This window comes from Barbus barbus, assembly GCF_936440315.1.
Source record: "Barbus barbus genome assembly, chromosome: 30".
Lineage (NCBI taxonomy): Eukaryota > Metazoa > Chordata > Actinopteri > Cypriniformes > Cyprinidae > Barbus > Barbus barbus.
The window spans coordinates 21,329,882-21,401,240 of record NC_136758.1 but is presented as its reverse complement, the minus strand read 5'-3'; the positions used below and the strand labels follow the sequence as shown (position 1 = coordinate 21,401,240).

Genomic DNA, 71,359 nt, shown 5'->3' with positions numbered 1-71,359 from the left:
ATTTACATGTTCAACATAAAACACGAGTCATCGCTATGATGCTAGAGTGTTATGAGCGGTAGCTAAGATGTTCTGAGTGGTTAGCATGTTGCTAGGTGGTTGTTAATTTCTTTTGGGTGGTAGGCTACAGCAAGTGGTTGCTAAAATATTCAGTACTCACAAACTAGACTATTTACATGTTCGGCATAAAACATGAGTCACCGCTATGATGCTAGAGTCTTATGAGCGGTCGCTAAGAGGTTCTGAGTGGTTAGCATGTTGCTATGTGCTTGTTAATATGTTTTTGGTGATTACTAAGTATGCTAGATGGTTGTTAGGATGTTCAGTACTCATAAACTAGGTTTTCACTGATCTGAAGAATGTGAGAACTACTTGTCTGGAAAGATTTGTTGACATGATTCTATAGTTGTTAGTGTTGTTGCTATGTTGTTGTTAATATGCGTTTGAGTGGTTCCTAAGGTATACTAGTTGTTTACTAAGATGCTGAGTGCTTACATACTGGATTTTTACGGTCAAATTTTACAATATCTTCAGAAAAATTAATCAACATAATTCTGCAGTGGTTAACATGTTGCTTTATTGTTGTTAGTGTGTTCTGGGTGTTTGCATATCTCTAGATATGATGTGAGTCCCTCCTTAAATCTGTTTTTTGTTTTTTAGATATGACTTGAATCTATCCTTAAATGTAAGTTTATGAGATTGTTTATTTCTTTGTTTTATCACCTGCAAGTCAAAATCAGATCACTTGGAAAGGTAATGACACACCTCTCCTCAACAAAACAATTGTAGCATAAACAGTAGGGCATATTTTTGAGTTTTTAAAGGGCAACAAATGCCAATCTAGACCTGTGGCAAGCAAGAGAAGTTTACATAAGTTTATTCTCAAACTTGCATATATTATTTGTATGTGCAGTCAAAGCAGTCAAGCGATGTCCCGTCTTTCTCTTAAGTGCGGCTGCTTATGTTGATGGGCAAAGGATGATTTGAATCAAATCAAAGTCCATTACTCCAGCAGTGATGGAAAAAGCAGCAGCGCTATCCAGTGTAATCTCACATTAATCATGCTCTCTCCTGATATGTTAATCCGACTGCATCTATATTTAATGCCGGGAAGACGTTCCCCTTGATACATCACTGAAGAGCTGTGGTAAATAGAGTGCTGTAGGGGTGTCAGAATATCCACACGGTTGACTCCTCGTGTGCTCCGAGTTCCACTGATGAAAAAGAAAAGCCCCGCGTGTTACAAGGAAATGAGGCAATACTGAATGACTACAGACAGTCTTCAGCCCATGTCAAAGATGAAGCGCTACCTTTAATTCATCTATCTTTTCATCCACCACCCCCTCCTTTTGTTTCTCTGTATACCTTCATAGAAAAGACACTCTGTCTATCATGACAGAACCCTTCCCCCATGCAGTGACATTGGGCAATCAAATGAGGCTAGGATTGTGTATGTATATGCATGCAGTGTGCGTGTTGCAATCTCCATGTTAGGGTCTATGCACTGTAAGGCACCCATCCTAGCAGTTTCCTCACCTCTCTGTGTCTTAATTGACCTCCAGGTGGAAAATGAGCTGTGGACAGCTGACTCCACGCCTTCACTTACCGATCTGACATGTAGATCAATCACAGTGTTGATCCTAATACCCTTAACAAGGTGTGTCTGGGACTCAAAGGACATGTCAGCCCACTATAGTGTCTCAGTTGTACTCTTTGTGTCATTTTACTGCAGCGCAGGTCCATGTTCACCTCATTATCTGCTTTAGATAGTGCTAATATAAGCCAGTATAAGTGGTCCACCATGCAAAACAAACAGACCAGGTCTTGCATGAAGATATGTAAGCAATGCCAAATATTTAAAAGGAAGTAAGTCAGCTTACTGTTTTGTTACAAAACAGGCAAACAGAAGGAGAATTACAAGCTAAAATAAATTGTCCATGCAAGTGTCCTCCGGTGCTTTATGCTGATCAGAAAGGTGATGATTCAGACTTCATTTCATCTATACATACCTTGTGGGCACCTCTTGCTCCCGACTGCTGGTAACAAAGTTAAGAAATATTACAAATCAGCACTGAATTTATTATTATTATGTGATGTTCCCAGAAAACCAAGTATCCTTTTATACAAAGAAGTGCACCTTTCAAACTATCCATTCAATCAAAGAAGCAGCGGAGCTGTTTTCAACACTGATAATAATAAGAAATGATTCTTTGGTGAATCAGCATATTAAAATAATTTTTGTATGAGCATGTGACACTGTTTTACACCACATGAATGAATTAAATTTTAAATATATATTAAAATGTACAACATTTATTTTAGTATTGTAGTAATATTTCCCAATATTCATATTTTTTACTGTATTTATAATCAAATGTATGTATGCACATTTTTTAAAGATTTTTACATTTTATACAGCTATTTTGGATTATGAATCTGTGTTATTACAGCAGAAGTCTTCAAGGAACATAAGGTAAGTATAGGCAAATGATCTTGCTAGCCAAACAACAAAGCACAAAGTGTAACTATAAGTGAGTATGGTAGTTTTTTGTTTTTTTAGCATGGCCATAGATATATATTTAATGTTAGATTTATTTGGTTCTTTGTTCGTTTGTAGCATCCTTATTAAATTAATAATTCAGCTAGATAAAAAAAATGAAAAACATCCCAAGCTAACATTAGCAAGGCTACTATCTACTGAAGAGGTAAGGGACTGAATGAGCTCTAAGTCTGAGAGTGCGGCCAAATACATCAAATATCAAAATCTCTAATTAACTGAAACATAAAATTTTCACCTAGTTTTTTTTCATATTCAAGAAAACAGTTTTGTAGCCAAGAACCACTTAAACCAATCAGAGTTTATTTTTAAGCGTTCCACTAAGAACCATTGAAACGCCTTTTTAGGAGTGTATCAATCCATTAAAACGTAGTTCATATTTTTTCTATCACTTTAATCAGATGCAACAACAGACATAATCTTTAAACATCAGTGATTGGCTGCACAGTTTTAATTACTGTCATTGTTCGGAACTCCTCGTCTGTATATTCAAACAAATGCATCTTTATTAGAGAAAATGATGTGAGGAGAGCACCACATTTGTCCCACTGAATCCTGTCGAAGCGGAAAAAATTCATCAACATGAAATCAAATTAGAGCAGGACAAACTAATATGACATTTCATTTTTATGAATAATTACTGCTTCAAAAAGTCCCCCGCGGCCTCCCCTGAAGGAGATCAAACTTTTAATGCTCTTAAAATTGTCTGCCATAATTTATTTATGGCATTTTATATACTTTGTTGCCTCAAGATCCCTTGAAAATACTTCATTGTATCTGGTGCAGCTTTCCCATAATAGAATTCTGGCTCGTGTCGCACCACCGAAAGTGATAGAGAGCGTGTTGTGTTGTTTTCACTGGGTACATTTCTGTAATAAAAGAATTACATTTCTTTGCTGGGGAAAACGAATTTTGTCTTTTGTGAGATCAATATGTGAGTGCACGAAGAAACATAAGGAGAAGAGAAAGAGAAAATGGATGGCTTGGTTCTGGTATGTGGCTTTGTGGACCTTGAGTTGTCTTCAAACTCAGAGTGAATATACACTTTAAAAGTCATGCTCTCTTTCAGGTGGGCACTACGACCGCTAGACCAGCATTCCCTCTGAGACCTAAAAACATGCAACCTGGTGAAAGAAGTCCTCAAGAGACCAGTGTCACTAATGCCAATCACTCGGCCTCTGTAGGAACTGTTCAGTGAGATAGGTGAGATGATGTGTTACACCGTTCACACTTTGTAAAACAGTCCTGTCATCAATGTTTCTCACTTCCACAATTTTCTTCAGCTGTTCATTCACATACTTGACACATTGAAAGAATATGACAAAATGGGTGTAGAGTGTGTCTGATGCAAACACATTTTAGTCATGTAAGGATCTTTGCTGTTAGAGCTGGGGTAGTTTCAGCCTCAGATGAAATGTTGAGGGTCTAATGCGATTGGCTGGCATGCAAACAATTGACCGTTTCAGAGGTCATACAAGGCTAGTGCAATCAGTGCTTCAGAGGAAAAAATAGCATTTTTTTTAGGTTCATGGCATTGATTTTTTTTATATTTATTGTACTTTTACTGCATTCCAGACTACTGAGACTTGTTGTATATCTACTTAAAAATAAAATCTGTAACCACTTGAGGTCAGATCACCCCCTAACTCCAGTGAGAAGTGTCATTTGGTGTAAGTTCAGGATGGTGGTAATTACATGACCAATATGGAGAACATCCATCCATCCTCTTTTTTGTTTATTTGTTTTTATTGTTTTACTTCATAAGTAATGCTGCATTACTCCACTTGTGAAAAATATAAATCAATTTGTACTCAGAGATTTTTTAAAGCCATGGAATACCAGTGTAATACATTTACATTTACTCATTTAGCTGACGCTTTTATCCAAAGCGACTTACAACTGCTATATATGTCAGAGGTCGCACGCCTCTGGAGCAACTAGGGGTTAAGTGTCTTGCTCAGGGACACATTGGTGTCTCACAGTGGATTCGAACCCGGGTCTCTCACACCAAAGGCACATGTCTTATCCACTGCGCCATCACCACCCGGCAATACTGTCTTATTTTAGTATAATTGGTATGCTGTTATGTTATTTTTTTTTATGTTTTTTAGTTTTCATTTTAATTTGTAATTTTGTTATGTGACTTTTGTCATTTTTATTTTTTTCTTTAATTATTTTTATATTTACCTTTTATTGTTATTTCGGTTTTAGTAATTTTGTTACTTCAGCACTAAATGTAATATTTATATTTTATTTAAATTACGAAAACTATTTTAATAGACAAAAAAACAATGATACAGTAAAAATCAAGAATAAGTAGTTACATTTTTATTTTTATCATCATTGATGATGATGATGATTATGATAATGATAATAATGATAATAATATGTATTAATAATAAAACATGCATTCGTCTCAATTTAGAACAGACTTGAATGCAGCTCATCCAATCAGAACAATCTGAGCTTTTTCTTTTTTTAAATCAAATTTTAGATTCAACCACTCCTAAACACATTTAAATCCAAATTGTGACTGGTCACTTTAAATGTTTGTTTTCAACTGGACAATTTGGGGCTAGAATACGTTTTAATGTGGACCAGGCTTTATGCTGGCTAGGCTACAGCTGCAGTATCAGACTCTCCTTCACCTTTCCCTGACCCCTTGTAGTCGAACACTCTGACCCTGCAGAGGAGCGCCAGTCCCTGAGGTGTGACTTCAACTCCACTGGCCTCTCCTCATCGTGTCTTCCTTTACGCTGAACTCTCTCCCCTCTTCCTCTGCATTCCTCTTCCACAGACATTCGTCCTGACAGTGGGACAAGTTGGCCAGCTGGAAAGCTAGCGTGCCACAAGCCATCTCGTCTTCCTCTCCTTGGTACGTCCACCTGAGCGGCCAGCTCATGTCAGCCAGGGCCCCTCGCCCCCTTCACCGGTCAGCCGGCTCACCAGGTCCTCCGTTTCTAGGTCAGGGTGGCGGGAAAGTGGCTGTGATGCAGATACGGTTGGACACTAAAGCATCTCCCGTTTTCTGCGAGCGGACTGTGAAAAGTGCAGCTCACCGGTGCGGTGTGAAAAATCATAGTTGATCAAAGGTGAATGTGGCATCACCTCGTCTCTCTCTTCCTCTCTGTCTCTTCTAGCTCAAGGAGAAGAAGTGGGGCAGGACACAAGATCTTTCTTAATGGATTTTCACAGGAAGACCAGAGACTGACCGGGCTGCAGAGTGTCATGTATCGAAAAGCTCTAAGTACCTCACATTCTTTTTCATTTTATGCCATGAAGGAATAGTTCCCCAAAAATGTGAAATTCTGTCTTCATTAACTTTCATTTGCCTTTATTTCTTCTGAGGAACACGAAAGATGTTTTGCAGAATGCCCTGGCTTCACATGTCCATACAACAAAAGTGAATGGTAAGTTATACTGTAGAGCCCCACAAAAGACAGAAACCAGACAAAAATATAATATTAAATATGCAACTCATGTCTAAAGTCATACAATGTATGGATGCACTGATATTAAAATTCTGGCCAATAATTGTTTACAAGTAAATGTAGGCATTACAACATTAAAATGTACAGTATGTAAAATGGATATTCATGGTTTTTTAAAATGTAAACATAGGTGAAATGATCATGGATTAATTAATTAATCAATCAATTAAATACCAGTCAATATATTTATATCTAACTACTGACACTGACTAAAAAAAAAGATGCTGTTCAAAAATTTGGGGGCAGTACATGATTTGTTTTTTAAATAAATGTAATATTTCTGTTCTGCAAGGATGCATTAAATTGACTGAATGTGGAAGTGAAGACATTTACAGTATGTTATGCAAGATTTAAATTCAATTTTTAAACTGTTTATTAAAGAATCCTGAAAAAACATTATCACCGTTTCCACAAAAATATTAAGCAGCACAACTGTTTTCAACATTGCTAATAATAAGAAATGTTTCTTGAGCACCAAATCAGCATATTAGAATGATTTCTGAAGGATCATTTGACACTGAAGACTGAAGTAATGATGCTGAAAATGTATCATCCTAGGAATAAAGTGCATTTTAAAATAAATTCAAATAGAAAATGGTTATTGTAATATTTCACAATATTGCTATTACAGTATTACAGTAAGGTATTGCCAATATACAGGGCATCCCTAATACAATAACTCTGTGTTGGGACAATGTTGCTTCATTAAAAATACCACAAGCTATGTTACATTACTAGTTTTTGTGAAGAGGTACATCAGCTTACTTCTGTCTGACTGAGACTCGCTCTCTCCTCCAGAGTGGAAGTGCACTCAAGTCATAGCGACTGCTTTAATGAAAGTGCTTTAATGGCTACTTTCTTTTCTTTTTTTGGGTGAACTATTATAATAATGGGTAAAATGATAGCCGACAAGTCAATCTGCAAAACCCGAAGCCTTGGGGACCAGCAGTTTGCGTTGTCTCTGAACTTGCATATAGTCCTCGCCGTGAAGTACCACACAGCAGGAGCAAACCTCTAGAGAATAATCACAATAGAATTGTGCGTGTCTGCTGTTTACAGAATCAATTTCTGCGAGCGCTTGTTATAATGAGTTGAATTGTTATTAGTAAAGCGTAATTACATTAAAATTGATACAGGCTCTCGGCAGCATGAGCCTTCGATGGTAATTCTCTCTATTCTTTGCTGATAGGGCACAACGCCTGTTGACATAGCAGTGCTCATTACTGCTTGATTAAAGACTTGTACTTTAACAGGAATTAGGCTCCTGAACTGTACACAGATACTCTTCATCTATTATTCAGTAGGCAATTAATATTTAATTGTGCTTTCATATTGGTGGAATGGCAACCTTTTAAATGTGACTGTGCTACCTCGACTGTTGTTAATTAAAGTGAGTGGTGCTAAGCACACACACCAGCAGGAGTTATGAACAGAACTGGCATTAGACGGGCTGGAGCAATCATACAATGGGGTTTTTGGAGCTCTGTACAGGACTGATTGCTTGTTGCCTTTGTAAATAGCTCTATAATACCTAAATGATACAAGATGGGAGTGCATATTTGAGTTAAAAGATGATTAATCCTCTTCGACTTCTTACTTATTTGTTTCTCATGCAACAGAGCACAATTGCTTCTCATTTTCACCATTATGAAACATTCAACCAGAGGAGGGCAGTAGTGGGTAGTTAATGAGTCAAATCCTGTAATTAATGAAGGTGTCCAGCTCAATTCTGTTCTAAAGACTGAAAAAGTTTAAACAAATAGTGCATGCATTTTGAACATGGAGAAATCAAAGCACTTACCAATTGCAAAACCTTCATCTTGTTTATGCTGTTGCTTAAATTATCATTTATGGTCTATCTATCTATCTATCTATCTATCTATCTATCTATCTATCTATCTATCTATCTATCTATCTATCTATCTATCTATCTATCTATCTATCTATCTATCTATCTATCTATCTATCTATCTGTCTGTCTGTCTGTCTGTCTGTCTGTCTGTCTGTCTGTCTGTCTGTCTGTCTGTCTGTCTGTCTGTCTGTCTGTCTGTCTTTCTGTCTGTCTGTCTGTCTGTCTGTCTGTCTGTCTGTCTGTCTGTCTGTCTGTCTGTCTTTCTGTCTGTCTGTCTGTCTTTCTTTCTTTCTTTCTTTCTTTCTTTCTTTCTTTTAAAATTTATTTATTTTGCTATTAATTAAGTCCCCACCAATTTGTGAAACCTTTTATTTTGCTGAAAATTCTTGTGCAGCATTTGACAATAATAGGTAATTTTGTTTTTTAATGTTTATTTTTATTTTTAGGGTTTGTGGCATATTTACTATGGCAAATCAACACAGTCAGACCTAAAAAATAAATAAATAAATAAAACAGAGTACACACATCACATTTAGCAAAGTTTTATATATATATATATATACATATGATTTATTCAAATAAATTAATATTTAAATGTATTTATTAATTTAAGCTGGAAAATTATATCATATGCAAAAATATTATCTTTTTTTTTTTTTTTCATTTTCAACCCATTCTTATTGAAGTTTCCCAGGTAAATCACTCTCACAATTTTAACAGATCTTCATCTGTGTCAACCAGGAAGATGATGTTAGCTTGATGACATATTTGCCTCAGCAAAAAAACATTTGCAGATTGTTGGAACATAAAAATGGAAGCACAAGTGACATTACCATCAACTGGCCAGACATTCTCTCGCTCCTGTCCCGGGCCTGGCCGCTCAAAGCAGAAAGCTTACCCGCAGACCAACAAATCATTATTTTATTACTGCCCACTACTTTTTTTTAAAAACAAAGTGACATCTATTTAACCGATTACATAAATAATCACAAGGAAAATCTATTTGGAATAAAAAGTGTGAGAACTGGAGTGTGAAAAGCTATCACACAGTGCACTGTATTGTGTATTCCACCTTTTGGACTAGTGTAGCATGTAGTGTGCTGATGAGCCATCGATTTTAATTCCAGATAGAGGCAGATTGAACTGATAATCACAATTCTGTCTAAACTAATTTATCAGTCACCTCTGCATAATTAAGGGCAAGCACTGTATTGATAAGGGATTAAAGCGTACTCGGATACAAGGCAGTACATTTCCTCTAACGAACACATCAGACGAGATGCACCCTTTGTGGTCGCTATCAAACATTATTAGGCTAAAAAGGTCAATTTTTCCATTCCTGTAAGATCTTTTCCTGCTTTTCTGTGTTTAGACTTAGAACTTCATGTTTTTAGCTGTATGGCTGGAACATTTTATTGACCAGTCAGCATCCAGTATCATAAATATCCAATCGTCTTTTATTGAAGACCTACTTGTATGACTTTTCTCTTTTTCTCGTTCTTCCCAGTGCAATGTAGCACAGTCTGGCTGTTGGCTGAAGGGGCTGACATTAAGATGGTAGATAACGCTCAATGACGGAGAGGCCGTTTGCTGCTGATCCTGGGGTGATGAATTGCATGACCGGAAAGAGATGAGCTCGGAGCACCGAGAAGAGAAATGTGAAACAAGAAGATAGTTGGCGAGAGGCCAAAATTAAGGCCCTATCGAGATGCCGACACAGGGCTGGCAGAGGGGGACATGGCCGGCCTGCGAGGACCCCGTGTCGAGTCTGCAGGATGGAGCGAAGTGTGATAAGGGAAGGTAGGACTTAATCTTCTAAAGTGCTGATGGTGCTGGATGGAGAAGACTACGGCTGGAACTGCCGCTTTCAAAAAAGAACGCCATTATTCACCACCAGAGTGCAGGGCCTGCAAAGATTGTGCATCTGTGTGTGTGTCTTAGAGATAGTGTGTGCGCAAAGACCTATTTGTGTAAAGTATGTACAGTGTCCCTCGAAATGCCGATTCCCGATAACAAGTCACGGCGACAAACAAATACAGCAGGTTCAGCCTGTGGGGTCACTGTGTGTGTGTGTGTGTGACATGTTGATTAACTCTGTCCATCGCTTACAGTCAGGGTGTGAAAGAATCTGCATCGCTGCTCTTAGCATTACGAGCAGACCAAAACAGATTTTTCAAAAACACGATTTGCATTATAAAAGTTACATTTTGATTGGACGAGCCATAATAAAAGCGGTCTGATATACGCACACCTGTGACCCAGATTAATTGAATTATATATTAATGTATCTAGTTTGCTTCAAACCAAAAAAAAAAAAGGTTTTCAAACTTGAACTTGCTAGGGGTGTGATTTGGTGTCTGCGAATAATTTGAGGGAAAGGAAAAATACTACATAAATATATTTTTAGGGCTGTCAAAGTTAACAAATTTATTAAATATGTTTAACACAACTATTTTTTTTGCATATTTGATGTCATTTGGCATTATCTGATAGTTAAAAAAATTTTTATTAGTACTGCTTAATTTTTTTAGGTGAGAAATTATTTTCAATTTATTTTCAGTTTCATTATTTTAAATGTATTTGTTTATTATTTGGAAATTGTTTGTAAATGAATATTTATTAATTGCCAAATAAATAAATGTATTTTGAAAATGTTTTATACATTACAATTATTTATTTTCAAAATGAATTTCTTTATTTGGAAATGATTTATGAATGTATTTATTTATTTTATACATAAATACATGCATCTTTTATAACTCAAACAGTGGGTACACTGTCAACTTACAAAGTAGATATTCTCAAAATAGTATTTTAATCATTTCAGCATAGTGACAATATAAAACACAATTCTTTTATTTTATTTTATTTTAAACTTATTTAAAAAAAAATTCAATTCAGAAATTACACTTCACTGAATTATTTATTGAATGTTGGTATCGTTATTCATATTGCTGTTGCTTTCATTTATTTAAAGAAATTGACTAGATACGGACACGGTTAAGCTTTATCTTGTGCTTAACTTTAGTAAAATCACTGTAATGCATGACCTCTTGTGCCTTTCTGCTTTATTAATTCACCTTGCAGATATGTAGCAAAGCAGTTTCTTAGTCATTCCTGCATGCATGATAGCAGGGCAACCGGATTGCCATCGTTCTCTTGTACCCTGACACTTCAAAAATGGCAGCGTGAGCGTTGCTTATGATTGCATCATTGCAACATGCCCACAAGAAAACAATGAGAACTAATTTGTGTCATCATTTTCGTATTTTGCAGCAGTAGCGCCTGGTCTTCTTATTGAAAGCGTGTCAGGCCTTTTGATATGGTACAGCCCCGAACCATCCCGCAAGCTCTCGGTGGGAGGACATGCGCATACGCAATCCCACACACGCATTTGTCATCGCTTGATGAAAATGAGCCCCGTATTTACAGCCAGAGCGGCGTTATCGGTGTGAACCGGGAGTGACTTCTATGTAAGGACGGCAGGCAATGGCGACTGTGCTATTCATCACTGCAAAGACGCACACCTCACGGTCACCTGACCAACACTGACTAGAGACAGTAAAGAGACGATATGGGCGATTAAAACATACTAGATTTGATGATGGACAGCTTTATGCCACAAATACCGCAGTGATGAAATGTGCTGGCGGGGGAAACGTGCAGCAAAAGGGACGCTGAGCAAAACTCTCTAGTCAGCTATGAAGCTGAAGCATAAAGACGAGATCTTCTTCACATTTCTTCCATTTAATCCCTGTGGTCCCCTCAAACGCCAGCTCTTCCTCCCTGTGGTGGTTTTAAGTCGACAGGCCAGTACTCTATCACCGCTGCTGAAAGTTTTTTCACAAAGTGTGTTGGCAACTAGATGATTGGCCCGTTTGTGGAGCTCTTTGAGGCTTATGAAGTTGCATTAAGAGGTTGGGTATGTCCCTGTTTATCAACTTAGACTCCTCGATGGGCCGCCACTCCCGCGCTCCTCTACAGATTTAGAGAAGTGCCAGCCGGCAGCCGTAAACGATGTCAGCCCAGAGTGAAAGAGAGCTGTTCCTCTAAACAAAAGCATGCGATTAGATAACCACCTAGGGGATGGATAACCAGGGGGCTGGGACTGAAAAGGTAGCTAATTGTTGTGAATGTGCGCCTTTGGCAACGTTCAACTTTCCGATCTGATGCCAGGATTAGCGGGCCCCGCGTTCTCTCTCGGGAGCAGTGGAATCAAGCCTTTGTCCGGCTGCCAAGCAAACCGATTTAGTCACACTCTGTTGCCATTTTTCTTTTCAAACAGTCGTGTTTTACCCCCTGGACTCACTCGCCGGGTCCCGGAAAAGTGCAGGGGATGCGTTGTCCCAACAGGGGTTGGTGATAGGAGACGTCCTGGAAGCCTCTGGGCAGAAACAAACCTGTTTGGATTCATTTGCAGGCCTGAGGTTAAAGCCGCCCACAAGATGGCCACCAGGCTTTGAGCTGAGTGATGACAGGAGGCTGAGATGTGATTTATCAGACAGTCTTATCGCTCACATCTTTTATTGCTTGACAAAGCCATGTCTTTCCATTTTATCTCTTTTTCCCCAATGAACAGCAATTAAGGCTGACATTCCTTCAGATTCACTAGATTAATGTTTCTCTCTTACTGGAGACATAGCAGGGGTGAGAGAGAGTTGGGGACAGATGAAATAAGATGAATCTTCATAGACTAGTCTTAATGAGCTCTATGATGAGGATATGCTGGTTGTGTGATTTTTAGGGAATATTTAGGATTTGTTCACAAACTGATTTCAAATGTAGGAAGATTTAGTTCCTCTCGGTTTCTTCTGTTTCTGTAAAAAAAATTTAAATTCTTTTTTTTTTTTTTTTTTGTGGGCTAAAAGTGCACATCAGGCTTTACAATGTACAGTCATATTTAATATAATGCATGACAACATGCACATTTGTAAATCTTTCAGTTTTCATCAACACATTTTTGTTTTAATAACTTTTCAATTTGTTACATTACTATCTGCAAGCAAACGCATTTGTGATTGGCTTATGTATTGTTTTTCAAGTAATGTTTGACAGATGACAAGCAGTCAGGTAAGACCCAAGAAGGCGACTAAATGCTTATTAAACATGTTTAAAAAATATATTTAACTGTGAGTATAGGGTTCAAACTAGATTGCATCATTCAACTTAAAATGTCGAAGTTTTTTTCATTATAAAATGCTGGAGACATCATATTTATTTAAATGATGAAACTAAATTGTAATTCAAGAAACTTGTTAGACCACTCAGCTAACAGTTTTAATTATTTATTTTATATTCTTCAATCTTATCATTTAAATTCAATGTAGATGAAGGCAAACACAAACTCATTTTCAGTTGTATTTTCAGAAAAAACATATGTAGATAACTAATTCTGACACAATACATGTTAGTGATTCCAAATTAGGTTGGTTGTTTTATTTTGGCATGAATTATGTAAAAAAACAAAAAAAAAAATTATGAAGTGTGAAACTGAATGAAATGAGTGTTGGGATCCATGCTTGTGAATCTTTGTGGCAATAACTGGCCAATAGAGGGTACTGTTGCATTGCAAGTTCAGCACATAGGAGCGATAGATTGCAAATAAATATATCTTGTCAAGTGTGGTGGACACACTTAGTCCTTATAACTGAAACAAAAAAACTAAAAAAAAATGTTCTATTTAATGTTCTGAACATCACATATGAAGATATTACTTGCAGGAGCATTGCAATATTAAAATATGGAGTATTGTATCTAAATTCTGCAGTAAACTAAATTTAGAGTTTGTGCTTCTAATATTTGAGATGTTTTGTGCTTTACCTAAGCAAGGCACTTGTGCTGAGAAAAACAATGATGTCTGTGTTTTATTCTTTCTCTCTCTCTCTCTCTCTCTCTCTGTTTTTTTAAGAACCACATTTAATTGAGATGCTTAAAATTTAATTGAGATGCATAAAATGAGTTTTATGTCATATTGGTGTTTCTCCTCTTCTATAGGCTCATATATGGAAGTTGTCTTTTATGGATCTTGCCATAAATGAAGATCGCTGTGTGTGCAAATTACCCATAAGCACCTGAGAAAAAATACCAAATACCTAAAGTCCAATATACAGGTAACTATATTAACATAAAAACAAAAGTATGTAAACTTGTAATCAACAGCTGTAATACTGTATGTATTGATTCCAGGTGTTTTATATCATTTTTAAATAATAATTTTAAAGACTTTGAAAGTATATGTGCAGAAAGTTACTGAGGTTAACAAGAACAAAAGACTATTTATACACACCGCACTGTAATGTGTGGAGGAGAAAGTTTGTGCCTGCAGTTTGAGCTAAAACTATTGTTATAGAGACACATTTATTGGCGTAAGGGAAAAATATCCAATGCAAAAGAGAGGACTGAGCAAAGTACAGGATGTGTCCAATGAATTCATGCAATAAAATAGGATTTTCAGCTGTGGGCAAAAATCTGCTTTTCAGAGAACATTTCATGCTTTTTATAGAGAGAATAATCCAACAGTAACAGAGCCCATATCAGCAACAACCTCCTCCAATCTTGATTTCCAGGAAGATGATTGTAAATCATAAAATGTTGTTTTTTTTGGCAACACCTGGTATTTCTAATGTAAATCACTCAGCTATTCTTGCCACATTTTAAGGAAACTGAGTCTATATATGTATATATATATATATCTATTACTAAAAGAATTGAAATGAAAGTCGGGGTGTTGTTTAACAGAGTTCAGGGGCAGAGGATATATCAGAGACAGCGGCAGATATATGGCATTGTTGGCAAGGCTGTGCCACCCAGCGTCACATCCCATGATGGATCATGAGCAGATGGATCGACGCAGACAGGCTCTCATCTGGGCGCTCCGCCTGAAATCTACCTGCCTCTGAACTGGCACAAGCCGGACCCTCTGTGTGCCTTTGGTAGCACCATGATATTACACACCAATCAACAGTTGAAGGTATATACAGTCTCCATGAATTAAAACAGTAATAACTTGTTCTGTTCCCCTCAATCTCATACCATTAGCTTACTTTTCCACAGCATGTCTATCTAATTGGTTTCAATTTACACTAAACATGTTCACATATTACATGTTACTGTAATTAAGTGCTATGGCAATAACAAAACGAATGCCTAATTACATGCAGTTCTGGAAAATAATTACACATTTAGTGCTTGTAGTTCATTAGCTTTTCTCAGTGTTAACACATGTATGAACACTAAAGTGTGACCTCTATTTTTTATTATTGAAATGTCATTTCGAACAAACTAGCTGGTTATTTACAGTGATGCCTCTGAGAACCTCAGTTTAACCTTAACACTCCAAAACAAGGGTGATTATGGGTTCCTGCCCTCTTTGCATTTGCAAATGGATTACCCAGAAAGCATGAATCATAGGAATTTGTTTTGAATTAATAGTCATGTCACAGTGGAACATTTGTCACCATATTTAGTCAGGTTGACTTCAGTAAAACGTATGAAAAAAATAATAAACAAAATTGTATATATATATATAATTAGAAACAAAAAAGGTTTGCAGTCTGATAAAGTAAATTATATACATTTTGTATTTTAGAACACAATGTTTTAAAGAACCAAGAAATGCATGCACTGATCTGAAGAAACTGTCCAAAAAATCCTATACAGGCAAAAATTATTTTTGAAAAGACAACAAAAAAATTTCTGAGCCTAAAAACCACAAAAGAACCTTTATTGTTAACCTGTGTATTTACTTATATCCCACATATATAGTTTTTTTTGTGTGTGTTACAGTTACCGAGACTCAATAAGAAATTATCAAAAAAATCTGAGCCACATGACCAACTTTCATATTACTTCTGTACACTGAGTGTAAAACAGATGCAAAGGAACATCGCTTGCATTTCACCCAGTAAACTCAAATCATGCAAGTATTTGCACAACACACCTCCCTATTTTCATTTCCTCCAGTATTCAGTCTTGCATTTCCACTCATGCAACAGTTTTAGTATAGTGTTAATTCATTTGTTCAAAATAATTTGGCCAAATTATTAAAGGTCTGCTATATGTGGATTTAAATGCTAACAATATACATTAGATTGCCTAGTAAAAATGCTTAAGAAATGCACATTGAACACTTCTTCCTTCTGATGTTCTTTTCCTCTCCAAATGTGGGTTTAATTTAATAATGTCATTTCTGTAGGACATGAAACACATAAAGAAGAAATGTGATGTGTGAGTATATCAACGCCTGTCTTGTCTCATATAATTTATTACCTATGAGGTAAACAGCACACTTATGTCTCACTAAAGTGTATTATTTGTGCATCCGTCCGTGCTTTAATCTTTTCCATCAAATGATTTGAAATGTTCTGATTTGAATATTTACTGTTAATGCGTGACTATCACTATCACGGTTTTTCTATTCATTTATTTATTTGCATACATAAAAGATGTACATTTAATTTAATTTTCCCGTGCATTCATATATGTACGGGAAAACTATTTAATAAAAATATTTTTTTCATAAAAGCTATTTGCAACCTTTTCCCCTTTAAATTAATCGCAAACGTTGTAGTGCATGCAATATCGCATTGTTTTATTTGCGCTAAAGCGGATACAGACAAGCAGTGTGCGGTCTATCAGGTGCGGTGTGTTTGTGCGCGTGTATGTGTGTGTGTGTGTGTGTGCGCGCGTGTGTATGTGTGTGTGTAAGACAGCGGCTCGCGATGTCCACGCTCTCCAGCACTGTTCTGGTGATCCGATAGTTGTGAAAAGCCACCACTAGTCGCCCCCAGTGCTCTTGCAGTCTCCAATTTTCTTTCCCACTGTAGACTTAACGTCACGTCCGCACTTGAACTTGAATTTTATCCCATTGTACGGAGGCAGCCCTCGCCACAGAGACACAGAGAGCTCCCGGAGAAGCAGGACTCCGCCATCTTCATAGAGGCAGAAAAGGGGAAAAAAAAGCTTCATTCATTTGGAAAGGAGGTGGCAAGTCCATGTCCCTGGTCTCCAGTGCGCAAAGCCGAATAGGGGAGCAAGTGCAAAGAGTTGGAGAGAGTGCAAAGTAACCGGGCATCGCATGCACTTAGAGCCCAGGAGAGAAGAAGAACTGTCCAGTGCTTGGCACACTCAAGTGCCAACTCAAGGAGAAATTGGATTCGTTTCATCCAATCTAATAAGTAATGACCATTTTTCTTTTTTTAGAATTATTTTGACTCAGAGAAAAAAAAAAATCTAATCGCTTTTGACAAATCCATAAGGCGCAGACCGGACGAAGAGAGAGAGCCACCAGAGGGTCCAACTTACCCAAACGCACCGGGCATCACGTTCTGAGACATTTCCAGTGGTTTCTTCACAACTGTCACTCGTCAAGGATATTTTCGCCCTCGGACAGATCGCGCTCGGCACACAGCTGAAGTACATGTGTGTGTCGTTGAGGTACTGAGCGTCTGCGCGTCTCTGGTCATCTGGAGAGCAGGAGCGCAAAGACACTTTCGCTTCTCTCACATTCACGGGACCCCTATCTATATCCACGGCCCGGAGCTGTGGCAGTTCTTTGGAAGTCCCGGGAAAAGTTAGTTACCGAGGGGGGAAAAAGCCCACGCCACGGACACGGAGGACAGAAGGCGCGAGCCGACTATTCCTTGTGCGGGTCTCTGGGCGATGCCAGTGTAAATGCCAGGGCAATGTCCCGTCGCAAGCAGGGAAACCCTCAGCATTTGTCGCAAAGAGAAATTATAACACGTAAGTCCATCTTTTATTTTACTTGTTTGTGTTTAAGTGGTCGCTCGGTCATTTTTTAGTAATAGGAGTAACGATCTGTGTGTGTGTGAGGTTATGTGGTGTTAGTAATGAACCAATTTCATTAAAATGCGATGAATCTTTATTTTTTCAAATGCAATAAAATAGAACAGTTAAATGTATTAATTTAAGATATTTATAGCTTCAGCTGTAAGCAAACAGTCAGGTTTATGAGCTTGGTGCTAATTAAAAGAATTAAAAAGTGATTTGGTTGAAACTGAATTTAAAGAATTAAATCAGGCACTTTTTGGACTTGCTTAAAACACAAATCTTTCATTTACTCTGTATTGTTTAAGTTATGTTGTTTAATTTTAATATCAGATAGTTAATGTAAGAATTGTCAGAAGGCCTGGAGATCAGATTAAAAACTTTAAATTGCAGTGATTAATCATGGCCTTGCAGTTTCTGTAAAGTTAAGTTTAGTTACATTAAATTAAAGTGTAGGGTAAGTGAGGTGTGTGTGTTATGTTAATATTTAAGCATAATTTAATAAATTAGGCTAATTTCGAGTGAATATTGAGTGTTTTTATTTTCTCTACTTTAATCCATCTAAGATTTGTGCCTTTATTAGTGTATATATATATATATGGCTATTAAAATAATTTATTGCAGTATGTATTTTTTTAGTTCTTTTATTTGTTCTTTTTTTTGTTACTTTCAAAAAGTGGCATGCTTGAGTTGTAGGCCTTTCTTCTCAAATCCTGATGCAGTGAAACTTTATGTATCATGTTTCGTTTTAAACCAAAGTCTTTTGCACTTTTTACAAGATATTTGTTGTAGTTCTCAAGGTGAGCAGCTACCTGTGACCACCATGCACAAGAACGGTTTAAGGTTTTATTTAAATCGTGCATGCTGCACGGATACATTGAAGTTGTTGTTACTTTATTTAAGACTATGTCAAATTGATTGTAATTATGCAACATCTGTGCTTTTAAGTCGTAGATGTGCACTTGAATGAAAAGAGGTCTCAGAGCAAGGAAAATAATTTAAATGAAATTAATTTGACATCGTAATGTCAAATTAGCTGATACAAATACCAAGCATGCTTAGTTTTACTCAAATAGTTTACTTTAATACTAAATTGGCTTCTTACACAACTCATCCTTTTATACAATGCTTTTATTTTTCTTGAGAAAACTGAAGTTTGCTAAATCAGTACGAGTGTACAAAGAAACAAAGCGGGCACAGGTCTAATAATGTTTCTCACATTTAGCTTTGCCCCCGAGTCAAGGTTGTGACTGTGAAGTGAAGGTAATGTGAGGCAGACACTGAAATCGAGAGACTTTTCTTGACAAAGTTATATTTAAAGCCAGCAGTTATATTCTAATGCTTGATATAATTTACCTTTTACATTTTTCTTTGAGAGACTTTTACATCATTTGCAGAAATAAGTCCAGCAATTTATTTTTAAAACAGTGTATTTTTCCTAGAATGCATCTGTAGCAGTTAAAAAAAAATCTAATCACTCAAAACACAATGAAATCTGTCCAGATTTAGTTTCATATTCATGCTTTAGTGTAGTCTACAGAACCTAGATAATTCATAGCATATCCTAGTGATGTAATACCAGCCAAATCTGTTTTGTGTTGCAGGGTTAGGGCCATGTATGCTGTGCATATATACACTAACACACACCATTCTTTCGCTAATGGCTTAATCTTTTACTGTACATAGACATATGTACACGGTTTCACTGTAAACATTTAGCATGGCTGTGCATTGTGTGTTTGAATTTACTGTTGAGTTTACAAATATGACTTACGACTTACGAATATGACTATGACTTATGACCCAATGAGAATGGAGATGTTATTTAAAGCTTAATGCACATTATCTGGCTTGCATTGCATGTAGTTAGCTTTGCCATAGGGCATGCACGGCTCTTATTGTATGTTGTCCGCATATGCGATTATGACATTAATTTCTAAATATTTTTTCCATATTTAATTGTGCACTAGCATGCAAACCGTTTGTGTTTACTACATAAACCGTTCAATATGCATGTAAAACAGTCATTCTAGTTTAGTAGAAAATGGCCCTTTTTGAATTTCTGTCGCTATCACATGTCCCATCAGTCATTGCATGGCTGTGGTTATTAATTTGGGCTTTAAATTTCAGAATGCTCCAGTTACACCAAGGAACTTTCCCTGAGTGCTTGCTCGCTCTCTCTCTCACACACACACACACACACACACACACACACACACACACAAACATATACGCACTCACAAACGGACACAAATGCAGACGTGCACAGAGTAAAGCAGACGCCAGTTTAGATATCAAGCTTTTGTTTTGTTACCTCATATGAAGCTTTTTTTTACATGCACACAGTGAGCGAGAGAGAGAGAGAGAGAGAGAGAGAGAGAGAGAGAGAGAGGAAGGTGGTCGACTTTCTCCTTCTTAGAAACTAGAGATTGAAAGATGTTCATTGCATCACCGGTGAATGAATATATAATCTTCAGAGAGGGTCCTCAAACGTATCATGCCTTAGTGGGTTTTATGCAGAGGGCATGTAGGCCAGGTGCTAGCAGATAATCATCTGAGTTCAGGGGTGCGTTCTTTCCTCTTTTCAGAATTCTCATCACATGCTGATTGTGTCTATGATTTTGATGTAACCAGTGTTTTTGTTTGTAGTAGGCAGCGTATGAACTCTTCAAGCATATTGGTGTGTGTGTGTGTGCAATTGTGCAAGCTTAAAGACCCTTGTTCGCTCTTATTCCGTTTGATATGTGGCTTATTATGTAAAATAGCTTCTTGTAGAGCAGGGAAATGAGAATGACAGTTGACATATCTGTTTTTTCTCTGTAATAGTTAAATTGTCAAATTTTGCTTTAAATGTCAAGGTCAAAAGCAGTGTGGTCCCAACCTCAAAGTTTCATTTTTGAGGACATATTTGGAGCTGTAAACAAGGGTGTGTGTGTGTGTGTGCATGTCTGCTCGTCAGCATGTCTTCTGTGGTATTTAGCTTTTGTTAACCACGGTGTCTTAGCTGGATTAGCCTCGAGTTAGTGAGAGGCAATTTTTGTCTGCTCAAGTGTTCAAGTGTGTGTGTGTGTAGTTTATGTCCACATGTTAATTTATGTGTTCTCGGCGTGAGCGATCTGCAAACTTTGCAGCGCTGTATATCAGTAGTTCTAATGGTTTGGCAGCCTGTGGTTGTGTGCTACATTACGCCACTCAAATGCATATTCTATAAACCCAGTAGTTTATTAGTTCTGCGTGAAATGCAACCAGTTGCAGTGTTTCGTGCATTTTAGCATTTCCTTTACATATGTTGGGATCTTCATTATATGCTATTAACTGAAGATTATTTTACAATTTTGTAGTTTTTTTTATTAGTAAGAATTAATTCTGAATATCACGTGCCTTCCAAATCCTTAACGTTCAATAAGTTACTATAATTTGCAGACACATTTCTAAATGTTTGCATTCACCTGAGTGTTTCGTCACTGAATTGTCCGAATTTAAATTAGATTTTTGACACCTGTTAAATTTTTCATGTCATTGCACAGAGTGTGTTTTATAATGTAGTGCTTTAAAATAAACCTAAAAGTTAACAGATGTCATCTTTAAATGAAGGAAATCAGATGACAGCGAGAAGGTAATTTTCCTTTGGTGAGGTGCAGAATTATGAAGTTGTAACATAAATTTTCAGATGCATGTTTCACATTAGACCTGCAAGCACAGGAAACTGTCTTTATCGGAACTTTGCTTTGAATGCGTTTAGGACATAAATTTTAGCCATGACTTCATGTCATCACATCTGAGAGATTTTAATTTATGATGAATAGCTTTTATTGAAATGCATTCTTACTCGTTTAGATATAAACAATAACATATTTGATTATAGTAAAAAAAAAAAAATCAAGATACCACTGTGAATTTGGAGACAGACACAGGCATTAATGCAAGAGAGGTGTGCAGCTTCAGAAATCCATAATCATTGTATTTTCCTTTTTGTTTCTTTTATTTATTAATTGAATTAATTTGTTTTAGTAAAAGGTTTGCTTATTCATTGTCATTTGCATGTATGAAATAGGAATGGTTTCATTTAGAATTACGCAAGGCATATTTTAAGTCAAACTAATCAGGTCTGAAAATATGTTTAAGCTTGCTATTTAAATGCTTATTTTATTTATTTCTGTTACAGTTGAGGGAATCAAATATCCTTGTTTTTATTTAATTTTCTCTGGGTGCTGAATTGGGCCACCTTACATTTGCAGTGCAGAGTGTGCTGGCCATGACCTGCTAGGGGGAGCTCTAAGTCTGCCAGAGGGGGTGGAAGGCAATTCTGAAAAGTGTAAAAACATATTTCCTAAATGTACTTAAATGGGTAAATCGAGTGAAATAGGGGGCTGCGGCTTCCGACGACTCGGCATAGATGTTTCAAACGATACTGCCATTAACACACATGCTCAGATGCAAACTGTCAACGCCTCACAGCAGCAGCTGGTCTTACAACATGAAGGCTCTGTCATTCTCTTTCCTTTTTTGACTTTGTCTTTAGCACTAAAGAACTTATTTAATTATTTACAGTGAGAGCTGGATCGCTTCGCTGTGCTCATTTAGATGTGTTATAAGTATTTGATAGGTGTAGCTTTAAAATATATATAGGAAATCAAGCATGACACCAAAACAAACAAATTTAGGCTGAACGTCACCTCGTTCGTTTTGCCAAGTGTGCTTAAAAAGTGAATGATGAAGTGGCTCTGGAACTTGTGGGCCACTCTGACTGAGGACCTATTGTTCTTGCCATCTAAATAAATAAATTTGAGTCTGTGATATAAAAAATGGTAGCCTCTACAGAGCTTACACTCTCCCCATAACAATGGGCAAAATGTCTGCCTGGCACGTTTGATTAATACGCTTGCATATTCTCTCTTCCTTTCAGTTTCAGGTGGCTTTTGTTTGCACCACGAGCGGGAGAGTGAGAGAGCAACAGAAAGCCGTCTCTGATGAAATGTACAGAAGTCTATGCCTGTCTGTCAGTATAAATGCATCAAGGCGGCTGAATCCTTTGGACGGCATCAAAAGTGGGCATAGTTTTTCATGGCTTGATTTATGAGACACAGACACTCGTAATAGTGGCTTGAGTGTTTGACGTCCCACATCTGGCTGAGTTCTGACCGGCTCTGAGCATGGAAGCGCTCCGCTTCCTGTGCATCAGATGAGCGTGTTGTGTGGGAATGTGTTACTAGCTCTGTGATGTCATATACGTGCCTTTTTTGGTGCTATTTCATTAGAAAGAAAACCTTTTCTGGGAAAAAAAGAGAGATGCTAAGCTTCAGGTGATATTTAGTCATTTCGGCTACCCATAATTCCTTTCCTTGTGAAAATATTAGGTAATATCTCCCTGATGAGATTTGCCGATAAAGGGTTAGCGATGCTTAGATGGGCTCCCAGTGGACATCATCATGTTAATCTCTTTTTACCTGCAAGACGACTCATTTTCTATTCCCCCCCCCCCCCTTTTTTTAATTAAACAATGGACTAGCGCCGCTGCAGTGGCCGAGGATCACGCTTTTAAAATTCCGCCACCTCCGCTGTGTGCCACGATGATCCCTGTTCTCTTCTTGTTAACAGCTTCATTTGCACATGCACCACGCTTTATGCTCACACACACCGCGCACGTATTTAGTAGCGTTTTAAAACCTTTGCATCTGCACAGAAGCGCTCTGCAAGCTAAAGCAGCTAAATAGCATGAGCAAGACGGCGCTTTGTTTTTTATTTCACAGGATTTTGCAAAGGCCTTCAGGCTAACAGAGCTAAAACATGATGGTGTCCCTCATGGAAGGGTGCTTTATGTCATACATTTTGACACATATTTAGCTAAACAAACAGGTCACAGAGAAGATTTTAAGCAAGAGAAAACAGGAAAAACTAGAGGCCTAGCGCAAGGCAGAGGTTTGCGGTTTGAGCGCCAGTGCGTTTGACTGTGGGTTACAGATTAATGACAGACTAATTAATTCCTGATAGATTCCTGTAAGCGCCGTTGCTACATCTGCATGTGTTACACAGGCATTTTGCGAACGTGAAATGACTGAAAAGACGGCGGTCGTTGACTTGCTACCTCTTTGCCAACCTGTTTGTTTGTTTGCGTGCCGTCTGAGTGGAAGGCTCAACCCAAATCCAGGCTGTCCTACTCAGCTAGCCTGCATCTCTGTTTTGTGCTAGGGTAACGGGTAGGTATTTCTGAAATAGAGTTTGTGGGCTGGTGTGGTCAGGTTTGTGTACGTAGCAGCGTGACTAGCGAAGCCCCCACCCACTGCTTCTGCTCTTGTGCAGCTCGGGCTGATGGGAAACATAGGAAAATAATGCACAAACAGTAAAGCGGAGCTTTTATTGTTTGATTAGGCCCTTTCCCTGGCTTTCATTTCCAGCACGCTCTGCCCTCCGCGCACACAGCTCTGTGAATGGCTTTAATTGGCGTGGGGTAAATCTTTATATCTGGACAGCATTATAAAGTCTTTCAAGATTTAAATAGGAAAATTTATGGACCCAGTAAAAAACAATATGAAATCCGTTAAATGGTGTGTGTTGTCTAATTAGGCCCTAACAGTTGCAACGGCTTAAAAAACCCTCCAAAACCTGTTTGACTGTGACTTTTCATTCTGGTATCGCTACGGAAAATCTCAACAGTTCAACTGTGAGCCAAATAGCGCTGAGCGTTAATGGTGGGGTTTGCAGGGTGACAGTCCGAGGATGAAAGGTACGTTAACGCGGGGCTGCTAAAGCGTTGTTACGTAACTCGCAGACCTTTGTGTGTTTTGGAGGGAAAGCCAGACTGTACTGTGATCAGCCAAATACCTGTCAACAGCAATTTGGTTCCTCACAAACAAAAAGACTCCGTTAAGTATGAGTCAGAGGGCCCCTGAACAATGGTGCGTAAATCCAGAATGGAAAAGGATAAATCCAAAACTGTGTTAAGACGTGCCTTGTGATGCGTTCCTTTTTGGAAGTCATATCTGTTTTTAGTTTTATGTTTTACTGAAATCCCATTAGTGTTCAATCTGACTCATATACATGTAGCTGTCTTAGGTTAATGAGGCTTATTTTTAACATTAGCACGTTTTACTGATTTCAGGATGTCAAGGTAGCATGTGAATGAAAAATATAGTCTATTTCTTGTACTTTTTTCATTCAAAAATGAACTAGAGGTATAATAGTAAGTGTGCAAGTCGAGATTTAATTTCATATGATCCTTTTTTAGCCACCTATAAATATTATTCAGGCTTTCTTACTTCCACTGTCCCTCACTGTCTTTCTCTCTGGCTGCCAGAGAGTGCTTGATAAAGACAAATAACATTTGACATTTCGGTGGCCCTGATAGAATTATATGGAGTATTTGTTGAGGGATCAGAGAAAATCATGAGCTGTAATGTTACCTTGGTGACAGCATTGTTATCGCTGGTGGATGAGAGTGTGTGTGAGAGAGTGTGAGTGTGTGTGACTGTGAAGAATTGCAGACTCTCACCTGTTTGCCTAGAACAGGAAACGTACACCATCGGATTGGGCCTGCGTAGTTCAATCTCATACCTTCCGCAGAGTTATTTAAAGAAAAAGATCTCCTAAAATTAAAGTTCTGTCATTTATTTATCACCTTGTCTTTACAAACCTGTATGACTTTCTTTTACTGTGAAAAGAAAAAGAAGACATTTGGAAGAATGTCCGAGCTTCTCTTTTCCACAGTTGTTTATATTTTCAGTCTTCAACTGAATTTAAGTTGTTATTCACTGAAAATTTGCTTAACAATCACTGTTCTCCTTTATTCTCCTGGAAAAAACCTGTTTAGACATTCTACACAGAAAACTTCATAGATGTTTTGAATGACATAAATAAAATGAATAATTGACATCTTGATGCATTTAACTCACCTATGGATTAGTTCAGACTCTATAGGCAAATCCTAGACTCTGCCGTATGTTTACATGATTACAACACCTGGTGTGTGTGTGTGTGTGTTTGTGCGTACGGGGGTCCCTTCTTTTGAAGTGCGTACTAGCGGCATTGCTTGCAAGCAGAGTGTTTCCTGTGGTTGGCACAGACAGAGAAAAAGAAGGGGACAGAGGGAGAGAGAAAATTTCAGCTGCACACATTCTTTACCACTCTGTTTTTTTTCTCCAGCTGTCACTTTGATTCAGGTCTGTGCTAGACCTATGACACATTAAACTAACGCTTTCCACTAGCGCACCTCAAATTCTCTCCCACAGTACTAAGAGGCTGCAATCTCACTCTAACCTCCTGTTACGCAGTTTGAGAGCTTACAACGGCTTATAACTTCCTTTTTTTGTGTACAACTTATTACCTTTTTGGTGAATTATAGCTGTTTATCTGAGTCTAATACAAATGTCAAAAATATGCTCTGTGGTTCATTTTGTCTTCTTGAACTTGTAAATCATTTGAAAATTACCTCTTCCTGTTGTAGTGTTTGTTTGTGCATGCATGTGTGTGTGCGCATCTCTGCTGGTGCAGCTTCCCAGGATGCACAAACGTGTGACACACAAAAATGCACGCATATTGCTCATGTACATGCCTGCAAGCAATCTTCATTTATTGGTTCAAATGCATATGCTTTTTTTGTGCATGTGCTCACAGGTGCAAGTACAGTTACAGATAACCGTTTTTGTTATGAGACCTTCCCCAGCGATAGAGAAAATTATTTACAGATGAGTCACAGAGTCTTCATATAAAATTATTTAAAGCTTTAAATTAAAAAAGGAACATTATAATGTAAAATTATTATTATTATTATTTTATGCAATATATATATATATATATATATATATATATATATATATATATATATATATATATATATATATATATATAAAATATGCAATATAATTGATTTAACAAATACTTATATTTTAACACTTAATACCTCTATTCATAATACCCTAATATCCAAAAATGTCTGTGATTCAAAATAAGTGAATATTAAAATTTAAATAACAAAAAGTAACTACAATGTAGCCACAGTCATATTTTAATGCAGTGTATTGCATAGGTTGATGAGTCTCTGTGCAGACCTTTCTCTTTATTTACATGCAGACTAATTCAGTGCGCAGATGGCCTGATATTGCCCGAAGGGGCTCTGTGCTCCACTCCTATATGGCTGGATTTGAGGGGGGTTCAACTACCTTAGTCATCTTATGACGGTTATTTCCTTCATTATAGTGCAAAACCTGTGCAGATGTAATATATATATATATATATATATATATATTGTGTAATGCTTTATTTAATCAAAATGCTTTCTTAATATGATTGCAAAGTGTTTAGATGCTGTTGTTTAACAGGATGCACATCTAAAGCTGCTCTAATGTAGTGTGTATCGTCTGAAATAAAGATAAGAGGGGGGTTTAGTGGTTTCGTTTTCAAAGCTGCATTCTGAGCTTGACATTACAAATCTGTCCGCATTCATAATTTGGGCCGTGGACAAATTGCAGATGGATGCGCAGGCTGCTCGTAATTTATCATCGAAAATTAGTGGTTAGCCGGTTCCTCTGGGAGATGTAAACAGGGCTACCTGTGTTGTGTGAGCAGCGGGGTCCGTTCCTCCATCTTTGTCTCTATCGCCGTCTGGCTTTTAGGCCTCATATTGGTGAAAAGCGTGTAAAGTGTGCAGGCCAAATTTGAAAATTAAAACAGTCTAATAAATGAATTCTAATTTGTGTTCTTCCACAGGGTTTTTGTTTCTTTAAAGACATCCCACATTTGTCCTTTAGGCTCTGACAATTTGAGAATTCCTCCCTTCATTCTCCTCCCAGATTTATGTGCACTTCAAAAATCCGCACCTGCTTGCTGTGTGGCTCTAAGTGTTGCTATGGTAGTGTTTTTCTTCTTTTTTTCCCGCTTTCACCCAAATCATGCAGCGTGTTGAGTACAGAGAGCATGAAAGCAGTGACAGGAAGCTGAAGAGTGTAAAGTGGCAGTCAGAGAGGTGTTTGTCTAGATCTTATGATTAGTATGGCGCAAGGATAAGCTGTCAAATGTAACATCAACAGAGCTGTCTGTCAGGGGGTCCCGAGGGGGCTTTGTCAACGGCCTCTACTGTCTTTGATAAAACTGCTCTTGCACTCGGCGTTGGGCTACAAAGGGCCAATTGTGGCCGCGTGCTGAAAGATGAGGCTGAAATTTCAAAATGGAGGCAAAGGGACCGAGGTTGTCCGGCATATTTTGTTGTTTGAGCGCCCGCCGCTCCACGCTGTTTATCTAGGTGACAGAATCAACCAGAAGATCTGCAGGGCCTCTTGCTCTCATGGCTGTGCAAATATCTCTCACAGCCAAAAACGGAGCCCTCCCTCCTTCCTTCTTGCTTTTTTTTTTTTTTTTTTCTTCTCCCTTTAGACTTTCTGTTTCAGGTCTGGCGGTCTCATTCTCAAGCTCACAAATACTGTATTGTATATTAATAACAGTACCTTGCTGTTGGGTCTCGGCCTCACATATGGATGTTTATCAAGAGTTGGCTGGTTACAGGACAGAACACGCCGAACTGGAGCGAGGTGCCTCGTGTGTGGCCACTGGGATGATTAAATTGAAGTCTGCCTTTATTTTCTGCTCTTGAAGTTTAGTGGGACTGTCATGGGACGTAGGTGAACGCTTAAACGGGCCCCAACATTAATTTCCTTTATTTTAACAAGCTGCCAAATAATGAAATGCTGAATTGACCTGACCCTGAACTCTTAGAAAATGTGTGATTATGTCTCAAGTTCCACGCCATTTGTATTTTATTTCAATTTCCCTCACTGATGTGCTGATGTGTTTAAGTCAGTTTTTCTTTAATGAATTAGTGTGCAAAGGCAGTTAGGGATGCATGGATAGATGTAAATACAGTGGCAAATTATGAGCTAAAGATGAATCAATGTTTGTTAATGCATTTCATTTGCATAAAGTGACTAGTGCATTTCTGAGTGAAGCAGAATATTAAGCAGGAAATAATTTAGAGACTTGATTTAGTATTTGATTGAGTGAGGGTGTTTTATGTTATACTATGATATTATTGGTATCAAGTATTTTATTTCAGTCTCCCTTGTAATTCTATTCTATTCTATTCTATTCTATTCTATTCTATTCTATTCTATTCTATTTTTATTTTATTTTTGTGTAAGAAGACAGGATAAAGAAAATTTAAAAAAGCATGGATAGATACAGTGAAAACTTATTTGCAAATGCATGCATTAAATTAGCAGGAAATTACATACTTCAGAGTGAAACGGAAACAAAACAAAATTGTTATTATTATGTTATTAAATAATAATTTTACCTAAAAGGCTAGTATTTTATTTCGAATTACCGTGCTGATGTATCTGAATGATTCTAAACGCATGAAGTGACATATTTCAGAGTGAAACTTAATATTATGTGGAAAATAATCTAGGGCGGGTCTTCATTGTAATTATCTGGATCTGAAATCGGGTTAAGCACATTATTCTGTGATATTATTGGATAATATATTTCGTCACCCATATGGCCTTGGTTACTTCAGCAGAAACAAAACTAATTTCAGTAGCAGAGTAAGTTATTAAGTTTAAATCTTTTTTTTTTTATTTGTTTAGACTGATATGCACTGCTTATTTATGCACAGATGGAGCATTTGTTAAGAATGTCCTATTATCTCAAAACGCTTCTTTCTTTTGCTTTGCCCCATAGCGGAAGCTGAGCATGTGGATGCGGGACTGGCCGTGGCTGATCTCCACTCTCACCCTCACCCGCTGCTGGATCCCAGCATGCCTGGGCCTCTGCCTCCAGGCCTGGGCGACCACGACCTCCTCACCTGTGGCCAGTGCCAACTAACCTTTCCCCTGGGGGACATTCTGCTCTTCATCGAGCACAAGAAAAAGCAATGCCAGGGTCTGACGACCGGCCACGGCTGCTACGACAAGATGGCGGACCGCAATAGCCCCTCGCCGCCCCGCGCAGAGCTGAGAAAAGTGGTGGAACCGGTCGAAATTGGAATCCAAGTGACACCTGAAGAAGAGGACGAGAGACTGTTTACGCCCCCAAAAGGAATTTGCCCCAAGCAAGAAAGTGGCCTGGCAGGTAGGTCAAACTCTCTCCAGAAAAGTTTTAAGCAGGCGTACGAAGCTGACGCTAATGAACTCACACATTCTCTCGCGCCAGCGTGTTTTCTAATACTGAAGTGTGCAAACATACATTTAGAGCCTGCAGAGTTGCAGACAAAGGGAGACACGCACTCATTTACCTCGGTAGGACTCTGGGCGTCCTGTAGTGATTGTGATACCGCTCATCTGCGAGCCTCAAGAGAGATTGTTTTTCCTTCAGCTGATTTCATTAGGGGAGCCTACGCCGTGCAAAGTGAAACATCACATTACTGACTCAAAGCCCTAAAACCCCCTGAAGGACTCTGGTAGTTGAAACAAATTGTGCAAGACGTGACAGAGAACTCACCCTACTTTCATGGAGAAATCCAGCCTGAGCCATCTGCTTAAAAGGTGAAAAGCTCATTAAAATTCAAATGCTCAAAAAAAAAAGAGGAAGAGAGGAGAGAAAGAAAGAAATAGAGTAGGATTAAAAGAGTGAGTTTCCTATTGAATAGGGGTAAAGAGGCAGTTTAGTTTAGTCCAGCTGTAGGGAGAGAACTCTCCCAGTTATCTAACAAAACAGCGCAGTCAAGTCCTTCACAAAGAACCCAGAGGGATCTTGGGAAATGGGTCTCATAAAATAATATTCTAGGTTGGACAAAGTTACCGGGGGAAATGCAGGGGAGCGGCTTATGACACTGCCTCGGTTTTTAATAATGTCGTTTTTTTAATGTCTCAAAATCCTTATTTGCGAAAGTTACCCACGGCATCAGAGACAATTTATTCCGTGCCACCACAATGCCTCGTGTATTTAAATGTCTGTAATAATGAGGCCGCTGCTAAATTACTCAGTACCTCACATGATGCAGGCAGACTTCACTCCCAGACTGACTGACTGGCTGGCTGCTCACACCGAGAGAGTGTTGGCGTCAGTTGTAAAATATGATGCAAGCATCCACACAGTTACGTGCAAACTGTTCCACTACAGTTCGTCATTGATGTTTCCTTTTTTTTTTTAAAAGACTGACTGGTAAGCGTGCGCTTTGCTAACCACACACACAAAAAAACACTTTAGGTCAAGGTTCACAAACGAATGTTTTAGTGCAAAGAGACACAGACACACACACACACACACACAAATATATATATATATATATATATATATTTTGAATTGGCAGTTGTGATGCAACTCTTATGTCAGCAAGTCAAATATTCTCATAGTTTGACTGTATTATATAATTATTATAGTTTGACTCAATTTCACATGGGTGTTTGTCTCTCTTTTTTATCTTTTGTAAAATTATATACAGTTTTGTTGATGTAAACCTTTAAATTACTTATTCGGAATATAAACAATGTTTGTTCTTGACAAAATTCTCTTTTTGTAAATGTTAAAACATTAGCTTGGATTTTTAAGGATAAAAAGGAAGAAGGACAGGGTTTAGGAAGAAGGACAGAATTTGAAAAATGGCATATGAAAGGTGAACATTTGCCTTTGTAAATCATATTGCAGTTAGTAAGAGTAAATTTTACACCTTTCATTAATTCAGGGCTGGAGAGGGAGGCAGTTCGCAGAGAAGAATATAACGGCAGATGAAACATCCTCTGAAAGTGATTAAGATTCTTGAATGTCAGCTTGAGCATGCGGCTAAACACTCACAGGCTGCCTTGTATTCATAATTGCCTCCCAGCAGGTTAAAGTATTCTTTTATGCTAAACCTTTCCCGTTCCATTTGTTCTCAACGTGAAACAGAAAATGACAGAATTTGCTTTGTTTTTTTTCTTCTATACTATATCCATCTGCCAGCTTCAAGTGGAGAAATGAGAGAAAGCATGAGAATGTGGGAGAGAGAGAGAGAGAGAGAGAGATGTTGATGAGGAAGACCACTTCTGAATCCATCAATAAGACTCCAAAAGCTAACTCTGATCAGACCGACATTATATTCGCAAGAGTTCCCTGCTCTTCCAGACCCCCACATCTTTTTTTTTTTTTTTAGGCCAGAGTGCATTTTGATCTTTTCATCAAACCGTCCGAGTAATCTTGACACACGAGCAATGTTGTGACAGGTCTTAAACTCCACCGCTTCATTCCCACACGTCAGCCTCCATCACATCAGCCCTCTCTTCTTGGCCTCTCACATGTGATTCACAGATAGTCCAACAGGAAGAGCATCATTTCTGGCCTTCCTTCCTGAAGTTAACGTTCCCAATATCACGGCTCATATCTTGCGTACATTACGGGCCTTTAAGAGGAAAATCATCCAAGTGATTCTTGGCTTTTGGCTGAGTGAAGGTACTAAACGGCAACTTCATTAAGTCACATATAAGTAACTGTTCTCTAGAGACTCCGTGATGATAACTAAACATTGTGTGCTTTGCTCCGGAAACCCTATAATCAGTCGAAAAGACCTTGTGATAAAGTATTCTGATTACTGAAATTGCTTTTAGCGATAATTCTCCCAGTGGCTTTTTCTTTATTAGTGTGTATGAAAAAGTCAACGTTATCTATGACAATACGGGACAGCCGTTGAAGAGGAACCACTTGAGGGTTGAATTCAATATTTCTCGCATAAATATCAGCAGGACACAGGCTCGCTCAGCACCGTATTGTATTGCCACTTAGCTGTCTTAAGTTTCAGCGGAATTTAATTATATTTAATAGCCCTAATTAAATAAAATATGACATTCTGCATACCCTCAGGCGATAGGAGCTGCTGCTGGGGGCATTGGGAGGGCTTGGTTTGCGTGCACGAGCCACTAGAGCCCCTCTCGTGTCACACAGCTAGGTTAAAACAGTTCAGTGGCACTGAAAAATAGGGCCCTGAGATGGCCGACATAGCTGCTGTTGCCATTGTGCACCATTAAGCAGTGCAAATGTGAAATACATACATAAATAAACAAATAAATAAGACATTTACCACCCCTTAATGCATCTAGATGCCTTAGCCTGCTGAAGCTGGCCAGGCATTTAATGGTACTTGTTATTTAATTATAGATCTCAGATAGAGGTGCTATGAACCACGGTGCATTGTTTGCTGTGAGGATGCCTTAAATAAAGAGCGATAATTTCATATGATCTCATGAACCTGAAACAAAAGGATTAGGAGATATTATGCATGAAATATTAGAATAGGTGTTTTTGGTTAAGGTAGGCTCTGGTCTAGTTAATACATATTCATGTTTAAATACAGCTGGAATAATCAACATTCTTCAGGGAATATGAGGTTCCTCTCCATCTCTTTTATTTTGCCTACTGATGTTTAATTCTCAAAATCTCCTTTTGAATTCGCAGTCACTGACTTTATGACATATAAGTGATCAGATGCAAAATCTGTACATTTTAAATATGCATGTGTGATAGTGGAAGGAAAGAAGATTGTGTCAAGCTCTGTTTGTCATCTGTTTGTTTGTGTTCTGCAGCAGCCAACAGGGATGGTTGTGTTTTAGTTTTTCAAGAAAACCGAATCAGATGTGGTGTAAATAAAGAGCGTAAATAAAGGCTTATTTCTCAGAGTGTTTGGTGTTGGTTGTAATCAAGCTTTTCTTGGTGTGCATGTGTGGTGATGCAGCCATGTACCATTCCAAACCAATGTTGCATTTGAGGTTGGCTTAAATATCAGTATGTAAATAAGAGTGACAAATAAAACGCAAACATTTCCTTAAGTGTTTTGATTTGTCCAGATATATTTTGTTGCAGTACTGTGTTATGACTTTTTTTGAGCGTCTTTATTTTATTTTTTAGTTTAGTTTTATTTAGTCATAATATGTTGACTGACATTCAAGACATGAAAATGTTTTAGGCATTTTTAGTTATATTTAGGTATGTTTAGGCTAATCACATTTCGCTGTGCAAATAGGTATAAGAAGCAAAACTAATTGGAATTCGAAGTTGGAAGTTATTAATTTTTGGAAGTTTTTGGAAATAATTGGAAGTTATTAATTTTTGATAATTCAGACTATTTGTTAAAATAAAGTTTAAATGTTAATGCATGCTAAGCAGTTTAGCAGTTAATTGAAGTTTAATACTTAGGGCTATCAGTACTGAGGAAGGAAGGAATAAACATAAATATATTATTGTTGTTATTAAAAAGTTACTATAAAATGCCATACAAATGCATTAGTGCTCAATTTAAAAGCTCACAGCAGGCTGCATCAGTTAGCTCGCATTCAATCACCATAGGAACGCCAGCTGGCCATGTGGTGAGATGGTGGACATGTCTTTTGCCATGATGGGCCCCTGTTTGTGTCAACGTTTCACTCTCTCTCTCTCTCTCTCTCTCTCTCTCTCTCTCTCTCTCTCTCCACTCACACCATCCAAGCACACTCACACAGCTTTACACGTCTAACAAGTGCTGCGACAGGGGGAGTTATTTCTGACCCTTGGCTCACCAGATCGTCGCGGTGAATATTTCATGAGACATGCTATATTTATAAAGAAATTTACCTCAAACACTTTCCTCTCTCACCCTGCCTCTCCTTGAGAGTGATCACACCTCTGGGCCCCTGTCGCTTCATAGCCTGCACCTGCCATTAATGCCGCCTTGAGTCTAGTGCCAGAACCATTTGTAGGTGTTATGCAAATCGATTCATCAGGAGCCAAAACGCTTGATGTTCGGGGCCTGACATCCTCAGTATCAGCATATTTGATGGTCACAGATTCATTGTGAATGGTAATTAAATGTGCTCTTAAGTGTGTCTTTTTTTTAAACTTCATTTAAAATGTTAAAGTGTAATGGAATGAATATTACTTGAATTAATAGAAAATATGTGTAAAATAGACCCCAATCTTATCAGTATTATTAAGAGTGCCACCATGTTGAGATCACATGACCAGCTGAATACGATCACATTATTACATTATTTAATAGACATTTTTGCTTAATTTTTCACATCATGGCTGACTATAAACATTTCTGCTTTGGTTACTGAAAACTTTAGCACAGTGCTATACAGTACAACATTATTCAAATATGCAAATTGTTTACATTCTATATATGTACTGAGTGATAAAATGTGGTTATTGTATCTCAGTAGCGAGATTGTGGTGTATCTCTCATCTCAGCGCTTTTAATGCTCTGGAGAACAGTGATACTGAGAACTTTAGTGATACTGAGCCTGGACGGCTCCTGTTACGTGCCCTCACTTCCTACCTATTTTTGAGATTTTGCCAAGAAAGATTTGTTTCAGAGTTTCACTTGCAGTGGTGTGGTGCCAGCATGGTTTGCCAGCTTTGTTACTGTGCCTGATGTGCTTTGTTTCGAATGTTAGCATTTATTTAGATTTCATCTTTGTTTGTTATTAGGCATTAGGTTGACTAGGTTTCATGGTTTAGTCTATCTTGCATGTACAGTTCACATTTTCTCTGATGTAATGTCTAAATTCAATATTTACCGAGGGGAATTGAGAGAACATGCACTGCCCATTAGATGTTTAACATTGTTATAAAGCAGACTGAATTTTGAGTACATCAGAAGATGGTATATTTTTCTTATTTTCTGCCCAGCAGAGATGAACATGCACAGTCCAGAATAAACAGATATTTGGATCCTCCCTCGCTGCACAGAACATCTCAATTGAGAGTACATGTCCCGCTCTCAGAATCAACATATACACTGGGAGGGCTCTTCAATAAATAATGACACAACACAGGCGCAGAGATATCGAAAACATGCTTCCATAATAAGACACACATGCCATTTTTTCAGTTAAGATTCACAAAGGCTTGGCAGGAGGATGGTCTGCCCTGGTGCAGAGGCTATGCCTGAATCAGTGTGCACAGATAGATGTTTGATTTAATATGTTGCCTCAGATACAGTTCTCTTGCTGGTCTTCTTGTTTTATTCCCTTTCGGTTGTTTCAGTAAAGCCTGAAGTCAGACCAAGCGGCCGTTTTGAAATGAAAGTTGCCCGTTTTTGTCTAGTTTAACCATTTTTCCTCACTTTTTTAAATGTCTGAATTAGCCACATTAGCTTTTGGTTCAGACTTATAATGCAGCATTTGTCTTTTTTTCCCCCATATGTGCATTTCAGATTTGCAGCCTGGATAAGTACTTTGAATGTTGCATTAAGGTGCAAGCAAAAAAGCAGGGATTTTTTTGTCATGTTTTCCTGGACTAGATGTATATTGCACCTTTTAAACGTATTAACACTTAAGATTAACGTCCAAATTTGCATTGATCGTTTGTTTACTGACTTAACATGCTACATTTCTATATTTGCATTTGGAATAATTAGCATTTTTACATTATTGCGACACGTAATCAAGCTTGCAAAATCAATTTGATTTATATGTTTAGAGCTATTAGTTTTGTGGCCGTCAAGTAAAGTAGAGTGTCTGGTTTTAGCAATATCTCTCTTAATTGGCGGTTGATTACGTGGCCCTCTGCGGCTCATGTCAAACCATTTTCAGTAGTTATGACACAGCCTTACATGCTGCTAAAGCCGTTCCCTTTGGCGAACCAGACTTTAATTTCTTCCCTCCTGTGTGTTTAATCCACTACTTCAAAATTCAGGAAAGTGCTACCTTTACTTAGCTTTTGAAATGCCTTCCAAATCCTTGCATTTGGGTCGTGTCCAGCAGCGGTAAGAACAGGAAAAGCCAGGAGGAGTGAGAAGCTGAAAATGAGAGAGAGAGAGAGAGAGAGAGAGAGAAAGAGAGAGTGAAAGAACGAGAGAAAACAGTTTTAGTCATTAATAGACCATAAAAAAGGAAAGCTGCATCCATGTTCTTCTCAGCATCTTGAAATCCTTTTCAGATTTTTGCCTCGTTGCTTTTTTCAGTTAATCACTTTGCATGCACTCATTTAAATATTAAAATTTTCTTTAATCATCAAAGGCAGTGAGCCTCATGCATATTCATATCCACCCCCCCCCCCACCACGCTTCCCCCAGAATTACAGGTTCATTACCTCGCTCCAAAGCCAAACAGTCATTACCAAGAGCCAGCTTTTTAATTGCGGATGCCTGGCCATCATCGCCTTACTGCTAAGATTTAAACTTCCATAAGAATATAAAAAAAAAAAAAAAGATTTCCCAAGTTCGAAATAACTTAACATGTTATACATTCTCTGTGCCTTGGAAAAAAGTACAGAGTCTGAGAGAGAGAGAGAGACCGAGAGCGAGAGAGAGAGAAAAACCTGTTCTTTGGCTGGAGCTCTGAATATTTGTCAAGAGGCTTGACGAAAGTTGCATTTGCATAATGACTTTGTAGTTCTGCATTAATAAAATTTGCATATGAAGCCGTGTTAATTACTCCTGATCAGGCTTTTTTGCATTCATGCATGGTAATTTTCTGCGACTTGCGAGAATTGATGTCCTGGCGTCAGGGCTGTGATTGGTGGCGGTGGCGCTTGTGGATGTGAGGATTTGTGTGTGTGTGTGTGTGTGTGAGTATTTATGTTTTAGGGGGGGTCAGGAGGAGATGGCGTCGGATGTACCGGAGAGAAAGAGGAGATGGCACATTTGTGTGTTTGTGCGGGCCTCTTTATTGCATCGCTCTCTTGCTGTTGTCTCAGATATCTCCTGTAATTGGTCTAAGAAAAAGGGCAGTCATTTAAACGGCTTTCTATGTAATGAAACGTCATAAAGCAAGCAGAAGAAAACAGCCCCTCAACCGCAGACAGGCATTTCAAATCTATTGTTTGGCCTATTTATTTCTAAACAAGAAGACTGTTTTCTGCAATAGAGGGCTTCGGTGTCTTTACCATCTGAATGGAGGACGTTGGGAGAATAGAACCAAAAATAGGATCGTTTACCTTCTTAATTTTCATTTTGTTCCAGATCTTCCTGTTTTCTTCCTCCTCCCCCCCCTTTTTAGTCTCACACCTGATTGGTTTAATCCGTCTTATTGCTAGCATGCAATTAAGTAACATGTTTACATTTCGCTTTCTTTTCTTGGTTTACTTAGCGTCAGCTTGTGATCTTTTTTCCTACTTGCAAACCTAATACAATGTTTCTAAAAGTCTTTTTACTTGCTTGTGTGTTTTTTTTAAAGAAGTATTTTACCTTTGGAATGAGCTCCATTTATTCAGTCCTTAGGGATTTGCCTTAATTTAAGCATATCAATTTGTACACTTTTCGCTAATGTTACCTTTCCACAGATTTTTCTTTTCCCTTTGTCAAAGCAATGCTGGGTTCAAGCATTTGCCCATGGAATTTTGGCCCCTCGCTTGTGGTTTGACAAAGGCATCACATGACAATGTGTGTGCATGTGTGTATGTGTGTCCGGTTGTGTGTTTATGAGTGAATGCCCCTTGCTAGCAAGACCGAGAAGTGTATGTGTGAGTTTCTTTCTCTCCTTTTCTTTTTCAGAAACCGGTGGTCTCCTTGTCATTTTGATATAGCGACAGAATTAAACACAACTTTTACCAGCATGAGGATTCTGGGGCTGGTTCCAAAACAAAGAGATGTGTTGTGAGCCAACAGACGCTCAGCATATGAGCGCTATGCTGCAATGCACAGAGTGTGTGACGGCTCTGGCATACCTGAAGCCTGGCGCTTTCTAAACGCTGCCATGTGTGCCATCAGTGTTGTGATAATGGCTGAGAGAAACTTACAACGCCACTAAATCCTCAAGGGCAGCGTAATCATAGCCAGTCAATCAACCCGCTCATATTACATGCGTCAAATGAGACCTTAAATGTCAGAGCAAGTGATTTCTTTGAGGAGGAGGAGGAACTAAATTGTATGAAATACTTGAAAAAATAAATATTTAGAAAATCATATATTATTAATTTAGGAAAGCTTTTTTTGATTTGTGTGTTGGACTTTGAATTAAATTGGCCACACCCCACAGGAAGCTGAATTGAAATAACAGGAAGAGGAATGTACTGAACTATAATTCAAATAAATTAAACACAGGATTTAATATATATATATATATATATATATATATATATGTACTTTCACATTGGCCCACAAATTTAATTTATTCAATGTAATAAAAAATCTTAACCAAATATTAACCAATATTAGCCAATGTTCAAAGTTTATCCAGTTATTTTAATTTATTTCACCTCACATTTTAAATTAAAATTCAGCATTCTTTCTGCTGCCCCAATTCACCCCCAAATAATTTGCAGTTTATCGTTTTTGTCACAGATGAGGGACTAACCGACTTCCCAGAGATCTGTAAAGAAGTAAACAATTCCCTCCTACTGTAATTGTGAGAGTGTAATCCTGTGTGCTCTGGACTACGTACAAGCTTTAAGAGGTTACTATATCCCACATGAAGACATCAAACAGTCCCTGTGCCACTTTGTGGCTGTCGTATGGCAGGATTTTAGTCTCTCCCGACCACAGGCAGGGAATAAACTTGTCACTAATTTGGACTGTGAGCGCTGGCAAGGCTCTGTGCACACGCTGGTGGCTTTCGCCCTCACGCTGGCCTTTGTTTTATTTATTTTTACGTTTCTTTTATTGTCAGCAGAGATGTACACAGCACACAGATTTCTCCTGTATAGCTCGTGCGGAATTATTCAAGGTAACCTACAGCTTTAAAATCCTCTTAAGATTTTACAGTTGAAGCCACTTCTCAAAACCAAATACGTATAGGGTGGTATTTTGTATTTATCTTCATTTGTTTAGCCCCGTCCTCCTCCTGCAGGTTTGAAAGCTGCAACGCTATTCAGGAAAACTGAGCACCTTCCCAGCTCGCCTTTTGCATATCGTTACAGAGGCTCCATCAAACTGACAGTGTTTGTTTTGTGAACTAGTCTCCATGAAGATTTGAATTTGTAAAGCGGGGGAGATGCCGGGGACGAGAGCGTATTGTAAGCCCCTCAGGCTGGGTCTAAGCAGGCCTAGATGGCAGTCCCTGTATACCTCCCTCTAAAGCCGCTTTGGCAAAAGTGGATTGGCGCCCCAAACAATGGGGCGGGTGTAGAAAGCAGTGGACAGGATGGGATTACCAGGTTAGTGCAGGTTCCTCCCAGCGTTTGCACATTCTCCTGGGCCGTTCAGGCTTTTTGACACGGCGCGTCTGAGGGAATTAGTCCATCTCGCCGGTTTAAATCCGAACCGTCTAATGAAGCCTCTCAAGCCTGGAATACTTCCCACAAAAGGGTGTTGCCATTTAGCAGGAGAAATCACCACTTAACAAAAGCTAATTTTTCCCTCTGTTAGCTCGGGAGGATTAGGGGCCAGCAGTTGAATAATACAAAGTTTGTGGATCATGCGGAGAGGTGGGGGAGAAGCTTTTAAGAGTGAAATTAAAGCCCGGTGACAGTCTACGGAGGGGCTGTTTGTCACTGTTGAAGGTAGGAAGCGTGGCGGAGCGCGTTCGGAAGGACCAGAGCGTTCTATGGAGATTGCGTGCGCTGGTGTGCGCGGGCGGGCGGCACAGCTTGACGAATGTGTGTTGATCCCCTTGTTTAGGGGGTTTTAAGTCTACCCAATTTCACATGCTAACGGTCGCAGAGCAGGCCCTAGACATTCCATCCTGCCAGAGTAATGGCTCTAGCCGCTTTAAGCTTAAATGCATCCTGCAATATTGATATTTGTTCCCCATGGACTTCTCTCTCTTTCCCCCTCTGCTTTATACTGTCCTCTGTCTTTCTTCTTTTGAAACCCCCGGCATGTAAAACAGCAAAATGCCAGGCCTGTGTGGATATGGCAGACCTATAATCATGCTTCTCTTACAGTAATTGCTCTCGTCTGTGGAGTTTAGAGAAAGCGCTCTATCAAAGCGCTGGCTGGAGCAGGGGATCATGCGCTGGCATCGTTCGATTGTCCCGTGAGGCGCTCTCAGGTTAACCCTTTCCCTCGCCATTCACCGTGACGAACCGATTGGTGTTCGGTGAGTCTGCAACCGTTTCCAAACTTTCCGTCCACCCGTCCCTGTTTAGGTTTGGCACACGTAGCTTTCAAGAGTTTATTTTGTTCCTCTGCGGGTGAATTCTGGTGTTACTTTACTATTTACTCTACACGCGGGACTGTCTGGGTGGCAGCGTGGTGAAACTGGAGCAAGTGTCTGCTTTCACCGAACGCTGCGTTCCCCTCGATCACTCATCAGAGGCTCAGGCTAGCGCATTTAATCCAACCTCTGTCTTTATCTAAACACAATAAGCTTGATGAAACACATCAAATTATTCCCCTCGAAATTGAATGAAAATAGTGGCCCCTTTAATCCGTTAAAACAATATCGCTGCCCATGCTAGCGTTTTCCTAGTTTAAAATCAATTGGATTACTTTTTGAACTCCTGAAAAACAAAAATCGGCAAATAGCTGCGCTTGTCTGATAACTTCATATCTTTGACAAAAGCGGCTGTTGTTGCAACCTGTTGGAAGGCCAAAACCACCCATTGGCAGGCTAATTCATTTGCTAGCTCAAGGACCTTTTAGCTGTAAACAATGCTGGACCTCAGCCAACGGCAGTCACTTATTGTGCTTTAATACACGTCCTTCTGATTAGACGCAGGAAAATAAATCACTTTCTTCAGCACTCAAAGCCACCAGAGAAACCCGCCGGTTAATCCAGCAAAATTGCTTGTGGCGGTTGAGTGGAGTAGAGAAGAGAGTCTTTTTATTTTAAGATGGCACCCCTGTTGTCTGTATAGAAAGGTGTTAATGCACCTGGCATGACTTGAAGGAAAAATTGAAGATGAAAGGCATATCTTTCAGGTAATTGAGCCACTTCTGTTTAGTTACCCTCTCTAGCCTCCTAATTAGGCCAGAGTTTTCCTAGGAAAGCATTATTTGCATGTGGGCAGTTAGGCAGTTGTTGTGTTAGGCCACCCTGTTCACTTATCTCCATGATAAGTCTTTACGCTGTGTCTTTATGTGCAGAATTTCCTTGTGTCCCAGGTGGCCACGTCTTGGTCGGGAGAGATCTGTAGACCCCCGGCTGGGAGCATCGCTCTGTCCGCAGTCTGTGGCCCCTGTTGTTGGAAGAGGATGCCATGTGGAATTTTGCCTCTGGCGGAATTTTGGCCATCTGCCTAATTTGAAAGTGAGAGGTAGCATGTGAAATTAAATTAAATGGAGGCCAGTGCATCAGCCCAGTTTAATTGGGGCTGGAGAGTCAACTTTCTCTCTCTTTTCGCCAATTCAAACATCACTTCCCTCGATGGCAGTAACCGATCTTCTCTCATTCTCTCTCTCTCTCTCTCTCTCTCTGCTCAGTTGGGCTCAGAAATCAGATAAGAATTGCAAGGCTAAATGAGCATCATTAAAGTTAATCAGCAAAGCTGAAATAAAGCGGAAGGTAATCGGCCTAGTCCTTAGATGGTAGTGATATCAATCAACCCTGTTTAAACCTGAGGTGTGAAATGAGTGGTGTGAAGTCGGTCAGTAAAACTAAGCAGCTCTTTTATTAACATTCTGCTATCTAACTTTTTCACAGTGACCTTACAAAACATTTCCTTGTTAATCAGTTTTTAGTGTTGATGCACAGAGCTTTATCACCTTATCCCATGTCACGTGACCATGGTTTTGAGTGCCCCAGTCAATACGTTGTTGTCTGTGCAATTATAACCTTCGACTTCTAAAATGTGTGCCTGGCCGTCCCTGCACTTTTCTGCACACACATCACAGGGACCTTTTATAGTGCCCTGTTCTCTTTGTGAAGGTATTGCTGAATGCCCTGCTTTTTATAGTTACGTTTAAAGGGAGTTGGATGCCTGGCCCAGCTGGGGCTCATTATGGTATACACCATCCAAAAATGCACGTGTAATTAATTCGCTCACACAGGCCCCCATCTTCCCTCGTTGCTTCGGCTCCCAAGACCCGCCTGGCCTCCGCTCTGTGCTCCTTCTGCATCTCTGAAGCACTCCTCAGCAGACCGCACAAGTCTCTGCTCACGATCAATAACCCAGCAGAGCAATGACATGCATGTGGATCACCCTCTGAAATCCAAGGGTTGCACTGACAGAAAGCGCTTGGCTTTTAGTAATTTCCGGTTGATGTGGAATAAAAGAGAATGAATCATTATCCTTTCAGTTTGCACAATGCCTTTTTTTTCTCCGTCTCTTTTCTTGCAGTCCTCTTTGGGTGTTTGAGACACTTTGACATTATTTCAGGGCCATGCTCAGCCATAACAGAGCTGGAATCAAGGGAAGACGGTCCGTTTTGGCTCTTATTTTGACATCGTTCCCAGGCAGTGATGTAAATTCTCTCAAATGAAATGAATAGCTCAGCTAATGCAATTTTTTGAAGTCCATTTTTTCCCTCTCTGCCGACGCAGTGCCAGAAACCATTGCTCTCTTTGACAGTGAGCATTTTCCAGTTTTCTAGTGTCTGACTGTCGCTGTTCCAGCTCTCCTTGATGGCATGGACTGGGGCAACCCAGTTAAACGTTTTAGCGGGTTTACTTTCTCATTTGCTAAATCCACACTGCACTTTGTACCACTAATTTGACTTGTACATAAAGTGAGGAGTTAAAACTGGTTATAGCTAGAGAAAATGTGTCATTCTAGTGTTTTGGAACATGCTAGCTGGTTTCTGGCTTGTAATTAGCTGATTGACTGACTAAGAAGTTCCAAAACCAGCTTGACCATCATCAAGACTGGCTGTTTTTTGCTAGCCCAAGATTGTTTAGCAGCTTGTACCAACTAATGACCAACTAAACCTAAAGTACCATGTTCCAAAATAAATATTTACCAGCTAGATTTTATTGGAGATTGTTATTTTGCAAATTCTAATAGGGGTTGTTCATCCAAATTGGAGTGTGAGAAAGATGATTTTCATATTGTTCCAAACTTCTATGACTTTTTGAAAAATGTTTTTGTTCATTTAATGAAAGTCATTGGGGTCTAAAACTACACTGGACCCCACAGATTTTCAGTGTATGGACAACTGGGACATTTTTCAAAATATCTTCTTTTGTGTTTCACAGAATAAAGGAAGTTATACAGGTTTGGAACAACATGAGGGTGATGACAGAATTTTTAATTTAAGGTGAACTATCCATTTAAAATTCACCAAATTAACTAGTTATCTCAGGGCCTCAGGGTACTATTAATGCATATACCAGGTCCATCAGAACAAACAGTCCCTTGAATTTAGTCCCAATGTTTGTAACATGCTAGAATGTCAGTGGTCGACCAGTTAGAAGTGAGGAGTTGATATTTAAAGTTCTTCCTTCGCTGAGCACCAGGCTTTGGGAGGAGAGATGGGGGCGTTTGAGGAGCTCTGTTTCTGGCAAATGAAAACAGATTGGACTGGTTATGGGAGAGGGCCTGGTTTCAGTTATACTGGAGACAGGCGTACTGTGTGAATGCCATACCCCCCACTACCACCACCCTTTCCTCCATTTACAGTCTCTGACATGTTTTTTCCAGCATTACTTTCTGCTGTGCTCTTTTCTTAAGGTTTTTTTTTAGCTTTTTTTTTCCAGCCCCCTTTTTCACTTGGGAATTAAACAGAAGGAGAGCAGCTCACGGCTCCTGTAATCATGCTCACCATTTTGAGACATTTATTTTTGTTGTCAGGGAAAAAATTGGTCGCAAAGAGTTAAAATCTCACTCACAAAGAGCATTTTCAAGTGTGTGGTTTGACACGCTGAACATGCCAGGGTTCATGCCGCTGAGAGTCATATGATTATCATCATCTCTTTGACATTGGGGCCATTTTACAACTTTGACTCACGGTTATAATCATCCCATGAGAAAATGTTTTCTTTGTGCTGACAGGGAGGGGTACTTTGTTTATGCTGACTGGAGCACCCAATTTCTCTTATTATTTTGTCTAGCTGAATGCTCAACAGACAGGGACACCAAACACTGCCTGGGTAAGGCAGACCTGGCCCCCTTCGAGCGTGCGTTTTAAAAACTCCCGGCCTGTCAGTACACAAACCTCTGTGTTTTGTTTGCTAATTGAAGCTACATCATCCTCCGTGTTTGGTCTGGCTCAGTGATTTAAATATTTCATGCAGTTTGCAGAAAGGCTTTAGTTACAGTCTTTTTTGTGTGTTGCTCTAAAACAACATTTACATTCAGTTGCAGTGCAGCCGAGTGCCACGGAAATGAAGTGCTTGTGCAATTAGTACGTTATTGCTAGCCGTTCCTCCCTGGTCTGAAGTACAGAGTAGGCCGGGACACAATGGCTGGTGCGATTATTGGGTGCATTTGGCACGCCTGATTACATTTTACAGGTGCTTGTTAAAGCGAGCCTTTCACACTCCCGACTGCCTGATGATAGGAAGCACCTCTCGCACAGGTCATGTGTTTATGTACTTGCGTATGTGTGTGTGTGTTTTCACCACTCCTGAGGTCCAACAGCCTCGGCTGTCCCCTGTCTCTGCGCAGTCCATCAGGTGCAGCTTGCGTGTGATCAGGCCCTTATAAGGGCCGTTTATGATAGAGGACACACATCCTCCCCCTTTCTCCAGCCCCTGGATTCCTACTCTAACCCATGTCTGGTCTGAATCTGCTCTTCCAGGACACAGCGCACAGGTTCTCTCTGTCTCAGCAGTGTAAACACAGAGACCTCGGCCAGAGCACATGGACGCTGCCTCCAACCACATAAACACACCAGGTTTGTTCATGTATACTTATGAGTTGACTGCTAATGCTTTTAAAGGTGCTGTTAATTGTTGTTAGCCATTATGGAACGTCTATTACTACACATTTATGATTCCTGAAAAGTTCCAAAAAAAATAAATGCAATCAGAAGTTCCTGTCAGATAATAGGGACATTTCCTATGTGCCAACACTCTTACAGCACCTTTTAATTTAGCTAGTTACTCCAGACTGACCACAAAAGGTCTACCTGTGTCCTAAAACTTTTGGCAGTTTTTGAATTCAAATAAGATATTATTTAGTTTAGTATATGAAAACAGTGAGGGAGTGAGTGAATTTACACTAGTGAGGCAAATGCTCACAAATTGTCTATTTTTTGATGGTAGTAAGGGATTTAGCTGTTCTGTTAGTATGATTATGCTTCATAAGATATCCTGCTTATTTTTCGGATGCAAGCATCACCTGGCTTCATACACTCCACAAAATGCACCTCTCTCGAATTTCTCCCAAGATGGCATCTCTCCACCAAAATTGCTGGGTAAATAAAGGTGCCCAACCACAAGCCAAAACCAAATTTTTGCTCTGCTGTGGGAGACATTTTTACACCCACTACTGAGGCTGAGTGTAAACGTGTTTAGGAGTCCACAGACCGATCAGTGAGGCAGATGTTTGAGTCACCTTCCTCATACATTAGTCTGACAATTGCAGGAGTCAGTCAAGAAGTAACTGGATTCTGGATTCTTTCTATAAATATCTGCCTATAGCACAACAGTTTCACAAGTTCCTTTTTAATTCTTCGAAACAACTTAAAATAATTATTTTTTATATAGTTCAGAGGTTGTTCTTTCAATTAGGTATCAGTTTTGTCTCTGATGTCCCTTAAATTTACTTTTGGAGAAATAAAAATAAGAAATTATTACAGTTGCTATAAATATCTGATTTGATTTGCATAGGCCAGATAATGTGGTCTTGGAAGAATTTGATGGGGAATGTTTGAGTTCATATTGCATTCTGTGATTTTAGTTATTTTAGTAAATGGGAGCACAGTTTGTGAGATTTCCTGCAGGGTACCTGATAAAAGTACTTTGTTACTAATATTAATTAATTAATTAATTTATTTAATGAATATACATCAATACATTTTAACAGGTTATTGTGTAGATGTAATGGCAATGCCTGTGCCCCAAAAGACTGGAGACTCATTACATCATACAGAGCCAGAGAGAGAGTTGAGCCAATAAGCGAGGCATATCATGTGGGGATGCTCCCTCTTGGGCCTGTACACTTTGGACCCTCTCACTCTGGCATGAGGGCAGACTGAAGAGGCTGTCCAAAAATCTGTTGGTTTGTAGTCCCGTGCAAATCAGGCTTATGGTGCGTTCACAGTGGAAGCACCAGTCATGGCATTGATGCAAAAAAACACGGTTAGACAAAAACATGACATCAACAAAACAAACATCCTCGCTTTAAACATTTAGACCATGATTTAACAATTATTACAATTGCTAATATTCACTAAATGGATGAGATTATCCGTAATTACCTTGCCAGTCACTTGTGATGTTTTTGTTTGATTTAGCGCCCAGGGTTGTGCGGCATTCAGAACTGAATTAAGAATGCTATTTTTAATTCCTGAATTTGAATTGAGGTAAGCAGAATTGCAATTTGAATATAAGGAAGAGGAATTTAACTGAAATTTCAAGAAATTCCATATGACTGTCCTTTTTTATTAGAACTTTGTTGTTTTGGCAAAGATTCATTTGAGCTTAAAAAAGCTAACATTTAAACATTCTGATTTTTTTCCTAAACTGGTTGGTACCTAATCTTAGCATTAGCATTTGCTTTGACTATATATTTCTGTTGATTCTATTCTTATGTTTTAAACTCCCAACATTTGCAATTCTGAGAAGTTCTCTCTTGCATTATGAGGCAGGTACGAGTAGGCAGGTGAGGCTGGTGCTACTTAAGACCTGTGTAGCAGGATTAGGAGGTTTGAATTGGCCCCTTCCCCCAATCTCATCTAAACGCTGCCCACTTCCTCACTCCCCCCCTTCTTCCCAGTGCTGACCAGCCTGATGCTGATGTTAAGCCATGTCTGTCCCATTCACCTCTAATCCTTTTAATTTGTTAACATGACACAGGCTTTCATACACAGAGCTGCTGACTTAGGCCTTCCGCATTAGCTCGGGTTCCTCATCCAGAAACTACTGAAAGCATCTACCTTTTTCACACTGTCGCACACACACGGCCACACTTGCACATGGGCACACTTATGGTAATTTTAAAGCCTTATTTAAAAGCTGATGTTCTCCAGAGGGAGTAAATCCAGTGGACTGGTAATGACAGTTTGACATCCACCTTTCCCCCGTCCGCAGAGAGGATGAAGGGAGATGAGACCTTCTGTTCTCCTCTAGCTCCCTCTGCTTGACAGTGACCCAGCGAGCCACGGTTTCCTGACACGATGTTCAAAGTTTTGACCCACACGCACATGTTTGCGCACACTCCCTGCCTATCTACCGCTGGCCTGTTTTGGAATGACATGACCTCATTGGAGAGAAATTGTTAATTCTTCTCTCCGCCTTGCCACTTTGCTGTCACTGGGAGAGTTAATGAATTTAATTCATTCTGATTTTCCTAAGCTGCTCAGCGTTCGTTTAAATTCATAAGAAATAATGCCAGTAACTCTTCAGCTCCGTACCCCCTTCCGACCTGCCTAATCCCTGCCTCCCCTAATCTCACGTGAGGAGATGGGCCGCGGTGCTGCCACATGCACCCGGATTTCGCTCCACACTGCAGAGGAGAGGAGAGCACGTCTTTGTCAGTCAGGGGAAAAGCTTTAATACAGACAGTCATATAAATGTCAGTTCTCACGGTCACGCACTTTTCCTGTCAGAGATGAATATAAATAACATCCTTTGCGTGAAATTATGACAGGATAATGGACGTTCATGTTGGTTTATGGGAGAAGAGGTTTTGGCATTTTGTACGGGCTCTGTGCTCCACCTTAAGCACAAGTCGAAGTGGCTAATCACTTGTGGTGAACATTTTTGAGAACTCTTAATTTCAAACTCTGACTTGATTTACTGTTTGCTGTTAAAGAAGATCTAGTGCTTGCAAAAAATGTCTACGCAGCCCAGCAGTTTGCATCTTTAGCCATGCTACTCATGTGGCAGATACCAGATTGAATCTGGTTTGTGTACTACAAAAATTATACTCTGAACAAGAATTTGTGTATTATTTTCCAGTTAAAATATCCAAACATCTCGAGAATTTATCTTTAACACGAGTATGTTTTGTGCTATTTTACTGGCAGATTTTAAGTGTGAATAAAATAAAAGTTATAAAAGTTAATGGTTTTTAGGTATTTTGACTACTGCATTGTGACTTCTTTCTTCCTATCACTTCCAGTCCTGCTTATAAATAAAATTGGCGATAATGACAAAATAAAACAAAGACAAGATGTCACACATTTAGTTTAACATTTAACAGAAAAAAAAGAAAAAATAGGGAGAAAAAATGGGTGAAAAGTGGTGAAGTAGTATTGTCCAAACTGCTGAAGTGTGTTTATCCTCTTGAACTCAACCTGTCCAGTTGGGGATTTGGCAGATAGGAGGCAGAGAATGTAAAGCAGATGTTAGCTGTGGGAAATGGCTGTGCGCTGTCCAGTCCAGGTCTGCACTAGTATGTCAAGCAGGCTGTAAAAACAGCTGCTTCTAGATTCCTTCGCCTCATTTACACTTAGTAAATCACCCATGATTCCCTGCTCCCATGCTGAATGCTATCTCTCCCCCTCAGATCTGCCCACTGTCTTTGTGGCAGACGGTGCTGTCCCCGCTAAGCACACTCCGAGGTGCGTAACTTTGCGGCTAAGGACGCCGCTGCTTTTTACGGCACTAGTTCACGATTATCTCTCCTTTCCGAGGCTAACGGAGCAGGTGTAGCTCTTGCAACAAGCGTACATCACATGCGTAAGAGTGTGAAGCGTTCCTCCATACGAGAGGAAACTGTGGGCAGGCGCAGTTCTGGCTCTCCACAGCTTTGTTCGCAGCAGCACAATGCGCCGGGACTGATTTGCATGTAATTGTTGCCTCCGATTTGCCATGATAGTCATAAACAAGACATTAGCAATTCAAGGTGAGGAATTAGAGGCCTGGGAGACTCCCAGATCACACACATGGTAATGAAGCCCCTGGCTTAATAATGCAAGAAATGTCAGGAAACTTTCCACAAGCTGGGCGGACGGGAGGGAGGCACCCTGTGCCTAGGGCTCATGTCATCTTTGTTCTAAATGCAAATCAGTTTGTCGTGACATTGACTCTATCAAATGTGGAGCGCTCTGACACCCCAGGCCCAGAAGCGGGCTGTCAGGTCTGGCTTAGTCTCCCAGGTCCACTCTAGCTCACGCGGCGGACTCTCTCTTCCTGCGCCGCCTACTTCATGGCATTTTGAGTTATCGATCCGCAACGCGGAGTACTTGTTTTTGTGTTTTCCTCTCTGTTTCTTGTTTTTTAGTCCTCTTGCAGAAAGACGTTAACACAGCAAAGCGCTGGAGAGAGTCAGTCTGTTAGCAGGAACTCAATCCGCCTAGTCTGCAGGTACCATGAAATACAAGGAATATAATCTCGACCTTAATAATTTAAGAACGCCAGTGTGTGAAAAACTCCAGGCAGTTCAAAGAGAGATGACTCCGGCTCAGAAAGGGAGACTTCTAACGCTCGGGAAATTCCAAGGTTATCTGAGTAAGTCCTGGTTAACAGGATGTCCAGTTTTGAAGTGGGATTTGCAGTCCCATGTGACCAATTTTTTTCCCCTTCTTCCCTTTCCTCATCTCCAGCATGAAAAGGCAGAGTCTCCCAAAATAACTCCAAAGGTTAAGATATTAATTAAACGTTAAGGGGCGAGAGGACAGATAATGAGGGGGACTCTTCACAAACAGACTGCCTAGTGCTCCAGTCAGGAAGCCCGGGATGAATGAAGGTACCAAATCAGTTGCTCTCCACTCTCGGTCTCTGCAGTCATTACACAAATTACCTCCCAGCTTCAATATCTGCCTGCACCTCTTGCAGTTGTCATGAGTAGCCCTGGTCATTAGAGTATGCTGGGTAATCAGATGGAACAAAATTCATCCCGAGCAATTAAAAAACACCTCCAAGACCTGGTGGCTGGCAATTAAACCTTTCACTATGCATCTCGACTGTCATCGTCTTGGTCTTTTTTCTGCTAATCTAATAACTTCGAGCGAAGTATTTAAAAGCTTGACCTTAACACAATTCCTCCTCAAAAACAGATCAGATGTTTATTCCCTTTTCTCCTAAATTACCTTGCATCTAGTTTGTTTAAAAGCCTAATCTGCTCCAGCACATGACAAATACCCTTTTGATTTTGCCGTAATAAGGCATTTGCATACGTTTCTCTTATTTCACAGCACACAGGGTGTAGAGCGGGGAATGAACGCTGTAATTTGATGGCCTTGACAGTTGACATTAATCGTAAACTGTCTAGTGATTGGCACTTCCCCAGCAATTGTCGATCTAGAGGTAAACCTGTTTCCCTCACCCTTGCATAATAGCCATGATTTAATTTAGCTATTTAACCTGTAATTCCAGCAATATTTATTGAAGAGCGAGGGGAGAAAATTGGGCCATTAGGCGCTGAGGATGAATACATTGAGATGAAAATGAACACGCCTAACTGGTAGTTGACCTTCGCGTTTTGTAGCAGTTTTTATTAGCGCGGGCCACAGTAATTACTGCAAATTGAATCATAGAGAAAACTGAAATCATTCGGTAATGAGCATTTTTATTCGTTATTGCACTTTCCGACTGGGCTGTGAGGTATGAAGTCTCCGCTCGGGGCCGGCGTGCGCTCCTGAGAGCATTGCGGAACATGGAAACCCGGTTAAATTAACACCGCTGAATATTTCTTCTCAGATCTGCGCCGTGAAACGGTGTTAACCAGCTTCTTCCGCTCACACCTCGTATGGGTATAAAGACAGTCATTATAAAAATCTCATTTTTTTTTAAACCAGATGATTTCCCCCCCCGAACCTGAGGTGATGTTTTGTTGTTTGGTTTGTTACAGACGCTGGCTGGATTTTGTTGTGTGCCATCTTTAAAACAACATCCTCTCATATCCTCAGATGTTGTTTTTTTGAGCCGGGGAGAGATGGGGTGGGGGCTTGCCAATTTATTTGTGAGCATTGTCTTTTTTGGACGGCATATGGCACGTCCTGTAAGACGTTGCAAGATGCAAATTCAGGGGAGTCTGACTTTAAATGAAGCAGTGACAGTGACAGGAGCCCTTTTGAAGAGCACACATCACAGTACTCCAGGGAGGAACAGCAGGGGAGACCCACAATGCCGTGCGGCTCTCTCATTCTCTCTCTTTCTCCTCTCTCTGTCTGCACCACCCACCTCTTCCTTACAGTACAATGGCATTCATCATACAAGAGACCAGCGTTACTGTATGCACGCGGCCCTCATTTACAGGCTTATCCCGCACCTTGCCTTCCTCAAAGGGAGGCTAGCCATAGTGTCGAAATCCTCCAGCCATAACATCATCTTAGTTCTACCAGTGTTTACAGTCTCATTTTGTTTTTTATCTCAACAGTCTTGCTTTGTTAGCGTATAGCAGTTAGCGTGAGGTGACGTGCTGTGTCATTTACGTATCCATGGATTATTTCCCAGTTCTCGCAAGGGACTCCAATTTGCTTCTTTTTTTCCCTCTCGCTCTCCCTCTGTAGATTCAGATAGACAAGTATTTGCCTCACAATTGCATCTCTGTTTGATGCGCTCATCTGGTTGAATAGAGACGTGTGGCGATTCTTTACACTCAGCTGCGCGGTGCTTTGCAGCTAGACGCCGTGCTTGAATGAGGCTACCGCCATGTTTCACGAGACCCGTCTCTGCTCCGCAAAACAGCAGCTTGAGTCCTAATTAATGGGACATGCGTCGCTCTGCATATCTATCCGAGGAGAATCTAACTTAATTTTCGAGCAGGGTGTCCACACTAATAATCGTTCAACGGAATATTCATCCCAAGGCCTGTGGAGTTTAGTCCCCCTAAATGATCATTAAGGGCCAGACTACACTTAATCAATATTACAAAAAAAAAAAGTCTGGGAGAGCATGACGGGATAGGGATGAAGGTGGAGCTTATTAGATACGTCTCAGAAGGTGTTTGCATGAGGCAGGGCCTCCCTAAAAGCATGCCGCCTTACACTAAACAAACGTAAAACTATGGTGTTAAGCGTTGGAGAATCCGTCGGATGTACATAACTTTTTTTTTTTTTTTTTGAAAAGTATGGAAAAGGAAGGAACACTTTAGTCTGGGATGTAATTTCAATGTTACTCTCAGAAAAATGACCCATAATTCCAAGCTGCCAAATTTAGCACATCACAATGCTCTTAAATGTGTTTTCTACACAAGTACCCTTAACCTGTTCTTATTAACAATTACAGTAATTTTTCACTTTTCAGCAGCTTCATTTTATTTTTGTTTCAAGCTGCAAAACGTTTCCAGACCGCCATGATGAAGCACTTATGTCTCAAAGGCGTCTCGGTCAGCGGCGTGACTCTCTCTGGATCTGTCTTTACTGTACTATGACAGTAGTTTCTGTTGAAAATTTGGATGGCGTAACTGTAAATGCCGAAAATGGGACACCGGACTCCCTCGTGGGCTCAGAAAAGCTACCGTGCACGAGTGAGCTAGTTTCTCGCTCTCCCTTTCTTTCTTGCGCGCGCTTTTCCCTCTTTCCTCTGTAAGCCATCCAAGAAGCCCCCTGCCAAAGCTGTGTGTGAACCACAGCCAAACAAAACACAGGCAGCCATCCAGGCCAGCACGGCACGCTTCCACTAATAGAGAGAGAAAAGCTTCCAGACCCAACACGCTACTTACAGGACGGCAAAATTCTTTACGCTAGATAATAACTTAATGACAGCCTAAATGAAGTCCCTATAGTGAAAACCACTGTCAGCAAATGAGCACATCATTAAAAGATGCTATATCCCTTTCCTCCCCCCTCCCTGTCAATTTATAACCCGCCTTTATTGTGTCAAAAATCTCAAATTCCTGGAGATTTTTGCTCCTGTGTCCTCGCAAGACAATCTGGTTGTCTCATTCACTAACACACACACACACACTCACACGCACGCACGCACACGCGCACACACGCACACACACACACACATACATTTACCCTATGCTTTCAAAGCAAATAATGTATGTAACAATATAAGCCAAATCAAACAAAAATCCTTTTTTTTGCCTTTTTAACTTTCTCTTTTTTAAAAATGATATTATGATTTATGGTTATTTTTAATCTCATTGAAGGTGCAAACAACAAAAGCCAATGAATTCACTAAGCACGTCTTCAGGTGTAATTTACGCTCAAACGTTGGCTTTGTCGCTATTAATGACTACCACAAAATAATCGTCACAGTAAATTTGTGACACTGACTGTGAACTGCAAATAAAGCGGCCAAATCGCAGAGAATGCATGTTGAATAATTTTTGTTTCTCATGATATTTTTTTTTTTCATTTTCAAGATGAAAGCTGAAGTGGATCATTGTACCTCTCAGTGCGACGCTGAAACCTATTAACTGTCATCTTTTTATTTTTCGGTTAATGTGTCTTAAAGCCCGGCATTTGCATGCCGTTTAAGTCGGTGTGTGCGAACAGCCACGATTGTTATTAGTGATAATTTCTCTTTAATTGAATTGGGGTCTGCATGCACGACTGATACTGCCGATGACACACACTTTCACACAATACCGTCCTCGTTCTCCTCTCCCGCCCGGCAGCTGGGCCTCGTTGGGAATATCTAATTGAAAATAGAATCAGCCAGTGCTCAGCATGAGAAACTAATCACTCCAAACTTATCAGCAGAATGGGCAGGCTTGTATTCGGCCCTTTCATTTCCAAATCAGAGAAATCGGAATTGCCAGAATGCACTGCAACAATGCAAAAACCAAACAAAACAAAAAAACAGTAAATGTCTTTGTGTGGAAGTCTATACTATAGGTCATGTCTTGTATATTTGTGGTAATTTAGCGTCATGCTTTTTCTTGTATTTGCAAAGTTAAATGTGTATATCTGTGCATGCATTAAAACATCAAATCCAATTACTTTTTTTTTTTTTTATAATAAATCCTATTATAATTACTATGATCTTAGTTTTGATAGTGGATGCTATTCTGAAGAATTTTTTAAAAGTAAATTTTAGTTTGATAATTTGTGTGTCTGTGTGTGTATATGATAGGCCAAATTAAAAACTAATATTAAAAAATATTAATAAAATTACCATTAATAATAATTTAAATAATTCCATCAAAATAATTCTATATCCTAACAAAGCCTGACCCACTATCCAATAAAATTACATTTTATTTTATTTTGGAAATCACATTCGGATTGTTACGTGTTGTGGATTCCATTTTATTTTGTCTTATATTCTATATTCTATGTATTTATGAATGTGTGTTTTAGGTGCATGTTTATAAAGATAACACTGTACAAATTAGTTATTTAATTAGTATTAGTGCATTTATTATTTCTGTATTATTTTGTCAAATATTACCTGTTTAAATGTGTCTTCTGATATTTGGTTGAAATTATTCATTATGGTTATTTTAGGTGTAAATGTGTGCAAATGTGTGTTGATACAAGAACCTGATAGTGAATAGCTACAGCGCCCCATGCCGACACAAAATCCAGGGATACATCCATCTAAACCTGAGCACACTCGTAGTGTTAGTAGCAAGAGAAGGGATGCAGGGTTTCTCTCCCGCTCTCTCTCCCCCTCTCAGCCTCTCTCTTCCTTTTTTCATATGGAAATGTGAAATAATAGGGTGATTAAATAGAGCTGTATATTAAAGTACAGCTGACATTAGAATTAGCATAATGTGCTCTCGCCTCGGGCTGCATACTTTATTTGCCATCTGCGTCGGACTCCAATCCCCTCGGGAGTGCAGGCGCTGAACACTTCTCAATAAACTCATGCCCGAGTCCCTTCAGCACGGCCACAAATACCATTTTAGGCAGCGACCATTGATTCGTCTTAATTGTGGGGCAGAAATGAACATTCGGCCCCCTGATGACTTCTGTTTGTCTGTGAGGGGATCAGCTAGTACAGTAGCCCGTGTTTTACGCCCTGGTAGTTAGCTAGAGAAAGGTTTTCTCTCTCTCTCTCTCTCTCTCTCTCTCTCTCTCTCTCTCTCTCTCTCTCTCTCTCTCACACACACACACACACACACACACACTCACACACAGTGGAAAAGGACAGTGCCTGGTAAACACAGACGCAACTTATTTTCTAGGCCTCCTTTACATGGAGCATTAGTCTTTGAAAGCATCTGCCATAAAACAACAAGAGGAGGTTGGAGGATTGTGTGTGTGTTTGTGTTTTATGCGTGTATACATATACGTAGGCCTTGAGAGGCTGGGGGGAAAAAAAAGATGGCCATTGTGCGGAGCTTATGCTCTGTCCACTGTAATTAAGTCAAAGGCTTTACAGGACAAGGGTAGAGGTAAACAGATGTTCTTATGAATGCACATCAGCCACATAATAACATCTAGAGGGGAATGCTTTTTTCTTTCTCAGTGAAGCTTTAAAATGCATTTAAGTGCTTGTAAATGTTTCATCTTTGAAGGTTTTTTTTACATTTAAAAGGGCATTGATTGAACATTTCTTTCTAAGTGTCATAAATATCAGCTAACACGCATCAGCTGACAGAAGCTTTTTGTTTTAACACTCTTTTGTTCTGTTGAGAGTGAATGTTTGTGCTTTACGTTTGAGGTCTCAAATAGTATAAGTAATCTTAAAAGGAATTTTGAAATGTAACATTCTTCTCATTTACAATATATATTTTTTGGAAATTATTATGAGATATTTAAACTCAATAGGCAAACATTACTGCAGATTTAACTTATCTGTTGTAGTAAATATGCACCTTTCAGAATTGTGACTGATATCAAATATAGTAAATTTGTTTATGTTTGAGGTCAATTTGACCATATAGCAAAAATCTAAAGCATGCATTAAAGCAGTGGTTGGAGTGTACTTAGATGTTTAAAGGATATTATCACCTTTGCTTATAATCAGATTTTATAAGATTAGGAAAAGTCATTAAGGATCAACCTGATATTTAAATTATAAATAAAAGGTTAAATGGCATTGGGTCAGACCCCGAACAGGACATAAAGGGTAAACTATCGATAATGATATTTCTCTAAGCACAAAATGATGCTATGATACCTGTGGAAAAATAATTTTTTACTGATTTACATTTTTGTGTGCTTACTATTCAAATTCCTTGAGGAAATATCGCATCTCAGTATACCAATAAGATGAGGTTTCAGGCTATTGCTGTATATAATCCCTTGTCTCTGTTTCTTTCAGATGAAAACACATAGCATTGCTCTTCGGCAGCATGTAAAGGAATGCTAGAACAGATACTAACCATTCATTCTCTCTGCTCTTTTTGATCCTTCACAATGGCCATGATTGAAATAGACACCCATGAGGGCTTCCTAGTCCCAGCTCCTCCGAGCCCTGTGTGTGACTGCCGCCCCATTGTTCTTTTCGCAGTCGCTCGCTCTCGTACACATACATATACATGAAAACACTCATAAAGGTACACAAAGCACAGCCAGAAATCAAATACCCAAACAATTACGGCAGCATATGTTTTTCTGCGTATCCTAAATTGCTGCATTAGGTCAGAACAGCAAGCTTTCATTTAATAAATAAATGAAACTCATTTCCTAGTGCACAATTACCATTTCGACTTTGTAGATCTTTTTTATTTTTTATTTTATTTATATATTTTTTTACACCAGTGCCCCTGGAGTACAGCAGAGATGGTTTAGCATCCTTTTTCGTTGTATACTCAGTACACTTGGCTTGTTTGTGCTGCCATGGTAATGAGTCCCCTTTGCATGGCGGAACCGGTGTAACAGTGAAGTTGTAGCATCAATTAGTCATGTATAGTTAAAGCTCCAGAGCCGCACCAAGCACAGTAGCCTCTTTTTTAACACATCCTCTGATCCGAGAATTGATGCTGTTCACACATTACCTGAACTCAGAGTGTATGCAGACTTCACACGTTCACTTGCTGGTATTTAATTATATGATTAAAACTGTGGAATACGGAATAAAATTGTTATCAGTGAAACTGTGCAATTAATTCACTAGTGAGCCATTTTTTCTTTGTAATCAAACTTGCTCTGAGAGTAGCAGTGATTCACTGTGATGCCATTAAGGGGGGAGGGGGCTTTCCAGGAAGTGTAACTACAGAATAAGATAAAAACGTGAGAGGACGTAAGAAAAACTATCTTGAGAAATTCTTAATGGAACAGTAAATAATACCCTTGAGCTGTTTTAAATGCCACAGACTTTAACACTCACACCGGTGTGCTTTTTTCCCCTCAGCCTCTTAAATCACAGGCAGTGTTTTCACTCTTTATTTGAAACCATTTATCTTGATGTGTGCTCCCCCTTCCCCCAACTCACACCCTCCTCTCTCATTTTTTATTTGTTTCTTTGAGGGGACAACTTAAGTTTATTTCTTTGTTAGTGATGAGAGTCCCCTAAATCACAGTTTAAGTTGTACTTCTCCAATTTGGTGGCATATTACTCTGGCATCCTAGGACAGTCTCAGTGCTTGGAGTGTTTCCCAGTTTAGAGTGTTCTTGCCTGGCATTATGCTTCTAAAATGAGTCAGCCGTTTGTAAAAGTGAAGATTAAAGGCAAGTTGAAATGGGGAATGCAATGTTCCCACAGCTCCAACCCTTCGTGGAGCAGTATGGAAATGTACTTGTCACAGCTCTGTTAAGTATGAGTTGCCCTGTTCGTGTGACAGTCTGATGGGTGCACGAAAATGGCCATAGCCCAAAGTGTCAGATACCTCAAAGTTTGTTCTTTGTAACATGTAATCATGCTTGACCCTACGCCTCATTCTTCATCAAGTCAGATCTACTTTTAGTGGGTTATTTAACAGGACTAAATTTCTAGCATTATGACACAAATGTTGTGGAAGTTACCTGCAGAGGTTTTAAACTCAGACATAAATAAAGATCTTTGTTGTTTTCTGCTTGGTTGCAGGTAGAGATGAACCTTCGAGTTACATATGCACGACGTGCAAACAGCCCTTTATCAACGCCTGGTTCCTTCTGCAACATGCTCAAAACACGCATGGGATCCGCATCTACTTGGAGACTAACCCCTCGAATACCTCCCTGACCCCACGGATCACTATCCCCCCCCCCATTGGTGCTGAATCCATACCACAGTCCCCTTTAACCAACTTTTTAGGGGACAACAACCCCTTCCACCTCCTACGAATGACTGGTCCCCTACTCCGAGAGCCCCCGCCTGGCTTTGTGGAAAACCGCCTCCCTAATACGCCTCCATTTGTCAGCCCCCCTCCTCGCCATCACTTAGATCCCCATCGCCTAGAACGCCTTAGCGCAGAGGAAATGGGTTTAATCTCCCAGCATCCCAGTGCCTTTGAGAGAGTGATGCGCATGACACCCATGGCCATGGAGTCCCAGTCCATGGATTTCTCCCGCCGACTTAGAGAGCTCGCTGGAAACAACAACTCCACTCCACCACTGTCACCAAGCCGTGCCAACCCTATGCATCGCCTCCTCAATCCCAACCCCTTCCAGCCCAGCCGGAAGTCACCCTTTCTGAGCACCCCTCCGCTGCCTCCCATGCCCCCTAACAGCACCACCCCACCACAGACACAGGGCAAGTCGAAATCCTGTGAGTTCTGTGGCAAGACCTTCAAGTTTCAGAGTAATCTGGTTGTGCATCGGCGAAGCCACACGGGCGAGAAACCCTACAAGTGCCAACTGTGTGACCATGCCTGTTCTCAGGCTAGCAAACTAAAACGCCACATGAAGACCCACATGCACAAGTCTGGCTCCATGACGGGGCGTTCTGACGATGGCCTGTCCACCACCAGTTCACCTGAGCCAGGCACTAGTGACGTCACTGGGGAGAGTATGAAGAACAGAGACGGCGATTTTAGAGGTGAGGGCATGGGCCCTGAAAATGAAGAGGAGGAGGAGGAGGAAGAAGAGGAGGAACTAGAAAATGAAAGCAGGCCTGAGTCAAACTTCAGCATGGACTCTGAGTTCAGTCGGAATAGGGAAAATGGCTCAAAGCCACCTTCGGATGAGAAGAACCTCTCCTTGGGGAAGATGGTGGAAAACGTAGGACTCAGCTCCATCCAGCAGTACAATAACTTAATAGTCGACAATCGGAAAAGGCTTCCATTCTCCAAAAGGATGTCAGAAGGGCAGAGGGATGCAGGTGACCACGATTCAGTAGCGGGGGAAATGGACCAAGTGGAGCGCGCAACTGTGAACGGAAGGAACTGTGGCTCAGGCGACTCTTTCTCAGGCCTGTTTCCCCGCAAGCCCACTCCCATCACCAGCCCTAGCCTCTCCAACACCAAGAGGATCAAAATCGAAAAGGATTTGGACATACCCCCAGCCCCCCTAATCCCATCTGAAAACGTCTACTCCCAGTGGCTAGTGGGCTATGCAGCATCCCACCACTTCATCAAAGATCCCTTTCTTGGCTTCACCGATTCTAGACAATCTCCATTCGCCACCTCCTCAGAGCACTCTTCCGAGAACGGCAGCCTGCATTTCTCCACGCCGCCGGGGGACCTGCTGGACGGGGGCCTCTCTGGCCGCAGTGGTACCGCTAGCGGAGGCAGCACCCCACACTTGGGTGGGGGGCCAGGACCGGGCCGGCCCAGCTCAAAAGAAAGCCGAAGGAGTGACACCTGTGAGTACTGTGGGAAGGTGTTCAAGAACTGTAGCAATCTGACAGTGCACAGACGCAGCCACACAGGCGAGAGGCCCTACAAGTGTGAGCTTTGCAACTACGCCTGCGCCCAGAGCAGCAAGCTCACCCGCCACATGAAGACACACGGCCAGCTCGGTAAGGAAGTGTACCGCTGTGACATTTGCCAAATGCCCTTCAGCGTCTACAGCACACTCGAGAAACACATGAAAAAGTGGCATGGGGAACATTTGATGACGAATGAGGTCAAAATTGAACAAGCAGAGAGAAGCTAAGCCAGATTTCCTATTTTGCCTCACAATTCCTTGATTATAAAAGGGGTAGCTGGATACTCTGTTTTTTGTTTGTTGTTGGGTTTTTTTGGGGGGTTGCTTGTTTTTTCAGTTTTTTTTTTTTTTTTTTTTTTCAAGTTAATGGTTTGAGTTAGTTTTGTCCTAAGAAACTGCCATCTGAGAAAGACATTAAAGAAGAGGAAAATAAAAAAAAAAAGGGGGGGGGGTAATTTGGAGCTGGTATAAACCGCCTATCTATGAGTGGATACATTAGACAATATTTTAAATGGAGCCTTTAACTGTGCAATAATTTCTGTATTTATTGGATTTTTTAATGTTTTGGCATGTGCAGGTTCATTTTTATTTCACAATTTTTTATTCCATTTTCTTATGATTTATTACAAATGCTGAGATTTTGTTTAAAACCAAAAGACATCCTGAGATTTTTGTTTGTTTGTTTTAAGCAAAACAGAGTATCGTTTGAGAGATCCATAGGCCGCTGCTTACGATGTAGATTATTTAAACTACACATGTAATTTCTTGAAGAGAAGCCGCATTCAATCTTCAAATTTGGAAAGCTGAATTGAGAATGCTTTGTCTTTCTTTTTGTTTTCCTTTTTTTATTCACAATTCCGAAATGAGCGGACAACAATCCTTAGACCTTGTAGCACGAACTGATTTTAAGCATGTCAATCTAATTGGGAATGTAGCACTGAATATCAGTTTTAACAGTAAATCTAAAGAGAACTGTGGGGCTGAAGACCTCCGGCTACTCAAAATCAAGGAGAGGAGACTATAAAGACAGACAAAAGTGAAGGCAGCTGCTTATCGGTACCTAGTACCGACTCAGACAACGCTAGTCATAGTATGGATTGTGTTATAGGTCTCAATAGTCCATTTTAATTGCCAGCACCCTTTCCATAGACACTGCACTTAATCAAACCCATTTGATTTTGCTGAACAGCACAATAGTAGTAGAAGGAAGACGGCTTTAAAACAACTCAGGGTGAGCTGCATAGCTAGTTCTGCCAAGTCTGCTATCTGATCTCAGCCGTCTTCTCTGATAAAGCAGTCCGGTCCTCTGGTTCAGCTCATTCACAACCCTCGCCTCGTCTCCACACTTCATATTACACTGCCAAGCACCCCTAAATGTCATGAATCAACTCCATCTTTCCCATAAAAGTGGCCTGTCATACTACATCGTTGTTAATTTAAAGGGACAGATGTCTAGGCCAGAGGATGAAGCAGTTTTTGTACACTAGGAGAGTGATTTAAACACACACACATACACACACACACACACAGGAAGAGAAAGAGAGAGAAGGATCTTTAAAGTCCAATTCGGGTTAGTAAACCTAAAAGCACATTAGTCAAAAGCAAGACCACTGTTCTGTTTCCGTTGACTGACATTTAAATCTAAACATTGTTATTTTATGTTCAGTTCTGTTGTATCATTTTTGGGTTTTAGGGTCTGAGGTTCTAGACGGAGTCACCACTTTAACCAGATTAGATTAGAATGAATTCAATTATACTTTCAGCAATGTTGTCATTCTATTACAATGTTTCTTAAATCACTTGAAACAGCCCTATGCATTTTTGTACATATATATATATTTATCAATCATTTTGAGAAACAAATTTATACTGCACAGTGAATCTGATTATAGTTATAAAACGTGTGTGATATTGATTTATCTGGTTAATCTGGTCATGTCTCGTGTGTCAGAGCCATCAGCAGGTATGCAGATTAGTCAATTGCACAGTAAAGAGTGTATGTCATGACCTGTTGAGCGTGTGCTAAAACAGTAAGACAATTTTTTTCTTTCTTTCTTCTCATTCAGGACTTCCTGTGATGTGTAGTTGAACGCATTCTCAGAAGTAGCAACACGCTTACAGAATGCACAGCTGAATTTTCCCTTTTCTTTTCTCTTCTACCCAACTGATTTATTGGCAGTTAAACAGCCTTCTTTCAACAAGATGCCCTAACCAGCGCAAACGATTGAAGCGAGGGAATATTGTGGTTTTAAAAAGAGCAAAGCAAACTAATGAAATAGAAAGAGAGAGAGAGAAAGAAAAGTAAACATACACAGCTCTTCGCAGTTGACCCGCACTTTATTATTTTGATTTACATATTTGAAAACAATAGCGAAAACGGCTTCTGAGCAAGAAATTATGTTGAAATACAAATTTATTGGGCCTTGCTAGGGAGCATCTGAGATTGAAGTGCCAGTGTTGATAGGCTTGGCTTTCACAATGCTGGCACTATAAAAATGAAATTAATTTATTTGGACAGTTTTTGTACTGCCATTCAATTTGACATGAGTGTGCCTTGAATACTGATCTTCCTATTTATTGTCTTATAAGATAAATGCAACACTTTTGTGAAGCAAATAATTGAAAAAAAAAAGATTATAAAATAAAATTAAGTCCATGTAGTTTTAATCTGCTTCTAAAAGAATAATGATAAAAACAGATCCGTAGGTCACTTAAAGAGCTAAGTTGAACTAAAATGAAAAGTAGCCAGCACAATACTAATGTGTGTCTATGTGTGTATATATGTATGCATATGTACATATAACTGCACAAAAACACACACAATAGACAAATATATATAAATATATATATGTAAATTTTTTCACTTCATGACAAGACTGCGTCCCTTGAAAATAATGGATGATTCTTTTGCTACAAATAGTCAAGGAAGAGACTGGACAAAAATCAGGAACTACAGAAACTTAAAAAAAAAAAAAGAAAAAAAAAAGAAAAAAGGAAAAAAAGGAAAAAGTAAAACGTTTAGTGCACTCTGTCTTATAATACGTTTACAGTATTGAAACAAGTACAAGGGTAAAATGATATTTCTGTGTATGTGTGTTTTAAACAAACAAGAATTTTTCTTTTCTTTTCTTTTTTTTTTCAAGTTTGCTTATAAAGTTTCTCTGAATGCCATAGTGGCGTGTGTATATTGGTTTTTGGTGACGGGATTTCAAGTATATATATATATAAATATATATATATATATAAATATATATGACATTTCTCTTGTTTACTGTAAAAGTATACCAGTATTTGTAATATTGGAGAATGCCTGGGCATTTTACAAAAAAAGAAAAAGAAAAAAAAAAAGAAAATAAAAGAAAAAAATATTTTTTCCCAATTATTATTTCCCAATTATTATGTCTTTTTTTTTTTTTTTTTTAAGAAATTTAATTTCACAGTCCAATTTAAATTGTGGGTCTTTAAAATGTTTTGTCACTGTAACTGTAAAAGTCTTGAGTTTTAGTATTTTTCTGCCTTGGGTGTAAGAAAATAAAGATTAAATTGATTAAAAGAGAACTGCAATGGGACCAGCGACATTTATGTATGGAAAGATGATCACAGGAAAAATACTGAGGTTCCAGTCATGTATATCTTTCTGGTTTCTTCTTCGATAATGGATTTTCTTAATGGCTGGAATGAAATACATGTGTAGGCACTATGATGTGTTTATGTGTGTGTGTGTATATATATATATATACTGTATATGTACACACATTTGGCAGGATACAATTGTGAAAATTGAAATTAAAATTGTACAGATGAGTTTAAGAGGTTGTCTGACCTTTTACTGTAGCTACATATACAACAGTAAATGTTTTGTTCACTCTTATCTTGGTTGTAAATAATTTTATATGCTTGCCCAGACTTTGTTTTGTTTCTCTCTCTTTCTTGATCTCTTTCTTTCTCTTTTTTAATTTGTGTGTTTGACTAGCACTGGGAACAGTCTGTCTTTTTTTAAACATTGCTCTCGACTGTCCTCTGATTTGTGGGGCGTAATACCTGATTTCTGGGGCCTGTAAGGTTCAGGTCTTTTAGCATGAGAAGAATAGAGCACAAATACAAGATGTTTTACCTGTCCAAGTCATTATTGTGTCATCATTTTCTGATCAGGAAGTAAAGAAAAAGGTCTGGAAAGTTTGGAAGGTCTTTCTCTCTCTGTCTGTCTCTCTCAGTCTCCCTCCCTCTGCACACACACACACACACACACACACACACACACACACACCCCACAGGAAACAGGCTCGCTTATAATATGTCTAAAATAATCGACACAGGGGACTTTCAAATGTGTAGGTAACAGGATAGCGAGCCAAACCTCGCTGTATATGATATTCTCTTCAATTGTGTGCAATTCACATCAAAGCTTTTTGCCTCCAACCAAAGGCTACAATTAAAGTCATTAAGAGCTACTAAAACTGACCACACTCATACAGACACGAATCAATCAACCTGACCCACCATGTATACTTTCAAACCCTTTCCCAGAATGTATTAGCTTCTGGTATCTGCATCTTAAAAAAGATGTGGCACTTTGTGGAGGTCAGGGAGATCTGTACGACTGTCCACTCATTTATGCAGTACGTTCATCTCAAACTGACAATTATGTTCACTTGTGTTATACTAGTTGTTTTGAAGGCCGCCCTTCTGTGCTTTTTTTTTTCTCCGTATTTCTTCCAAGCATTAGATGCTGATGCCCCTTGTTTGGACTGAGGCAACTTTGGTATGCAGGTCTTGAATAAAAAAAAAACAAGAATTTTGACTGCTGTTTACTCTTTCTTTCACATTTCATGATTCTTCATAATGTTTATATTTGTTATTATTGAGATAAAACTTTTTATACATAACTGACATGAAAACACGAGTGGGTGGAGCCATACAGGGAAATGATTTGTGATGTAACATTATATTCAACCACATCACATACAAATTAAAGCAAGACACGATGCTATAACACTACTACAATCTAAACATAATTGGCTCCCGGGCATGTTCTTATCGTGCCGCAAATCTTAAGGGAACGCAATACTTTTTAGTGCACATAAACGTATTTGTTTGTGTTTAAAATTCTTATGATGTGTTTTTAGTTGCAAACAGTTTTCAGAGACTGACAAGTGAGACTGCATTTAGTCAGATTGATGAAAAGAAAAACAAAAAGATGCAAACTACCTCATGCACTTGTCTGTCATTATGAGGCCATTTTGTGGAGAGTGGCAGAGCTCCATGAGTCGGAGGGATATGGAGCCCCTCCCGGGACCTGTCGAGGGTGGGTAAGCTGACTGATGGCAGGCTCTGCAGGTGCCCCATCCGTTGTGGGCCCTGGGCGGTGAATTAGCACTCATCCCGACTTCTACGGCATCATTAAGCCCCCTTGTATCCAACTCTCCACGGTGTTAAATACCCCGACGTAATGCTCTCCCTCGGCCATCGAAACGTCGCGGCACATCCCGGAGAGGTTTAAAACTTCACTCGCTTAAAAAAAGGAGGGTGGATTACCCCCTGTGTAAAATGAAAAACATGGAAAAAGTATAGAGTACTTTCTGGACTGGCCAAATAAAACACCCTTGATATATGTAAGCCCGTGTTGTAGTGCTGAGGTGTTATTTAACACAAAGCAAACACTGCTATAAAAAATGACTATATGGTACTCTGAAATAGCTCCAAAATTCACATCAATCAGGCAGGACCTCCAGAACTATATAAAGTACATGATGATGTGTGATGTGCCGCCCACATATTTCTTGTTTTGATTTAATTGTGACTTTTTTATTTTTTTTAAACTCCTCAAAATAGAATCCAAGGCCACAATTAGCCCTGCCAAGGCAGGACAGAGATGGACCAGAGCAAGTTTTGATTTGGCATCAGTTTTAAGGCAGGCGGGTAATTAAGCCTGTCCCTGCCTGGCCTGCTCTTTGAAGTCTCCTGTAGGGGGGATTATTCCCACTGAAAGAAAAGAAGAGATGGAGTAAGGGAGGGAGGAAAAAGCAGAGAAGAAAAAAAAATAAAATACAGAGGGAATGAGAGATGGAAGGGAAGGAGAACTGAAAGAGGCAAGAAGAAATAAGATTCTCTTTACATATTCCTGTAAATCTCCAAGATTAAAGTCCAAAATTAGGGGAATAAGTGGGATATTTCTCCAGATCATTTAAACTATATATATATATATATATATATATATAGACATATAGCATATGTGTGTGTATATAAAATTAAATTAATAAAGATGATAACTGATACATTTTATTTATATATTTTTTGCTTTTTGTTTTGCTATTTTTTAACACATGCTTATGTGAAGTAGAGGAATGTCAGTTCTGCACAATAAAATAAAAATAAAGATAAAGATCATTTTTGGGAAAAAATGCTTACATTTCTAAAATATTATATGGTTAAAAAAAAAATGAATTAGAATCTCTCTTTTTTGTGAGTTAGATGAAAAGGAAATTACATAATCTGTTTGAATGAAATGCCAAAAGGGTTTTATTCTATTATATTATCTTGATTAGAATATGTTTAAGGGGAGAGCTGCATTGAGCCTTTCATACATCACACACATCACCTTCATATTAATAGTGTACCAGATCCAGTCTGTGTGTGTTTGTGTGTGTGTGTGTGTGTGTGTGTGCAGGCCAGAGCTCACTCTCTCATTAACCTGTTCCTGCTTATTTCCATTACATAAACAGCAGCAGGATTAAAAGACACGCTTGGGTTATTCAGAAGGTATGGATTTATTTCGGCTCAGTCTGACAGCATGTGTAGACCTCCCCTCTCATTAAAAGGCAACTTCAAGTGACTTAAGCCACAGTCTTCGCTGCTGAGTCGGAGTGTTGACAGGTACGCTGAGACTTAAGACTTCAAGATCAACATGGCTATTCTTTCCCACAAAATCCCCCACCGGGCTTCAAGTGACGGCCCGAGATTTTACTGTCGGATGGGGAGGGGGCCGAATTCAAACTGCTAAATAGAACTTAGAGAGAGGTGTGGAATCTTTGTACTTTTTTCTTTTTCTCTCTCTCTCTCTCCCTCTCTCGCTCTCTCTTTTGGACTTGTACTTGATCCAGGGGGAATTGCAGAAAGCGAAGAGGAAGAGTGGAATGGTGCTCTTAATTATTGTAACGGAGGAGTCTCTGCGGAAGATAGCTCAATGAGGGAGTCATGGCAAATCAGGGATTCCCTAGACTTGTGTTGTAATTATTAACATTATTATTCAACCAACTTGTCCTTGTCCAATTGATTGGCATGGCTGTTTCATGGATGTTTCCAAAAGCAGTCACTCTCTCGTCCTCTTCTCTCGCTCTGACAGACAGATCGGCATGACAAATGACAAGGAAACTAATCAAATATGTTTAAATCAATTTGAGGCTTAACAAATGTAGCATTTCAAGTCAGAGTCGTACAGAATTGCAGCAGATGCATAAAGTTTTGATTTTTTTTGTAACATGAAAGAAACAGTACTACAGTATAGCAATATACTGAATATATAAATAATAATAATATATATATATATATATATATATATATATATATATATATATATATATAATTTAGAAATGTTATTGAGAAATGTACTGGTAAGCACCATATAGGACACACAAACTTCAATGAAGATCAATGGTTCTGTCAGTTATAAAACTTTTCTAATCAAAGTAAAAGAAAAACACTATGTCTAGATATGGATTGAGAAGGTCATACTCGACAACAAAAACACTCAAAAAGCATAAAAAAAGGACCAAGACACTGAGACAAAGAAAGAAAATTCCTTTAACAGCACACCAAACCAGTCACTCAAACATCACATTTCTGTTTTTTTTTTTTTGCTTCTATACTTTTTGCCTTTCCTTAAGTGACAACGGGGTGAGTTCTTTAAAAAAACGGTTCTAAAGAACTGAAGGCTCTGGCGAGGTGCGTGGTGTCTTTTTGATATTCAGATTTGCCTGCCTACACAGAGCATTATGACACATTTGGATGATCGCATTGTGGGATTAGGGGGCTGCCTTGTCATTTTCAACAACAATACTGCGATTTAGGGATGCTATTTCTCACACTGCAGCTCGCATTAACGCCGGGCCCAAAGATTTACATAAATCTTTGTCTTAAGATGAAAGAAAGGGTTTGAGACAATGAAGTTAAGCTGTAGAAATGGGAAGGAAGGTGTGTGTGTGTGTGTGTGTGTGTGTGTGGAGGAAGGGGGGTGTTAGCAAACGGAGATGGGGAAAATATATATACTTTTCTAATTCATCCACTGTACTGTTGATACAAAGATACATAATGCTGCTTTCTTATGCTCTCATCATAAAAAAATAAGCTGGAAAAATAAACATTAGCTACACAGAAGACACCGAACAGAAGCAAAGTGTTACTCATTCAGAGCTGATTTACTGATTCGTCTTTCAGCGAATCGTCGCATTCCTTAATCTTATTGCCTGTAGCAGTCATTTCCAAAACTGACCTAGATTGTTGCACCACCCCTCCATGATTGGATTCATTTCCTGTGATTGTGATTCGGTTTACATTGCAGGCAAGAGATTGGAATCAGCTAGTTTTTCTCTAAGGTTACTGTCGAATGCAGATTTTCAAGAGTGGATTGAATCTCGCAGCCATAATTTTTCTTGCTAAAATTTGTTTCCTGCACATACCTGGTTCCACTTCCCTTTTATGAAACAAAAGTTGATAAGCCAAAGATAATTTTCATAATTCTTACCCTGCCGACAAGATCACAGTGGTTTATGACTCCCAATTTGAAATGAAAGCTGAGAAATTATTCTGCTCGGAAATATGAACAAAAATTATGTTGTTATTTTTGTTGGTCTCTTTATATAATAATAAAAATAAAATAAATATAATTGATATATTTTAAAATGAATAATAATAATACTTAATACATAATTCTCACGATAATAAATATAGATGATAATGAGGAATATATTTATTATTATTATTATCATTGATAATAGATTTATAAATTATTAAAAGGAATAATAATAAATTAATGAATCATGAATTTATTGCGCTTTTTATTATAATAAAATAAACATTAAATTAAATATAAACATTTAAAATATTAATAAAAATGTATACATAAACTAAAATAATTTCATTATAAAGAAATAATAATATTTATTATTATTTTAAATTATTATAGAAATACAACTTTGCAGATTTTACCAATATTACCACACCATATATCCTAGTTATATACATAACACACACACACACACACTAATTTGTCCTGTTATACAATACTTTCTTTTGAAGATGTAACTGTACACAACTCTTAAGAGACACTTTTCACAACTCATGCCATACCAAATTGTGCAAGGTGTATTTTATTGGAATCTATTTCCATAAGGAGCAATTTCCAACACCGTGGCTGGGCAGGATCCATATGTCCAACATATGATTGGATGCTTCCCTGCTGCTAAGAGCAAGTGCCACAGATCTGTGCCATGGCAACACTTTGGTGATTATAATTCAGACAGAAAGGTCATTATTTATTGCTTTTCTTGCCTGCAGCAGACACTGGTGCTGTCCCTCAGTTCATAGTAATAAACTAAATAAATGACAGTGGACAGATGGCCCACCTTGAACTAGTGAAAAAGGTTATTTACATCTGTGGATACTCACAATCAGCTCGCTCTAGATCACTCAGTGCTGACAGTCTCGACAAGCTGACATCAGATAACAACGTACAGAGATCATCTCTGTGTGTGTGTAGCGCTCAGGGATTTTTTTGCTCTTGTTGTTGTGATCGGTTCCCAGGTTCTGGAGTCCTAAGGAACATGACATTGTAATCTGGGCTATGTTTTATTTATGGACCTTACCGAAGCAGATAACGGCTGTTTTAACAAACAAAGATGATTGCTTCAGGGGCCACACGCTCGTCCTGAGGTAATTAAGACAAAGTAGCTCCCTTGGCCAGGAGGCGGATCCATACAACCAGCTATTATTTCCCTTAAAAAAAATGCATGAGCGAGCGAGCGAGAGAGAGAGAGAGAGAGAGAGAGAAAACATGTGTGAAAGAGAGAGAGAGAGGCTGTACTTAGAGTGCGTGAAAAGAGAGCATTTGATTCAAAAGGTCTTTTGTCATGTTTTATCTGTGCTTAAACCTGCTCGCCATCCTTGTGCTATCAATGAGCCTAATGCAATACAAAACACAAGCTCAACTGTACAGAGGGATACAAAGTTTGAGGCCATATTGAAAATCTAGGATATAAAATCTAATTTAAACATGAAAATAAACAGAAACTTGTAGGATGTTGAAAAAAAACAATAACAAACACTATATGTAAAAGTAATAAGTCCCTTTTGATGTGGAATGTGGACTTTTGAAGCGCCTGCTAAATGAATAAATGTCAAATGTAATAAGACAAGATTTTGTACTATTTTTACATCACTCATTAAATATGCAAATTTTGACATTGATCATGTGACTCGTTTGTACAGACAGTCAGATGTTCTTGCTTCCACTGAAGCACATGCTCTTTGTATCATCTCAAACAATGCTGGAGAACATGATCAAATTTTACATAAATTTAAGTGCTGCAATTAAGATTTTTTTCCCCTCACCCTCTTGCCGTTTCATACATGTGTGACTATACAGTATGTCTTTCCTTCTGTAGGACACAAAAAGCAAAGTTTTGATGTTGATTGGTCTTCTTTTGAGTGAAAAACAGAGACTATCAAACTCCGAAACGCTATTCAAAGGTAAATAAAAGTTTTCCACACAATTATGCACTATATTTCAAGTTTTCTGAGGCTTATGTGAAAAGCAGACTAAAATGTAAATATTTATTCACTTGAAAATGTTGTGGTCACCATTCACTTTCATTGGAAAATAATAGCTTGGACATTCTGCTTAAAATAACTCCTTTTGTGTTACAGCTAAGAAAATCAGTCAAATGAGTTTCATAAGGCATGAGGGAGAGTAAATTATGTCTGAATTTGTATTTTCGGGTGAAACTTTAAAGTAAAATATCTAATACTAAGAAATTCTGAAAGAAACATTCATTTATTGTTTTAAATGCATGGTAACACTTTATTTTGATAGTCCACTTTAGACATTCTACTAACAGTAAGTAACTTTGCAACTACATGTCAACTAGCAGTCATTCGAGTAATAGTAGACTGTCTGCTTAATATCTTCTAACACTTTATTTTGATGGGTCCACAACATACAACATACTGACTATGAGAAACTGTGCTATTTAGTTGCATGTAACTATTTGTTGACATGTAGTTAAAAAGTTACTTATAGT

The 71,359-nt window shown here is 39.2% G+C and overlaps 1 protein-coding gene across 3 annotated transcripts; it reads left to right on the top strand.

Moving 5' to 3' along the window:
• Positions 1-16,516: 16,516 nt before the first annotated feature.
• LOC306850854 (B-cell lymphoma/leukemia 11B-like) lies at positions 16,517-62,687 on the top strand (the record flags this gene model as incomplete). Of its 3 annotated transcripts, XM_079386786.1 has the most annotated exons (5): positions 16,587-17,076; positions 17,158-17,641; positions 29,354-29,743; positions 58,303-60,156; positions 62,132-62,687. In XM_079386786.1, the coding sequence occupies exons 2-5, from the start codon at positions 17,584-17,586 to the stop codon at positions 62,152-62,154; spliced, it is 2,325 nt and encodes a 774-aa protein (XP_079242912.1). In that variant the 5' UTR covers positions 16,587-17,076; positions 17,158-17,583. The 3 variants fall into 3 exon arrangements, with proteins under 3 accessions (XP_079242910.1, XP_079242911.1, XP_079242912.1); XM_079386784.1 differs by lacking the exon at positions 62,132-62,687 and having other exon boundaries at positions 16,517-17,641; positions 58,303-60,293; XM_079386785.1 differs by lacking the exon at positions 62,132-62,687 and having other exon boundaries at positions 16,517-17,641; positions 29,354-29,747; positions 58,307-60,293.
• Between the last annotated feature and the right edge of the window lie 8,672 nt (positions 62,688-71,359).